Genomic DNA, 60,948 nt, shown 5'->3' with positions numbered 1-60,948 from the left:
TTCTCAATGGTATCGTTCTGCATAGTATCCTTGAGGTGGGAGTTTCGTGACATGTTTTAGTTCCAGGTCAAATTGGAAGTTTGGCGGTACGGTAGCCTAGTGGGTAAAGCGTTTGCTTGTCCCGGCGAAGGTACGGGTTCGATTCCCCACACGAGTACAATGTGTGAAGCCCATTTCTGGTGTGATTGGTAAACATACCGTCGAGGTCGTTATTCATCGGTTTCACATTATTTTGCGACTCGCGGCGCGCATGCGCAGAGCGTGTAAATAATCCTCCGGTCATTTCCGTTTTGGTGGTGAGTTTACGGATAGTGCAAACACACTCCGAAGAAAAGCTGTTATGAAGATTATTTACGTGTGACAACAGTTCATAGGTAAGTACACACTTCCAATTGCGTTTGGTTTTCAATAATTGATGTCTGTTTTTGTTGCAAATGCTTCGGAGATGTGGTATTAGTTGTGAGAAGGGGATGTGCAGGAAGGACGGTGGACGTGTATACACAAGAGCTTGTTAAGGTACTTATTTAGCTAATCCCGGCCTTTGTTTCAAAATGACTTGAGATCAATTGTATTCGACATAAAACTGTATGTTTGTTTTGATTTTTGTTTTAACAATATGAAATTAAAGTAAAATGCAATTGTAAACTTCATTAATATCATCAACTCCACGTCCTCTACAGTTTAACTGAGATGGAGATATTCAGAATGGGGTCTATATATTTACATGCATTGATTTCAGTCAGTCCCCACATATTCACTATTGCTTTTGCATTTTGTAATATGGCTAGTAACAAGTTGAAACCAGTGTTAAAGTACAAGAGTTTTACAGAAGTAAATCAGCTAAGTGCAAACGAACTTAAGGCTGTGTGTGTAAGAAATCACATCTCGAACACTTTGCCAAGGACAGCCCGTGTCATTTTCTTGTGTCACATTTTAGGTCTTAGTACCACTGGATGTGCTTCACCTGACCGTGGATTTTTGAGCATAGGAGAGGAGCGACTTACTGCAGAACAGATATTGACACTTCGCAAGCTTACCCCATTGAACCTTCTCCGCCTCAAGTCATGGTCTCGTGACATTTCATCGCTCCCTGACATCGACGAGACTGTGGTGAAGAAATACCTCCTGGGATGTAACATTTTAGAGAAGAGTCAACTCAAGACGTACAAACTTTCTCGTGCATATCAGTTGAAGGACAATATTCACTCAGTTCTTGTGACACAACATCCGGAATATTCCGATTTTTATTGCATCCAGGCAAGGTGCAATCCCTCGCAAAGCACACAGGCAGAGGATGTTAAAGTACTTCACCTGGTGCTCGACATCGTGACTGGAGACCCCTGTTCAGCATATTGCACTTGTACTGTTGGGTAAGTACCTATGAAGTTCATGTTATTTATTTTTCATTAACCTGAGATTATGTAAGAAATAAAGTCCTGGTTGTCATTGCCCATTAAGATCAAGTATGAACCATTGTCATGGTAAATGAGCCATAACATTCACAATTAAGTGTGATGTTCACAAAATGAGATCACATTGGTTGTAAATATATCAATCAACCTCTACTCCAGTGTTGTTACTTTTTCAACCTCACATTGGTACATCATATTGTACATGCTTAAGTATTAGCACTGTAAATATAAGGAATAAAAAATTGTAATATCAGATTTGCTTTCTTTCTTTGTATGACAGTACTTAACATGATATGTTTGTTATCTTCTTGGCAAGTGTATAAGGTAAACTCACATCCAGATATCAAGCTTACAGTGTCTGTGTAACAATATATATGAAATTAAAACAATTTCTCTAAGATTGTCTAATTTGTTCTCCAGATTCACCCAGGCTTGTGGCCACATCGGAGCTGTGCTGTGCCTCTTGGCGAAGTGGCAGGCGCATGGAGTCCAGACTGCCCCTGGTGAAGCTGCCTGTACGGACAAGCTCTGTCCATGGATTGACCCGAAACGTCAGTATTAATTTGGTCACCTGTCACTGTTTGAAATTTATGAAATGTTGAAATGAAAATGCTTGTAAAAAGTATCTTAAGCAGTATCATTTTCCTCTTTTAACTTGTTATAGGGTTATAAAGATTTTAAAGTTGTGGATGATGTATTGCTGGATGGGCTTGTTCATTATTTATTAGACACTGGCCACATTCAGATTGTATTCTGTTAAATAGTAAAAGATTGTCTTCTCTTTAATTTCTCTATGGTTAATAATAACATGATCATATTATGTGTCAAAATAACATTTACATGTATGCTATTGAGAAGTGTGCTGTCCCTCCATCAATAACAAAAGATTAACACAAATTCAATGCGCCAATTTTAATATGAGTGTATGGTAATTAGTAATTGTTTACAAATGTTTAAGTTTATTTCATTATATTACAGCTGCAACCGTGAAACCCAAGCGATTCCAGGCCATAGGTAACCATGATCTGACGAACAAGAGGAGGAGAACTGCCGATGATTATGGGTCCATTGTTATCAATGGATTCAAGCCTCTCACCGCTGAGCAAGCTCGTGACTTCAGAGAAGCTCTGATCCAGGCAACCAGTCATCTTGGATGGGTCTGCCCTGCGGTCTACGCCCTTGACCCATCCAGGTTTCCCGGCATAGTCCAACCTGGTTCTGCTTTATCAAGCCTGCCTCCAACTGTCAGCCTTCTTTCTCTTCTTTACCTCGCCTACTCTTTTGAAGTCACCGTCACCAGCCAACCTCTGCCTATCGCCTCCCTACCTCACAAGACTTTCACAGATGCAACACATCCCTCTTTCCTGTCAGAAGTTGATGCCTTCATTTCATCATTTCCCTATTCTACATCTGATCTGCAGCTCATCCCCTTGCTCACTCTCGGACAAAGCAACAACCTGGAGTGGTTCCGGCAGAAGTATGTCAGTTTGACCTCCAGTAACTTTGGCCGGATCGTCCGCTACATGATGACACGAAAAGCTGATCCAGATGTCCTTGTCCGGGATGTCATGGGCTACAGACTTGGTGCCAACCCCCATCAGCGCTCCACCTCAGCACCCAGCTTAAAGTATGGAATACGCTATGAGTCGGTGGCCCGGAACGCCTATGTGTCTCGCCGGAAATTACAACACAGGTCTCTGGAGGTGAAGGAGACAGGACTTCATGTACACCCGGACTACCCCCACCTCCGAGCCAGCCCTGATGGTATTGTGTCCTGCGGATGCCACACAACAACCATCCTGGAGATCAAGTGTCCGTTTTCATCCAGAGACATCAGTGTCAGGGAAGCAGTACGGACCAAGAAGCTAACCTACCTGGAGCTGCTTCCCGACTTTTCTCTGAGGTTGAAGCAGGACACTGATTACTACCATCAGGTGCAGGATGCCATGGCTGTGGTGGGGGTCAACAAGTGTGACTTTGTTGTGTACACAAAGAAATCGATGGAAATCCTAAGGGTGCAGTTTGACCCAATACTTTGGGAGAGAACTCTCAAGGATCTCAACACATTCTTCGAAGTATATGTTGTCCCAGAAATAATGACTGCTCGAATGAAGGAAGTTTTGAACCCACCCAAGACCACCTAGGCCAGCTGTGTCATCTGCCATAAAGTGCTGCCTGAGTCAGATGACATCGCCGTGGACAACAGCAATGCAGCTGTGGCATGTGACTGTTCCTGTGCTTGTGCCACAGCAGACAGCTGGTACAGCTGGCCCTGTGTTGGCTACACAGCTGCCATGGCTGCTGCTGCAGCTGATTGGTTCTGTGGTAGCTGCAGGAACTCTTGCTCATAATGTCAAGTGCTGTGAAGTAATGTCACTGCTCAATTCCATGATAAATTTCAGGGATCCTTAGCAGAGTGTGAGTAGTATATATGCCACTGAGTGGTTACTGATATTAATAGTCTTTATTGAATTTACCAACCTTTTCTATTATGTGAAGTGCGACTTGACATTTCTTATGTTGTATTCATATGTAACCTGTATCGCCATATTATGTGACAGCTGCAACATATTTTATATGTGTGTCCTTAATATGTTTTGAATGTACATTTACATGTAGTGACATGTTGGGAATCGGAAACCAAATCCACTATCGATTATCGGAGGACTTGTGGTGAACGATTATCGTTTATAATCGAAATATATACATTTTTAATGTAATCACCAATTTTAAGGGTTTACCCCAGGTTTTTTTATAACAAAAACCATTATGCAATGAAATGCACGCATGCAAGTAAGACACTGGAATTGTAATTAAACAATAAAAGTGGTTAAAATTTTACCATGCACATAGCTTTTGCTGTTGAGCGCATGTTTGTTCGTGAATATTCATCAAATTTAATACGTATACTTAATTCAAGGGTGTTATACAAAAAACACAAAATTCTGATTAATCAAAAATATTTGTTTACAATCGATAATCATTTTTAATCCTTCTTTCGATCATCGGAACACCACTACATACAATCCTCTTTGACAAAAAAAAAGGAACAAGAAAAGTTTCATAAAAATCAGATTTATTACTCACTCAATTGGATACGCTTGTGGTTCCACATGAAATATATATAATACAGTCAGACCTCGTTTATCCGACCACTTTGGTTTATAAGTTTTGTATAAGTAAATGTCCTGACCATCTCAATACTTGTGTATATTTCTCTGAACCTTTTTTTGTCATGGTAAATGATTTCATGTAAATGAAATGTTCACTTATATATTTACAAATTGAACAATATCTGTACAAATGTCATTGAGCACAAATGGTACATGAATCAGTATGGTCTGAATTAGTTAAGAATGGAAAATATCATAATACTTGACAATCAATGTGCCTGTATATATATTTAGAACTGAAACATCATGATGTAACATTATATATTTGGGATTATGCTTTCTTTCTAAATGGCATTGTGTAATCATAACATCATAATGCTTGTACATTTATCAATATGTATGTACCATTGTCATTGTAAATGAGCCATAACATTCAAAATGTGATGTTCACAAAATGAGATCACATTGGTTGTAAATATATCAATCAACCTCTACTCCAGTGTTGTTACTTTTTCACCCTTCTTTGCCATTACATTGACAAAATACAAGCATAACAAGCATACACTATTAGAATACATTCTTAATTGTTTAAAATAGGTCTTTGAAAATTAACAAGGTATGAACAAACTCTAAATGTTTGTTCAATCATATCCTTTTTGGTCCATTCGGATGGAGTTCTCAAGAATGTGGAAAGTTTTAATGCGTTGGATGACACGTTCGATGTGTATACGTGCACTGCTGATTTGCGCTGAGCGGCAAGCTTCAGTAGCAGAGAACTGAGGCCTGTCTCTGCCTTTGAAATGTGGCATTATCATCTTAACACCGAGTGAGCGGAGTTCTTCAGTCACAAGGAAACCGCGGTCGGCCATGACGCTGGAACCTGGAGCTAGGTTGGACATGAGCTTCTCACTGTTGAGTGTTATGTGTTTGTCTGTAGCTCTTCCTCCCCACGCTGCTGACACAAAATTCACAGCTTGGTGTGGGCCCATTCCAACTAGAAATTTCACAGTGTCATGGTGTTTGTAGTTGGAAAATGTTTCTTTTCGTGCCTGAAGGTCCATAGAGCGCTGTGAGAAGAGTTCTGTGCAGTCAAGCGTTATCGTCACTTCTGGAAATGGGTCCATACATGGCATTGTCTGCACATGACTGAGATCAACTGCGACCATCTCAAAATAGGCAGTCAGCTCGTTGTTCATGAAGTTGATCCAAGTTGTGAAGATTCTTGACAAAGTAGATACACTTACTCCAGTTCTCAAATGCATGTCTCTTAACTCCATACCTCGCTTAAGTCGCACGAGCACAAGAAATAGTTCCTCTTGGAAGTTAAGTGTGCGTTCCTTTCCAGGCTTCTTAATGGAACGACGTGTGTTGTTACATGACTGTTGATGTCTCCAGTAGTTAAGCCTCCCATCACATCTTCTATGCAGAAACATAGCCAGTACTTCAAAAGTATTGTAGTTTGGTAGATTGGTCATGTAGTGGAAATTCACATCATTGTCCTTATAGCTTGATAGACAGAGTGTTTTCTTCTTCAGGTTTTCATTTTCCCGTTCAAGATGCTGAAGCCGAAGTTTCAATTTCTCCATCTTCTCGTTGCAGGGAGTCCCATCTATATACTGATAGACGTAGTCATGGTCCATCCGAGATGGTATGACTTGAGGCTCTTCTTCAGAAGCAGGTGTAGAGTCTTCAGAAGCAGGTGTAGAGTATTCAGGAGCAGGTGTAGAGTCTTCCTGCTCTGCGACAGGAGCAGATAGCTTGTCATCAGTGGCTGAGCTGGGTGGGGAAAGAAGTAGGGTGTCAGAGCTGGGAGATAAAGCAGAACTATCAGGGAAGATCTTGCGGCAGACACGCTTTGCTGGAGGTGACTTAGTTTTGGATGAATTCAGGGTTGTTCGTCGCTTGATCAGTTTCTGGCGAGAAGGGAAGATAGTTGGGATGTAGCCTGGTTTCTTTGGATCGTCAGATTTCTTGCCTGTAGAGAAAATGAACTGTTTGAGAGGCATTCTAGAAGTTGGTAGTGACAGAAATGACGAGTCTTTAAGGATATTGTGTAATAAAGAAGATAAATATCCATAAAGACTCGTCATTTCTGCAGAGCAAGTTATAATGTATTACCAAATCCGTGAAACGATAATCAAATGAAAAATAACAATTGCCTAAACAAATTTCCATATCGAGACGACTGGAAATATTTCCTGTTTTATGTGATAATAACTAAATTCTTATAATCAAGGATATGACGTCAGAACAGTACTTTACAGTAATGGCGTACTGACTTAGGTTTATTTAAATAAGTTACTACTTCCAGTGAATATCACCACTTCATATATACCCAATGTACAACAATTGCGCAGATCGATGCTCATGCTGTTGATCACTGGATTGTCTGGTCCAGACTCAGTTATTTACAGACCGCCACCATATAGCTGGAATACTGCTGAGTGTGGCGTAAAACAAAACTCTCTACTTACTCACCCAATGTATACAGTTTTAACTCAAATTTTATATAACCTGATTTTCAGCTGCATGTCGTTTCAGTTACTAGGCATACCATAACCAACTCCTTACGTTAAAGTATTTGCTATGTAATCATAGTTCTGATACAGTGTACAAGTGGACATTTTCCCAATTGCTATTCCTGAGTTTTACTTCCATGTTGTGTTTTCCATTTATTATGTTTTGTATCCGGCTATTGACATTTAATCAGTATTGACAGGAAACAAAACCTTTTTGTGAGAAAAAATGAGTAGTAAGTTGTTGAATAAGCAAATTAAGCAATATCATTCAAATATCAAAATAAAACAGTTTTTTAACATTGTTATTCAACTTATTACATCATCAAATAAATGCTTAGCTAATTAACTTACCTTGTCCAATTAGCAAGTGTCATTTGAGCATGCGTGGTCAAAGTCTGATGACATGTGGTCATAAAGTTGGCAGGTCAGGTGTTTAGTATGTCTGATGATGCAATTTAGTTGATTGCCAATGGTCGTGATGGCATGACCATAAATTACTGACAATGTCCAATTCATGTTACCACTGGTTATGTAACAGTCATTGATTGTGAGTTTTTAAAGATGGACAGTTATATGTCATTCATTATTTTGTATTCACAGGAACTAAAACACATGTAACAGTTTGCCTCCCCAAATACCGAAACTCAATGGTAATAAAAAGTATTGTCACTTCCAAATACTTATTCCTCTCTGAGCTTCTAAAAACACTTATGTCAGCAACAAATAACAAAATGTGAGACAGGTTTACCCGAAGCCTGTCAATTTTGGTTTCAGGCTACACTTGGTGACTTATGGAAACAGGGGTTTCAGTACCACTGTAATATCTAATTTAATCTACTATAATAACCTTAATAATTAGAACTCCAATCTTGCAGATATTATCCAAATTTTTGTCTTTTTACTGGTAAAATCTTGAAATAAATTTTTATGTACTGGTAAAAGTGATTGGTTAGTTCTAAGAGGTGTGTAGCTTTAACCTTAGGTAGATTTACTGAATTTTCTACAGACCAGTCAAAACACTGGGAAGTCGAACTGTAAGTGCTTTTTTTTATTATATAACTAATGATACAGTAGCTAACATCGCAGGTAAACTATGAAATATTAGTATTTATCTGACAAGATGATAGTGTTTTGTTGTTTTGAAAAGTTGACTTGAAACAGGGTAGTAATTTAGGATTGTGACGTGGTCTTGGTTACAAAATAGTTTAGTATCAAACACAACGGGGAAATGATATTTCGTCGATATTTCTATCAGCCCATGTTATACCACTGACATTAACAGGTAATACTTATTTTCAAAAATACATACCTCCTTCGAAATGAATGGAACAAATTCTGCTGGAGGAATTTGGAAACCAAGCATCTCTTCTGATGTGATCAAGCCAGAGTTTCGTCCGCTTCACGTCATGTATGGGAATTCTGTGATAAGTCAACTTGACACCTGCAAGTTTATCTTTCTGCGTGAAGTTTGTACACCCAGGCACACAACAAAAACTTCCTAGTCGTTTGTCTTTTCCTAAGATCCGAGGAGAACGTTGTTGATCTGTCAAACTCGTGATAAGGAGCGATCGACTGACGACTGACAGCCAAAACGGAAATGACCGGAGGATTATTTACACGCTCTGCGCATGCGCGCCGCGAGTCGCAAAATAATGTGAAACCGACGAATGGTTGCAATATTTTGTACTTGGGTTTACTTCCCTCGAAACGAAGCACCCGGGATACCGAACCCAGTCACAGCGGGTGGGCGTGCACTTAAGTGTAACGAAGACCTTCATTGGCTGGTTTATTTGCCGATACACTCTTTGTGTGTGTATCTAGATGTTGGGTTTTGTAAATACATGCTCATTGTTTGTGTATAACATTTTGCAATCAACAGACACCATAACATGTCATGTGTACAAGTATCGCACCTGCCTGTCTGTGTAATTACATAATGTGACAGAGACAGAACTCGGGTGCACGTGCCATAAATCAATGCGTTTTGTTTATGGTGTTTAGCCTGATAGGTGTTAAGTTCAAATTGCATGTGGTCAGTGATCGAAGTTGCGTATTGCATATTGTCATTAGCAGACAGGCAGGCAGACACATAGGTGTCAATAAAACATACATTGAGTTTTGTCTGTGACAGAGGCATATCTATATCACAGTTAGAAATTCTGACACTGCTAAATAATGACGCTGATGTTAAGAATCGAAATGAGAAAGTGACTCAGTAAGAAGAACGTGTGGTGAAATAGTAATTATGGAATAATAATGATATAAACAGTTAAATCGGTAATCTCCTGTCATAACACATAAAAAGCTCGCGACTGTGAAATACCAACAAAACATTAGAAAAATAGCTCACATCAAAGCCTACTCCGAGTACTCACCGCCAGCGAAGGTTTTCCGTGTTGAAGTGTCGAACGCCTCACAGATTGACACATACCTGAGCAGATCTAGGTCCTTAACAAGGTTCTTTTATGTAACGAGTAGATTATTATTTACTATTTGTTGTTTGTGTACACAACCAAGATTAGACTACTCCTGCTCACGACCTTATAATCCGGACATCCCGCTTCCAGGCTGCGCGAAACTATTAACTGCGCGTGCGCCACGAGCGCAGTGCAGTGCAGCGCAGCACAGCTGTTTAAACCACTTTTCACCCCAGCTCGGGTGAATTTAGTGACAAGACAAGAATTTTATTGTATTCAAGGCCTCCGGCCCATATACAGTTTACAGAGTTGTACACAAGTAGTTTTTACAAGTAAGTTGTAACTAATGTTTCAACAATTCATCTCTTAACTTACTGGAGTGTTTTATAAACAATGACAGATTTCTAATATTTTGTTCATTGCAAGAACATAATAGTGATTTAAAAGCTACATCGGGGGGTTTTGACAGGTAATACTCCGGTATATATTTCTTTCTAATGTCAGCATACGATTTGCAGATAAAGGTGAAGTGAATTTCGTTTTCTACTGCTTCTTTGCATAATGGACAGATTCTTTGATTCCTCTCGATGGACATTTTTCTTCCTTCATTTACCATTAAATTTAACAAACCTAGTCTGAATTTTATAAACGTATACCTTAAATCGTTGCATCTAAGCATAGATAAATATTTTTCTGGTTGTAGTAAAGTTTTAAATGTCCTATAACAATCATAGCGTGTGCTATTATTCAAACGTGATTGCCATTCCTGGTGATACATATTAATAGCTCGATTGCGAAAATCATTAATAAAAACATCGATATGACCAACAGTTTGGTTTAACCAGACATACCCATAACCATGAGAAAATAATAAATATCTTAAACTTGATGCCCACGTTACTTTGCCAATACTATCTAAATGAACCAACATATTATAGGACAGTTTTGGAATACGATGGTTAGGCATGTTAAGAATTTTAAGCCCGTATTTTAAACATCTTATCTGTGAATTTATGTAAAGTGGGTATCTCCCGCACTCCCCATACACCATAATATTTGGTGTTGACGATCCAACTCCCAAAATCTTTTACATGCTAATAAATGTATTTTTTCTAAACAATCGAAACGTTGAAATCCCCATATTTCTGAACCATGTAATAAAATTGGTTGTATTTGGGCATCAAAAAGTTTGAAAAATAGACCTGGTGTTAACATTCCAGTCTTGTAAATAACCGGTATTAACTGGAAAAGAGCTTTCTTAGCACGTAGGGAGAGATCACAACACTTTTTTTCATATTGAAGGTATGATAAAAACGAACACCGAGGTACGTGTAACAATCAACTGTTTTCACAAGTTGATTACCAAGAAACCATTTATCTTTCTGAGAAATGTGACCACCCTTCCGAAAAATAACTACATTGGTTTTGTCAAGATTTACTGAGAGTTTCCATTCCTTAGTGTAATTATCGAGAATGTTAAGTTGTCGTTGTAATCCCACCACCGTATCTGATAGTAAAATCACATCATCTGCGAAGAGAAGCATTAAAATTTCCAGGTAATCTGGGAACAGTTGAATACCATGTTTTCCATAAGAAACAATATCATTATATAATTCACTGATAAAAAATGAAAATAGGATGGGACTGAGGATGCAACCTTGTCGCAAACCTATAGGACAATCAAAATAGTCTGTTGTACCCGTCCCACAACGGACACAGGACTTTATGTTTGAGTACATTTCCTTCAGCATGGAATACATTTTGCCCCTGAGACCAGTATCTCTTAAGCAGTTCCAGAGTTTGAACCTATCAACTGTATCAAATGCTTTTTTGAAGTCTACAAATGCAGCATATAATTTATGTTTTCTACGTGATAGACATTTTTGAATAATTGCAAATAAAGTGAAGATATGATCAGGTGGAGTAGTTTTTTCTAAACCCTGCTTGTGTTTCTGGAATTTTATCGCGCATATTTGCCCATTGGGATATCCTATTGTTCAATATTGTTGTAAGTATCATCCCTAATAAACTTATTAGAGATATTCCCCTGTAATTATCTAGATTACTAGAGTCTCCCTTTTTATGCAGTGGAATAATGATAGAACGTGACCAGCTAGCGGGAAAAGTACCGCTGTTAAAAAGGTAATTGAAGCATTTTATAAGAAAAGGCATAGTTTCATTTTGCGAACATTTTAACATTTCTATAATAACATTATCAGGCCCAGCTGCTTTCCCCCTCTTTAGATGTCTTATAGCTTCCCTTATCTCCGTTTCTGTTATTGGAGAATCTAAAACTTGTTCATCAACGCTATCATCGTAATCGGAGTATATGGTATCATCTTCAATTGTAGTGGCATTGTTGTTGAATATATCAGTATTTGCAAATATATTTTTGAAGTGTCCGAGCCATTCAGATTTAGAAATAGGAGAAGTTATCTTTTCCCGATTCTGTAGCGATCGTTTTTGTTTCCAAAATTTTGAAGGAGATTTTAAAGATTTACAAAGATTATCTAGTCGTACTTTAGCGAGGTCAGATTTATATTTTCTACAACAAGTCTTATATGCATTCCTCTGTCTACAATAAATTGCGCGGTGATAATCAGTGTGCTTAGTTCTAAACTGCCTTAGGGCTCTGCGCGCTGCTCGTTTTGCATTTATGCATTGTGGATTTGTTGACTGACGTTTCCTGTTAGTTCTATTTAAATAAAACCTTTTTTTCATACAATCCGCGGAGTTTATTAAAATCTTTACAAAGTCATCAATAGCATGATTCACGTTCACTTCGATAGTCTCGCTTAAACTCTAACCATAGGCCAACAACCGTTCCTGTAAATTATGAACATATATTTCAGAAAGAGAATCATTCCAAATGATCTTTTCATCAAACAGATTACCTGTGTCACTCACTATCGAGTCAGCAAATTTACATGTTAACTCCAATGGAAAATGGTCAGAATTCAACATGTCTCCTACATTGAACTTATCAATGTGCTTGAAGAAATTTGGTGAACAAATAAAGTAATCATTTACACTTGTGCCTTGATGACCACAGTAGGTAAATTCCCCTTCGCTATCCCCATTTACTCTCCCCATTTACAATAAATAGGCCAAACGCGTAGCAAAAATCAGTCAGGTACTGTCCAAACTTATTTATAACTATGGTATCGTCGTCCTCTGGCCCAGGTAAATGAATATTATCATTTGCATCATCATTTTCTTGAACTTTTGCGTTATTCATTTCTCCCGTTCTAGAATTCATGTCGCCACAAATTATAGTGTGAGAGTCCTGAATAATTGATGAATTGTCTCAAATTAATTCTTCTAAATATTCTAAACTACACTTAGTATTGGAACCACCATAGTAAGAAGAGCCAGACGGTGGAACATAGGTACATATCAAATTCACATGACTGTCCAACTTAAACAATTCTTTTGACAAGTGTAACCATAGTAAGTTATCTTGTGTGGATGGAATCAGTTTACAGAATTTACTGTAGGACTGGTGTATGCACACACATACACCACCACTTAGACGACCGTTGTCGGATACTTTAATGGCAGGACTGTAAAAAATGTCATAGTTTACTAACCAATTATTCGGGATAGACACGACAAATGTTTCAACAAGACATATTACCTTATATTGTCGAAGGTATTGGATGAAGTTAAAGTCACTGATTTTACTCAACAGTCCGTTGTCATTCCAACATAAGAAAGTAAAAAATTGTTCCTCCACAGTGTTCACGGGTACTTTAGTTTCGGCGGTGCTAACTTCGGTTGTTCCCCGTAGTAAACTATCCGAGCTTCGGCGAGAGTCCTAACTGGACGCTTCACGTTTGTTGCGACCAGAACTGGGATACGACCAGAACTTGGATAACTAATATGGAGAATTATACGTCTTACTGTCAACTATGTATTTAATCGACAAACAATTATTAAGATCAAAATCAGCTGCACAACTCGTGTCCTTTATTTTAACTACTAATCGCAAAAAATGCCAATGGCAGCGCTCCATAGTCGATGTCCGCCATAATAGCTAAATATAGCAGCGCAGAAAATGTAGAAACGTGAAACTGAAACGAAATAGAATTCATTTTCATACGCTTTACTGTAATTAGTCTTCTAGCTTAAAAATAAGTGAGCGACCAATTAGTGTTCCTGGTTGTGGATGCTGAATTTAGGTGTTAGGTGTTTTTCATTCATTTCTTATTCATAATGATTCATTCCCAGAAATGGTTACTGCTCAACTTGAAATATGACTTTCTTGCAATATCTAATGATATTTTAAAATATAGCTAATTATTCCTTTCAACAATATATGTGTATGCCCACAAATAGAGCCAGAAAATATATGATGTGAATGGTACCGGATTTTGATTTTATAGTTGAATAATTATGCTAATATGTGTAAAAATATAGTAAGGTGTATCTAAATATCGGCAAGCCTGGCCATTTTTGCAGTGTTTTATGTAATAATACAGTAAATAGTTTCTTTTAAAAAAGAACGGGGAATAAAAGAAAATTAAATTATGTCATAATTATTTTTTTAATGATGTTACATCCATTCTTGATGGGTATGTATGTATAACAATTCAAGTTTGTTTTGGGGATTTAAGTTATTTGTGTTATGCCATTTGTGAGAGTATATAAGAGATTGGTATGTTGCCTGGTCATACTTTTCAGAGAATATTTCTTATGAAATACTCGAAAAATATACAGGTTCATGTACACATTCACGACACTGTACAAAGAGTGGTGATCTATTATTTATAATGGTAGGCTGTATTCAGTAACACGCCATCACACATAATACTATGCTGATAATGCTGAGTGAAAGGTCCAGTTAAAGTTCTCATCCCAAATGTTCACATGGCCCCCTAAGCAGTTAGTGGCTCCCTATTTTTATAACATGTTTAGCCTCCAAGTAATGTTGTGTTAATATTACTGCTATTAGCATATAAGATTTGCCAGTAATTATCATTTATAGCTTTCATCATTATTGTGTACATGGAAGCTGTTTGTAACAGACACCAGACATACAAGGCATAATTACTTCAGAATGAAAAAAGTGGGAGAGTTTGTGCCCCATCTCAGAAGGCTATAGTTATAACTTTGAAGAAAAATGATGGTGTAGAAAATATCCAAAAATGTTTCTTTAATGTTCCTTTGAAAATCCCCTTCCTGGTCAGCTTGATATAAATGGGAAATTCACTGAGCCCTTCATAGCAGCTTGAACTTGTTATTCCATGCATTGTCATCAATAACATTATATTTGCTGAACTAATTAGCGGTTAGAGTTGTCCCCCCTTCACAATTTGCTTGAAAGGGTCATCTGCTCATTGTGTTAGAAGGCCAAGCAGCTGAAGCTTCTTTGATGACATATTATTACTGAGATGAAACTGTCAAGGTAAATGATGCCTTCATATTTACGTTTTTGTGTGTAATTTTCCCCAGAAACCAATGCTACCTGATGTGGATATGGTTGTCAGGCTCAATGACTGAGTCATTGTCTAGCATCATAGTCTCAATGATTGCATGTGTGGCTGCTTATGATCTCAATAACTGGATTGTCTGGTACAAACTCAGTTATTTACAGATATCATGTAGCTAGAATATTGTGTAGCAACAAACAACAAACAAGCAAAAACAATTTATGCCAGCTTTGGATTAGAGAATTTGTGTGATAAATGTAGTCAAGGAAATTAAAACATGCAATATTGCCCCACTGCTTTTAGATTTTGCCCATAAGTATGAAGTATAAGAACCCAAAAGAAAATAATAAATTCCATTAAAATATAGATTTTAAACTTGTTCCACTTCAAACACATTTGGTTGAGGGAATATAAGTAATACTATTAAACAAATCTCTTAAAATTAGTACTGTAGATCAGCCCAGTGTGCTCTTAAATATGAAGTGTGATTTGCTATGAGCAGCCAAAATGAAATCAGAAGATTCCATTGATTGTAATTTTATGGTGTTATCCCTCTTCTGGTTGAATCTGTATGTATTATACTAATATTGTACAGATTCTCTGAAAATAAGAGATATTGTCCTGTTCAAGATTCAGCCCACAATTTTTAAATGTCAGATTATTCTGTTAGTATTAGACTTAGGAGACATTATCCCTCTCCTGATCAAAGGCATACCAGGATTAAATCAAGTTAACTCTCTTAAAGTTGTACTAATTAATGGCCTATTTGCTTTCATAGTCTGCTTTCTACATGTCTGAAATATGATCTACTATCATCAGATTTTAAAGTTGTTTTCCTTTATCTAATTAAGGGCATATGAATAGTATAAAATAGTTTTAAAATCTCTAAACATTGGCAATATTGACCTGTTGCATGTAGACTCTGTTTCACAAGTTTCACTTATGACTAAATACTATCAACAGCCATGAGGAATCTTTAGATTCGATAACTGTAATTTTCAACTTTGCTCAAGCAGATATTGTCACAACAAGGAATAAGAACGCCATAATAACTTTACCAGATAGATATAACATGAACCTCACAGTTTACACACTCACACCCATTCAGCTTGAGTCAAATAACTATCACCCTTCAAGGGCATCACGCACAGCACACAGTTTAGACACAAATCAAACATTGCACAATCACTGTTTCCCTCAAAATACTAAAGGTTACTACATGCAAATCACTAATACATTAATAGTGTGCTAACAATCAACCCTTCTCATACAATACATCCAACTGTAGATTTTTAAGGCATATTCCCACTCTTGGTTAAGGACATGTGAGTATCATTATTACTATTTCATTATTAATGCTATACTATTATTTCATTCAGAATTTGCTGACAAGTTGGAATTGTTATTTACCACTATAAGCTCAGAGGAAATCTTGAAATTCCATAAACTGTAAGTTTTAAAGGCTTTATCCCACTTCGGGCAAAGGGCATGTCATTCATGATAACAGTTAAAAGTCTCTGAAAATAAGAACTATTGACCCAGTACATTCATAATTTGCTCACAGGTTTGAAATGTTATTCAATATCATCAGCCCAGATACCATTTTGAAATTGTATAAACTGTAGGTTTTAAAGACATTATCCTACTTCTGCTCAAAGGCACGTGATTAATAATAATAGTTAAAAATCTCTGAAAATTTGAATTATTGACCCAGTACATTAATAGTTTATTTGTAGGTTTGAAATGCTATTTACTATCATCAGCCAAGATAACTTCTTGAAATTCCATAAACTGTAGGTTTTAAAGGCATTATCCCACTTCTGGTCAAAGGCATGTGATTAATAATAATAGTTAAAAATCTCTGTAAAATAGAATTATAGACCTAGTACATTCATAATTTGCTCAGAGGTTTGAAATGCTATATACTACCATCAGCCAAGATAACTTCTTGAAATTCCATAAACTGTAGGTTTTAAAGGCATTATCCCACTTCTGGTCAAATGCATGTGATTAATAATAATAGTTAAAAATCTCTGTAAAATAGAATTATAGACCTAGTACATTCATAATTTGCTCAGAGGTTTGAAATGCTATTTACTATCATCAGCCAAGATAACTTCTTGAAATTCCATAAACTGTAGGTTTTAAAGGCATTATCCCACTTCTGGTCAAATGCATGTGATAACTAATAATAGTTAAATATCTCTGAAAATTTGAATTATTGACCCAGTTCATTCATAACTTACTTGTAGGTTTGAAATCCTATTTACTATCATCAGCCAAGACAGCTTCTGGAAATTCCATAAACTGTAGGTTTTAAAGGCATTATCCCACTTCTGGTCAAATGCATATAATAACTAATAATAGTTAAAAATCTCTGAAAATTTGAATTATTGACCCAGTACATTAATAGTTTATTTGTAGGTTTGGAATGCTATTTCCTATCATCAGCCATGAAAACTTCTTGAAATTCCATAAACTGTAGGTTTTAAAGGCATTATCCCACTTCTGGTCAAAGGCACGTGATTAATAATAATAGTTAAAAATCTCTGTAAAATAGAATTATAGACCTAGTACATTCATAATTTGCTCAGAGGTTTGAAATGCTAATCTATATCATCAGCCCAGACAGCTTCTGGAAATTCCATAAACTGTAGGTTTTAAAGGCATTATCCCACTTCTGGTCAAAGGCACGTGGTTAATAATAATAGTTAAAAATCTCTAAACATTTGTATTATAGACCCAGTACATTAATAGTTTACTTGTAGGTTTGAAATGCTATTTCCTATCTTCAGCCAAGAAAACTTCTTGAAATTCCATAAACTGTAGGTTTTAAAGGCATTATCCCATTTCTGGTCAAATGCATGTGATTAATAATAATAGTTAAAAATTAAGAATTTCAGCTTAGTGTATTTCCATTTCTTACATGTAAATCTGCACATGGTAACTTTGAAATATAATGAAGATATGGCATCTGCAAAGCTTTAAAAGTCATTTTTCAGTCATTCCTCCATTTACACTTTTCCAGTTACAGAGTTAGATATTAACATAAGCCTTCTTGCCCTTCTGCCCCTCTGTATCAAAACTCAATACAGTCACAAACACTTGGGATGGACTCCATTTCTGAACTTTCATTGTTGAGATGCTTGTAATTCAAGTTCTTGAATTTCTCAATCAGAAAATGACATGCTTCTTTCACTGCTTCGCACAAAGTGTGGTGTGGTGTTGTACTGTGAAGAAAACAGAAAGACATAATCAATGTACCATGTTTGCATTAACTAACTACATCAAAAACATTCAAGAAAATGGCCACCAACATACTTAAAAACCATGGAAAGTACTTTGAATAACTTGGAATGGCAGTTGCCAACTGAGTGGATTGAACAAGAGCGGAGTGGAGAGGAGTGGGTGGTGCAAGTGAAATGAGAGAGTGCGTGGATGGGTTGGGGAATGAGTGAGTGAGAGAGAAGTTGAGTGGAGTTGACTTGAGAGGAGTGGGTGGTGTGAGGGAAGAGGGTCTAGTGAGAGTAGCATAGTGGGGGAGTGACTGAAACGGAGTGATTCGAGCAAGGGAAGAGGGTGTAGTGAGAGTAGCGTAGTGGGTGGAGTGACTGGAGCGGAGTGAGTCGAGCGAGGGAAGAGGGTGTAGTGAGAGTAGTGTAGTGGGTGGAGCGGAGTGAGTCGAGCGAGGGAAGAGGGTGTAGTGAGAGTAGCGTAGTTGGCGGAGTGACTGGAGCGGAGTGAGTCGAGCGACTGAAGAGGGTGTAGTGAGAGTAGTGTAATAAGTGGAGTGGGTGGAGGGAATGACTGGATTTAAGTGGAGTGGGGAGGAGGGGAGGGAGAGTGGAGTGGAGTGGAGTGAGTTGATGGGAATGGAGCGGAGCAGAGTGATTGGAGAGGAGTGAGAATTTTAGTTATATGAAACATTTATTTTACCAAACTGGTATTTGGGACATACCAGTGTAACATTAAACTTAACATCTTCACTCATGCACTGTATCTTATCATTAACTATTCAGTTTCCTTTACATGTATGTAAGCAGGATGCAAATCCTGCCTTTACTTCCTGATACAGATATCTCTGGAGAAACATTGTGTGACTCTCTCCGCACCCATTTCCGTCGCCACTGTAAGGAGAGTACACATTTTGCTAGACATACATAGGCGAGGTTGAAGAAACATTGATTTACTAATTACCTCATTTCTTATAAACCATGAAAATGTTTAAGAATAAATAGGAATGGCAGTTTCATTTAGTTATGTTAACGTAAGCTATACCAAAGGTGAATTATATGAATGTGCATTTAACTTTTAGGCTGTTGAGAACTTCTTGGGTTTAGTCTGTTACATAACTACACATCAATGCAGAAATCACATGGAACAAGGATATGGGAACAGGCTAGACATGTTACATTTTCTTACCAGAAGTTTCCCTGTATTAAGTTCTGTCGATACATGACAAGATTCACCTCATAGAGAAAGAACAGTGAACACTGTGTAGAAACAACTCCTATAAACTTGTGACATTATGACACTGTATAATGTTAAAACAGTAAACAATATCTATATTGTTATTCATCTTGCGTACTTACCTTGTTCTCAAAGAATGCTCTTGGAACTTGCATAGTTTCTGAAGTTGAACACTGCTATTTTCTATACTTGAATCAAAACTTTCTTTTAGTAGATTCAATTTCACCATATACATAGAATATTTTTCATGTCAAGGAGGATAACATTATTCAGTCTACAGTACACAGAAAATAGCTCTTAAATGTTATGCTAGATGAGTGATATATCTGTTTCTGGCACCCTTTAACTTTGGTTACTGTACTTGCAGTCTGTGCTAAAGTCTCTCAAGTTTGCTGGACTGAAAATGTAAATTGGCATTATTTTCAGCATTTTTTGTCTCACTTTAGGGTCTGGAAGTGTGTGTGCTCTTACTTGACAAGAACAAATTTTACCAGACTTAGCTATTAGACTGGTGGGTAAAGTCGAGGACTGTACTTCAGTTTCTTAGGGTATGTTCATAGAATTTATGAATCGTTGGATATTGTTCTCACCCCAGGAACCTTATTAGTTTTCATTAGGATTGCTTCTAAATATTGTGTAGCGTATCATTCCTATTTGAGTTTCTTTTGTGGTGAGATGTTCTTGGATATTTTTTTCTCATTCTACTATTGCATTCTATGTCATATCAGTTTTCTGTGTATCTCATCTTCTGTGTTGTTTCTCCAAGATATAGTATATATTTTTTAAGACTTGATAACATGCCTTTATTGACACTTCTAAAGTTTTCTCTAATACTGTTTTGAAATTCTGTAAAATTATTTCTTGCTCAATGAGAGTTTTCTTTAAATCGCTCAATAAATCATCAATGTATCTGAAAGGTCATTTTCCATATCACTCATATCAGGTTTGGGAACACATAATTCCTTGATAAATTTATATGTGTTTTTCTTTATATTTCAAGTGTAACATTTAATGTTTCAATTCACTTCAAGCATAGTTTAGGTCATAAAATTCCAATTCATTTAGCTTCTGGAATATTTATACAGTGTGGTAATTTCCTAAATCAGTTGAAGGGTCAAAAACTAAATTTCAAGCCCCATGTTACTACTATTATCAAATTCTTGAAAACACAGGGGGTCATCCTTTTGAAAATATGTGTACATTTGTAAGAGATAATCTCAAACCTTCAATAGATCTTCATTTCCCACCTTTGTCCTTTTTAACTGGATAATGCCAAGGATAAATAGACTTGACAGAATTTCTCATACAAATATCATTGAAATTCCATCCATATATATAATTACGAATAACAACAATGATACATAGAATTATAATAATAAGTATACCAATAAGACTTCCTTCACAAGGAATGTATAACAGTGTGGAACAATGCGAGAAATGGTAAATTACAGTATTTTTATCATTGCAGGCTCATATTACAGAACAGTTCAGTCAGTGGTCATAAATCTGGTAGAATTTAAATGAAATATTAACTTACCTATTTGTGTTAGCATTCGGGTGAAGATGGCCATTCTTCTTTTTCTTCTTCTTTGAAGTTCTTTCAATATCAGTGCCTGTACTCTGACAACTGTTCATGAAGGAAACATTGTACTATCTGATAAAGGTATTCTGAAACCTTTGGTTATAAACCCAGAGGTCAAATGTTCTTACACTCTTAATTAATTCCAACAACCCTCAACTAGTTACCAGTTAGACACTGACACTGACACTGGGGATGGGTAGAGGAGGGAGGGGGGTCTTGGCATCTGAGGGAGGAAGTGGTGCAAACAGTTCACAGCCTAATTTGGTGGCATTTTACAGCAGCTGTGATTGGGTAATTGGGAATACACATTCATTTTTGACATGACAGTAACTGTGCAAGAATTAAGAGCCAACACAAATGTTGGTCCCATTGGGTGATCAGTTTGGTTTAGGTGTCTCATGTATATATAGGAGTTTAATTAGCTACTAAAGTCGTGTGTATGTGTGGAATTCTTTTACATCACTTTACTACTTTGTTAATATAATCTTGAAATAGAAATATTTAAGAGTGTTTTGCTACATAACATCAGAGACCATATAATGTATTATATGGTCTCTGATAACATCAAGGTGAGATGAATATATTACATGTTACTTACTAGAATGTTAATACCGCCAACCATGCACAGTACATTTTTTGGTATATAACAAAGCATATCTGTTACACCAAACACATGCACACCTTTTACATGTTACCTCCCCCAATAAAGAAGATGCTTTCCTTACACTTGAATGCTATGTTATGTAGATGTACTATAAAAAACAGTCACATTTCATTGTTTTCAAAAAAACATGATTAATATACATGTAGTTATAAGTGTGCAGTTATAACTGAAGATGGGAAAGGTGATTATGAAAAGTAATGCTTGCCATTTCCTAACCTAACCTATCTAACAATCTTAATAGGTTGTAGGAATATGCTTGAAGTATTGAGCTCTTAGATTGCAGCACAAGTCTGAAGTTTCTTATATTCCATGACTATCATGACCATTAACTTCCTCATGGCTAATGGTATGACATACCTATGATGCAGCTTCCAAACCAAAAACACTTTTGAGTAGTATTTCATTGTTAAAATGAACAACAATGTCATGTACTGTGTGCTCAATCACAACAATTAAGCAAAATTCTGGATGTTTTCTGTGGAAATAACATTCATTTCATTCTATACAATATTTTAAATGCATACCATTCTAAAGCTGATTTCTTCAAAACTTATGTATTAAAGAACCATAAAAACAGAACAAAAACAAGAAATTTATTCAGTATCAGAGGTCACATGGCCAAGAGTACAAAGCATTGGATCACCCATGTGCACAGGGACAGGTGGGACAAATGTTATACCATCTTAATGCAGTGAAAATGTATAGCTTTTAAGATATGGCATGTTTTCGTATATAATGCACATAATAATTAATGAAACATTAGTAGACCAGCATTTGTGTATTTATTGCTTACTATATTTAAGATTCTTTTTTTTTGTCAGATACCCTACAAGGCTAAATATATTTGGGGTTGACATGAAGCAGCATAGTGGTGGCACATATGTTACTGATATTGAATATCTTAAGATATTCGGTAAAAGTGTAGGTCCTGGATGTGATTTTAATTGTTTCTCTTACAATATAGAAATCTATAAATTGTGAAAGAATAGTGATAATGAGTAGTTTGGACTGCTTGGTATTCTTCAATGAAATATTTGTTATGCAGATCAGGAGCAGGTATGTGGAAATATATGGGATATCCAACTTATATCCAGTGCAAATCATCAACCATAGGAATGTTCAGTAATAGACGGTAGAAAAATGCCTATATATGGGTTCGGTCATAGAAATACCAGCACGCATATATGTCTAAAGTGAAATGGTGTGTGAGCATGCGCTTATGATTAAGGCACTTAAGAAGAAGAGCAAGTGAGTGAGTGAGTATGGTTTTATGTTACTTTTAGCAATATTCCAGCAATATCACAGCGAACCCGGGTCTTGGGTCTTCGGAGCCTTAACCACTAGGATACCCCACCTCGCCAGAAGAAGAAGAAATTATTTTCTCAAAGTGTCACATGCTGTGGTACAAATTGTATAGACATAGTATGATACATTAAAAAGAGCACCAAGCCAGTTGGCCTACGAGACACTAATTACTTGATGGTACAAATAAAATATAAAAGTGAATAAGAGTTATAGTTATAACCACACACACGCACGCACACACACGCACGCACACACACACACACATGCACGCACACACACGCACACACACACAGTAGGTAGGTTGTGTCAAACACCAATAAATGTTACAGGTTTTTAAGCAGCTATGAAGATATATGTGACTTGCAGCTGCATGCATAATGCAGCTTATCCAATACAACAAAAGAAACCATTCTCTTCCCCGCCCCCACCAATCCCACACCCAATTCACAGGGTCATTTTGTAAATATTTCACTCTCTCCGACTTGTTAAGTTATAATAAACCCATGCCATGCCGACATTATCTTATTCTCATCTATTTTTGCAATCTTTTGCTCAGTTTCTACATTCAAATTTCGGGCTAGTGAATTATTTTGTGGGCTAGTAACTTTCAGGCATAGGTAGCCCGACTGGGTAACAAAATTTGGAAACCAGTTCGCACACTGACTTGTAATATACTCATGCCAATAATGGTTGTCACCCCCTTCAGTTTTTTAATTGGAGAGAGGGTGTGGGGTGTGGGGGTTGGGGCAGGAAGGGGGGTGACAACCATTGTTGGCATGAGTATATATTAAACATGCTATGCACACCCTCCCTCACCTTCAGTCTGAATGAATAGAACATAGCCGGTGTACAACCTCTCCCGTCTTTCATTCTGTGTGGGTTAGTTTTATCTCCGATATACCGTTCCCGTCTTTCATTCTGTGTGGGTTAGTTGTATATTCGATAGACCCTTCCCGTCTTTCATTCTGTGTGGTGTAAGTTATATATCCGATAGACCCTTCCCGTCTTTCATTCTGTGTGGTGTAAGTTATATACCCGATAGACCCTTCCCGTCTTTCATTCTGTGTGGTGTAAGTTATATATCCGATATACCCTTCCCGCCTTTCATTCTGTGTGGCTTAGTTTTTTTATCCGATAGACCGTTCCCGTCTTTCATTCTGTGGGGGTTAGTTTTATATCTGATATACCCTTCCCGCCTTTCATTCTGTGAGGTGTAAGTTATATATCCGATAGACCCTTCCCGCTTTTCATCCTGTGAGGTGTAAGTTATATATCCGATAGACCCTTCCCGCCTTTCATTCTGTGTGGGTTAGTTATATATCCGATATACCCTTCTCGTATTTCATTCCATGTGGATAAAGTTATATATCCGATATATGCCTTTCCGTCTTTCATTCTGTGAGGTGTAAGTTATATATCCGATATACCCTTCCCGCCTTTTATTCTGTGAGGTGTAAGTTATATATCCGATATACCCTTGCCGACTTTCATTCTGTGTGGTGTAAGTTATATATCCGATATACCCTTCCCGACTTTCATTCTGTGTGGTGTAAGTTATATATCCGATATACACTTCCCGACTTTCATTCTGTGTGATGTCGTATGATGACAATCAATGACTGTTTACCAACAACAGCTCACACCTGTAATACTGCTGAAACAAATACATGCTCATGATATAGTCAGAATTGTACATTCGACTCTGCTTTTAGTAGAGATTACTTATGGACGTGGAACAGGTTTGGCCTCTTCTATTAATATATCCGATATACGCCCTTGCCTTTCAGCCTGAATGATATTACAATATTTTGTTTTCAACACTTTTATCTACGGGATAGTTCATAATTGATGGGGTGTGATGCTGATCTTTATGTAGAAGCATGTGCAACGTGAATGACCCACTCCCCTTAGAATTTATGTACAAAGTATGTGACACCCCCCATGCAGCATGTAAAGTACAACCCCCATGCAGCATGTAAAGTACAAAATCAATGACCGACCTCCCCGGCCCTCATTATTCCCATAATGTTTAAGCACCGTTTTTAAATCTCTCTCTCTCTCTCTCTCTCTCTCTCTCTCTCTCTCTCTCTCTCTCTCTCTCTCTCTCTCTCTCTCTCTCTCTCTCTCTCTCTCTCTCTCTCTCTCTCTCTCTCTCTCTCTCTCTCTCTCTCTCTCTCTCGCTCTCTCTCTCTCTCTCTCACACACACACACACACCACCCCTAGTTTTTGTGTACAAAATAGATGTCCCTTCTACCTCCCCAGAACAAATTTAAAGTAAAGGATCATTTAAAATGCAGCAAAAAACATTAACTAAATCATATTCCGCGCATAGATCGCCTTAAGTTTTAGAGTTAACCGGGAGCAGTACTGCAGTAAATAGGGTTTTACGAAATTGTGGACTGTTTATCCCAGTTCTGGTCGTATCCCAGTTCTGATCGCTACACACGTTCACGTCTCTCGCGTCTAATGCTTGCCACGGTTCTTGTTGTTCGACGTTGCGCAGGTGCGTCCTTATCCGTGCGTTGCTTGGTCACCAGTTGGCCGTTCTTGAAGAATCCGTACTTTCCGGTTCCTTTCAGTTCCTGTAGTTGTCGGCGTTGCGGCGTAGTTAGGTCGCTCGAGATCCCATATCCAGCTTCTATAAGATCGTTACGTGCTTTTAGCGCTCTGACCTTGTCATCCGAAACCTGCAACTTGGCGATCACAGGGCGTGGTTTTGTATCGTTAACGCGTCGGGCGCCAAGACGGTGGGCACGTATGACGTCGGTGGACTGCCAGGTCTTAAACGTCACATGTTCGTTGAAAATTGACAACACGGTTTGTTTACAGGCCATAGATTTCTCACCTTCTGACTCGGGGATACCGTAAATAATAACATTATCACGACGACTGATCGATTCGAGTCTATCCAACTCTTCATCAAACTTTGATAATTTTTCGCTCATTTCGTCTACCTTATCATTCACAACATCGATGTCCGAATATATCAAGTCCTGATTTTGCTTCATATTGTTGATATCAGACCGTATTTCCTTGACTGCGTTTTCAAGTTGTCCGTATGTCGAGTTTATAGATTGCACTTCGGATTTTAGTGAAGAGATTTCTGATTTTACCTAGCGTAGTTCATTCATTAAAACATCTTTAACCTCTTCCAGAGTCAGTGAACCGGGTTAGTTTCGATATCATTCGAACACAGTATCTGAGTGATAACCCTGGCTGGTGACACATCGCCTCCGAGAAAGCATGAGACCCGTGCATTCAGTGCATGGCAGCCAATCACTGTCTGACGTACGAAGCTTGTGACGTCACATGATACACAAAGAAATATATTTTCTTTTGGTATATAATGTTCAAAATTCATTTTTTCATGGAGGTGCAAAATACAGAACGAAGCTTGTAGGTGTAGTGTGAACAATAAAGCACAAATCAAAAGCCTGAACTGGACATCGGTCCCGACCGTGTATGGCGTGTACTCACTGTCTCTCGCTAGTCTCACTTGCCGGGTACCCACAGGTTGGGTGAAAGTTCCGATTCGGGCTCGGTACACATCGATATTCACCATTTTCGATCCAGATATAATGAATACACTACTATATAGTTCCTCACATGAAGATGTGTCCTCAGGAAGCTTTTATAGACAAAATATAGAAAGTTTTGTCTGCTCCTCGTCTCACATGCTGTCTACACACCAGGGGCACATAGTGAATCGTTTGAACTCCGATTTCGCGGGATTTTTTTCATCGCGTTATTTTTCAACTTTTTAAGTTGAATTTGCATTTTTGATCATTTGTAACTGTAAGTCCATACCGAAAGGTATCAGAATCTGCAAAGTTGTGTTTTACGTTGCATGTGACCTTTAAAACACTCCGTGACAACTATGAACTTTCAGTGGATTTACATCGCAAACTCTAAGTATCTTATTCCCAATCCTTCGTATTCGAGAGCAGCAGTGAAAATCCACAAGATCCCTGTCAAAACTCGTCTCCTGGTCTGTTCCCGTGACACTGTCGTCTGTAATACTGCTAAACACCTCACCCGAGTACTGTCTCCATTGGATAAATATGCTAATTCATTCATTATGGACTCTAGTGACTCTTTTAAGAAACTCTGTGAAATATCTGACCTTGCCTTGCGACAACGGCTCACTAACCATGAAGAACCTCTTAATACCCAATACCTATATACCAATACCTAATACTCAACCCCACCATTGACTCCATAATCAGCCTAACCTCTACCTACATTGACTCAGCCCACTTCACCAGGAGTGACCAAACACACGGAATGCCCATGGACCACCGGGTATTCAGGCATTTGTTGACGTACACAAGCATTGCTCTTGTCATATTCGTGGTGCTGTCATTCCTAATGACGATGACATGTTGGTCTGAACATTTGTAACACCAGGTCAGTCCAAGAATAAAACCTGGTCTTGCCATATTTCGGTTTTTCTTTGTACACAAAGGCACTGGGAGCCCTGTCGTGAACACTGCCGAGCTATAACAATTTATTACACTGCATCATTTGCTGTGAAGAGATGCATTTTCACAGGAAGCAATCATGTGATTTTCAGGAGCTAGAATGTTATACATAAGATTATAGGATATTTCATATAGCGCACATATCCACGCAACTAGTGCATGCTCAAGGCGCTGGCATGTGATTGGATGTCAATCTCAACGGCACATCGTATTATCAATCTCAACTCCCTGGGGATTATACAACTGTTGCTGCCACTAGGCGCACCGAGTTATTGTGGCTTTCTCATCCTAACGAGATACCCATTCACAGCTGGGTGGACTGGGACACATAGTCACAGTACTTTGTCCAAGTTCACTGCACGTTGCTGTACCCGCAACTGGGTGTTTGCACGTATTCATGTGGCCACCATCTGGTCATATACCAACGGATTCGTGGGTTCTTTTAAGTGCACAGGGTTGTGTACTGTACACTAGGGGTTCTGACAACACGGATGAGTCTGCACACAAAGTTGACTCCGAGGTTTTTTACACCCGGTCACAGGTGGGCTCGATCCCGACACCTCAACCTCGCTGGATCAGTAGCCTGGCGCCTTAGCCAGCTCGCCCACCGCGCCCCCTGATCAATTCACTTTATTACTCAAAGGAACCACCAGCGGCGGTACATGAGTTACATTTTACACAAAGTTATATAGAAATTACAGATGCCCAAATGTTATACAGAATGACCGATGTTTAGACTGACTGAGTTTGGTTTTACGCCGCTTTTAGCAATATTCCAGCAACATCACGGCTGGGGACACCATAAATGGGCTTCACACATTGTACCCATGTGGGGATTCGAACCCGGGTCTTCGGCGTGACGAGCCAACGCTTTAACCACTAGGGTACCCCACCGCCCCCCGATGTTTAGAAGGCTGTGGACTGAGTCCTATGTAATTGTTATATGGCAGATGAAACACGTTATGTATGGAAGCTGACATTTAAAAGATATAAGTGAGTTTAGTTTTACGCCGCTCACAGCTATATTCCAGCTGCATGGCGGTATCAAAGACAGAACATATTGTCATATGAGAGAGGACAGGGTGTTATTAAGAAGAAACATCTTGTTATAGAGAAAGTGACATATTGTTATCTAGAAGACGAACGGATTGTTATACAAAGGAGGATTGATCGTCATACAGAAAATGAGGCGTATGTAAATTTGAAAAAAACCCACATATATTGATATATAAAAGATGACAGATTGCTGTACTTAAGATGACACATTTTTTTTATTGCTTTATTTTTTTATGGAAGGCTGTCATGCACAACAAGTCAGATTGTTAAAATGAAGGCGAAAGACTGCTATACGGAAAATGACAAATTGATGCAATGAAATAGAAAGACTGCTATACCGAAAATGACAAATTGATAAAATGAAATAGAAAGACTGCTTTGCGGAAAATGACAAATTGATAAAATGAAATAGAAAGACTGCTATACGGCAGATGACAAATTATGATACAGAAGACGACAGATTGGTTCGCAGAAAATCCTGCACATTCCTCAATTTTGTTCTCTTTAGAAATATCACCGATGCTCCCGATGTTTCTGGCTTGTCACAGAGAGGCAATTTGTCCAGCTGTATCTCGTTCTTTGTCAGTATACTGCATTTCACTGCTCAAAACAGTGGAATATGTTTTATCGGATAATCGAAAGTGATTAATGACGCATCATTTTCTCCCCATGTTTGGAAAATTCGGTTCACAAAAAAACCTACACAACAATTCAGTGGCGTAAAAGATCATTCGTAAATAATATTTCTTAAATGTATTCAAGATTAAGGGTGTGTTTTAGCCATATGGCAATATTTCCAGACTTTGCATTTGTGTTTGTACGGCTTTTATGAAGCTTTACATTGGCGATGTGTGTGATCTTACGGTTCACTGTCATTATTCATATCACTGGGTAGATTAGAACTCATCTGTGTCTTTTATGAGTAACAGAAGCGCACCAAAAATCCTTTTACCGTTCCCGTTCCCTTTGTACACGGTGTCAGAGCAACAGGTTGTGATCATGCTGGAGGATAGTAATATGTACCAACAATAGGTATTGTTACATTGGTTACCTTTGGACAATGGTTGGTGTGGGTTTGGTGATGCCGGGACAACATGTAAAGTGGGCAGGTCTATTCAGGACAACATGTAAAGTGGGCTGGTCCATTTCAGGATAACATGTAAAGTGGGCAAGTCCATTTCAGGATAACATGTAATGTGGGCAAGTCCATTTCAGGATAACATGTAAAGTGGGCAAGTCCATATCAGGATAACATGTAATGTGGGCAAGTCCATTTCAGGATAACATGTAATGTGGGCAGATCCATTTCAGGATAACATGTAATTGGGGAGGGGGCAGAGTGATGTCAGGATAACATGTAATGTGGGCAGGCCATCTCAAGATAACATGTAATGTGGGCAGGCCATCTAAAGATAACATGTAATGTGGGCAGGCCATCTAAAGATAACATGTAATGTGGGCAGGCCATCTCAAGATAACATGTAATGTGGGCAGGCCATCTCAAGATGGCATGTAATGTGGGCAGGCCCATTTCAGGATAACATTTAATGGGGGCAGGCCATCTCAAGATAGCATGTAATGTGGGCAGGCCCATTTCAGGATAACATGTAATGGGGGCAGGCCATCTCAAGATAGCATGTCATGTGGGCAGGCCATCTAAAGATAACATGTAATGTGGGCAGGCTATCTCAAGATAACATGTCATGTGGGCAGGCCATCTAAAGATAACATGTAATGTGGGCAGGCCATCTAAAGATAGCATGTAATGTGGGCAGGCCATCTCAAAATAGCATGTAATGTGGGCAGGCCCATTTCAGGATAACATGTAAAGTGGGCAAGTCCATTTCAGGATAACATGTAAAGTGGGCAAGTCCATTTCAGGATAACATGTAATGTGGACAGGTTCATGTCAGGGTATCATGTAATTGGGGAGGGGCGCAGAGTGATGTCTGGATTACATGTAATGTGGGCAGGCCATCTCAAGATAGCATGTAATGTGGGCAGGCCATCTCAAGATAGCATGTAATGTGGACAGGCCATCTAACGATAACATGTAATGTGGGCAGGCCATCTCAAGATAGCATGTAATGTGGGCAGGCCATCTCAAGATGGCATGTAATGTGGGCAGGCCCATTTCAGGATAACATTTAATGGGGGCAGGCCATCTCAAGATAGCATGTAATGTGGGCAGGCCATCTCAAGATAGCATGTAATGTGGGCAGGCCCATTTCAGGATAACATGTAATGGCGGCATAGTGATATCAGGATAACAGGTAACGTGGGTAGGGTGACATCAGGGCAAGAGGTAGGGTTAGCCTGGCGGTGTTGTGATAACTCACTGTGATCAGGTTGATGTCAGGATGTCATGTGGGTAGTGTGACAGCAGAACAAGAGGTGGTGTTGGTAAAGCGCATCTTTAACGGCAGCATCACATTTTCAGTTTTAAAGTCGACCACATAAAGGCATATCATGCAATATTATGAAGGACATGTCTCTAATTCTTTGTTTGCTATGCAAGAGGAACAAGACTGGTTCTTCACATTATTTTTTTTTCATTCCACATTTACAAACAAAATTCCTGTATAATGCATAAAATCATGAAGAAAATTAAATTTGTATATGTTTGCCGACAAATAATATCCCGTGCGATATTCCAAATTAAAGTTTGCAACACTTTGGTGACGATGTATTGTATTCATGGGATTTTATGTGTTTAGCAGTTCCTCGCTTCGGCAATGAATATTTTACGGACGTACTGTGCAGAAACGGTTATCTGTAGTACGACATAATTGTCGAAAGCGTCCTGAAAATATCTCGAGCGCATATCCACAAACGTCACCCCGATGTTCCTCAGGTTTCTCAGGACACGGAACCCCTGTTGCCTATGCTCTTGTCCACATCGCTGTCTCACGGCATGCTCCCGACCTTCAAACTTAACTGCAGAGTGTTACATCACCGAAGACATAGAGAATCGTTTTATTGGTTGGTTGGTTGGTAAGATATTCCAGCTATATGACGGCAATCTGTAAATAATCGAGTCTGAACCAAACAATCCAGGGATCAACAGCATGAGCATCGATCTATGCGATTGGGATACGATGTGTTTTACTATAAGACATCCCAATTACTGTTTTTCATTGATTATTTATTTCTGGTATTTCTTATGTTAGGACAGTTTATTTGTAAGATAAAACTGTCCTAGGTTTGGTTAAAACAATGGTAAAGTCCTTAGTCCTCCCACCCAGTACAATCGTTGATCACAGTTACCACTAGGCTGCAAAACGCAACTGTACACAGCAAATTTAAAGCCCAAGACAATATACACATGCGTTTTCGACTGGATGGTAATTAGGTATTGAAGCATTACACCAAGACGAAATGCAGCATGTTTGTTTGATGGTTGTCGAAAGTGAAAGTTTAGCTTCAATCGGTTGTTGATCTCAACGCCGAAAGAGTTTGCATCTTTGAAAGCACCCCTCTTCATCTTCATCCAAAGTGTCGTGGGTATTTCAGAAAGTCTGTGGTGTGGAACAGCTACATTGCACACAAACAATGCATTCAGTAAACGCGACACTGTTTAATACGGGATTTCGGCGTGCTAACCATTGTGCTACCTCCGTGTTCAACTAAACATTGGATCCGAATACCCAAAGCTAGATTGACGAGCCATAGAAACGATACCATAGATTAAAAACCCTATTGTGAAATAACCACAAAAGATAGATCAATAAAACAAAATGAACAGTGAGAAGCGACTTTCCTCCGAGAATAGCGCCCTCTGCCTCTCACGTCGCTGCCAACGCCGAACCGTCCGGGCCCATCTAAGTCTTCGTAGACAATGTTCGACTGTCAATTGCTGTCCCCGAAAAGGTCCGTAAGCCCGGATTCCAAGGGATCTCAGTCGTCTGGCTATTGAGTATCGGCTTACACGGTGACACAAGCCATGCGCCGCTGATGACATTCACCGTCAGGAAGCGGTTTCTGAGAAGTAGCGTGCGCAGGTCCTCCGAGGGCGTTGCGACTCGAGCTCTGCCTGATGATGGCCCGTCTGAGGTCAGTCCTGTGTGACGGTATCGCTGCTTCAGTCTGATGACGATGACGCAATGACAGCCAAGCGTTCTTGCAACGTGGGTGTGGCAGGCTCCCATTTCGACCACTCCGATCGCTCGTTTTCGCAAAGTTAATCAAGCCATTCTTTTGATGTTTTTTAACAGAATAAATGCATGACAACAAGTTTGCATTGGTTTATACCCGTTTTGTATAAAATTGTTTCGCTTCGCGTGAAAAACATGCAAATCATATTTGGACAAAATGGTGAAAAAGCATGCATTGTATGCCTTATGCTCAAGTGTAAAACTCATTGTTGCGTTTGGACGATGTGTTTTCATGTGATGGTGATTGCAGCTGAATTTGGAATTTTTGGTCATTTCATTTTTTATTAATTAAATCAGGACCAACATCAATTTTGAAAAAAACACCCACTACCAACTAAAATGTTTCAGCAGCACTGATTTAATAACTGTACTTTAGGGAAAAAAAATTCAGGAACTCTTGTGTATGATACCCACAGCTGATGCCGTGATGCCGATGACCTTTTTCTCTGTCTCCTGGTTTTCAAATTCACACCCCGGGGGTAAGTGTGACGGTATCATTCTGGTACCGATCATCTGTCAGATGGGCTGCCCGCAATCTTTGCGTCATTAATTGAGGTGTAGATTTCAGGGCTGCGGCGATAGTATATGACACACAAAAGAGTGTAATATCAATACTTTGATGTACAAAATATAATCTGTAAAAACATTCTAGGGGGACAGCTACCTCCCTGTCCCCCGGTTACCAGAATGATACACCTAATTACACATGATTACAACAACCACAATTAAATACATGATGAATCCAGGGAAATGACATAGACTAACCGGAACCCTATAAACTGAAGGCATATTGTGCAATACCTAATCATAATTAACGAACAAAAGACTTAATTAGGAAAAGGACTGCATTCAATCCTCATGACTCCAAAATACAGTACAGACAAGGTGGTGGTGGTGGTGGAATTGGGTTTAACGTCGTGCTTGAGAATATTTCGCTCAGATGACGACGTGCATGCGTGTGTATGTGTATGTGCGGCTGCTTGTACTAGCCCAGACTGAAGCTGGTTTTATAGTGCTAGCCCACTGAGATACCATGCCGCAGTGAAGCATGAATACCCCACTCAGACACATTATACTCCGAGCCGACCAGTCCTTGTTGTACCCATTAATGCCGAGCGCCAGGCAGGGACCAACAAGTACTATATTTTTTACGTCTTTTGGTATGACGCGGTCGGGGATCGGATCCGCAACCTTCCGCTCTCTACAGACAAGGTAAAGAATAACATACAAAACAATGAAAACACAACAAACATTGTAACATATGTTATATTTGAGATTACACTTTCTTAGTAAAGTACAGATTCTAGTACTTTTAGGGTTGAGTCCCATCCGGGATTCGAACCCACACCCTCAGAGTCAGGCACCTAATCGCCAGCACACGACGTCTTAGACCCCTCAGCCACCGCGGCTTCCACACTCTGCGGGTGTGGGTTCGAATCCCGGATGGGACTCAACCCCAAAAGTACTAGAATCTGTACTTAACTAAGAAAGTGTAATCCCAAATATAACATATCTTATATTTGACCACTTTCTAAAATGGCATTGTGTATTTCACAACAAACATTGTTTGCTGAAAAAATAAATAGATAGTGTTATATAAACTAGCGACAAAAAACAACATAAAATCATTTGGTCAAACGGCGCAGGCTCCCGTGAAGAGCCACCTCCTCGTGGTAGGTGCTGGGTAACGCTAAGCGCTCTTTGACCCCCCGTTGTGGACCCAGGGGTATATTTGGTCCACCAACCCGTTTGCCTCGGGTTGCGCCCCTGTGTCGGTGGAGGACGGGAGTCTGGTGGTTGAGGGCATTGGTTCCAGGAACAGTGTTCCTTTGCCCAACACACCACTTCGCCCCTTACTTCAGCTAGACGGGTGGTAGAACTGGCCCGGTTCTATCAATCGGCTGGTCACGCCAAGCCCTGTGGTAAAATTATGTACCATTGCACAAAAGTTTGAATATCATATGACACACTTTAAGTCTTGGCGAATTTTTTGAACTCTGAATTTCAAATCCACAATTTCATGACTGTTTTTGCCTAGAGTCTTATGCCCAGAAGGCGGTGGCTCATGGGTCAATCTGGTGGAATAGTTACTTTTTGGTTATTCTGCTTGAGTATATCATCCGGGTATCCTTGGTGCTGCAAGTCGGAGATCCGCTTGTTTTTAGCATTGTCCTTGTGATACTCCGTGGTGGGTGGGGAGCTCGGATGACGAACCTTGAAAACTTAACCATGGCTTACGAAACCCCCTTACGATTTCTTGTAATTGAAACTGTTGACAAGACACCATTAAAGTTGAACCCTTTTGCCATATCTAAGGGTATTCAAGGCATTGCCGGTGAAGTCAAAAATAATATAAATTTACGTTCCGGTGCTCTGCTGGTTGAGTGTGGAAAACGGCAACAATCCGCCAACCTTATGAGTACAGAATCGTTTGTCGGCGTTCCAGTCACAGTCACAGCTCATAAAACTTTAAACACAAGCAAAGGAATCATCAGAGACCGTGATCGATTGTTTGCAGATATGTCAGAACTTGACCTTGTCTCTGAGATGAAAGATCAAGGCGTACTCAATGTAAAACGTTTCACAACCCGGAAACATGACGCTGTTTTAAAAACCAATACCTACATGTTTTCATTTTCTTCACCAAATGCTCCAAAATCTCTTAAAGCAGGTTATTGTAACATAAATGTAGAAACGTACATTCCGAACCCTTTAAGGTGTTTCAAATGCCAAAAGTTCGGTCATGGCGTCAATACTTGCACATTGTCTGTTGTATGTGCTCACTGTGGTGAGAAGACACATATAACAGAAGATTGTGACAGTAATGTCAAAAAATGTACAAACTGTGCAAGGGATCATTCCTCTTACTCTAAAAGCTGTCCTGTTTGGAAACGTTAAATGGAGATAAATAAAATTAAATTCACCCAAAACATCAGTTTTGCAGATGCAAAACAACTAGTTCAAAGCTCAGAGCATAAAGAGAGCTATGCTTCTATCACCAGAACACCGTCAGAAGCGACAACTAGAATAACAAAATCATCTGCATGCTGTTAGACAACCTTGACCTGGGTTAAATCTGAATCTCCTCTGATATTCCCACCTGCAATATCTCCACAAACTGCAGAACCACTTCCTGGTACGCCCCAAATCCAATCAGAACCATCTTATGACCGTGACACATCTTCTCAGTCAACTCAAAGGTCTCAATCAACGTCACACGTTCAACCAATCGTTAAAAACAAAGGCAAACCGAAGCCAGATTCAAAGAAACAAAGTGGCAGAGCCCCCAAGGGGACAGATGATAAAATCAAATTATTTAACAAATACGGATCACTTGAGGACATGGACGTGTCCGAAAACGTCCATTCTAGGGCACATAGCTTGTCGCCCTCAAAAACGGTGCGGGGTAGATCCCCAATTAATCGGCCTAAAAGATAGGTCTATCTACCAATATCGTGCAGTGGAACTGTAGAGGACTCCGGACAAATTTTAATGAAATACAGCTATTAATCCAGGATTTAACACCGTCAGCGTTCTGTCTGCAAGAGACGTATCTGAAACAGACAGATAATTTTAACTTACGTCAGTTTGAAGCCTATAATTATTTCCCCCCTCCAGGTGATAGAGCCACTAGAGGTTCTATATCCTTATTCGACAGAATGTTATCCACAGCCCTGTTACTCTTAACAGTAATCTCCAAGTTGTTGCAGTGTGACTTACTCTGGGTGTAACATTTACGTTATGCTCTCTGTATATTCCGCCTTCATCGCACCTTCAGCTGACTGATCTTCAATCACTCTATGATCAACTCCCAAAGCCATGTATTATTATGGGTGACCTAAACGGTCACAACCCACTCTGGGGCAGTACTGACACTAATACTAAAGGCAAAATAATTGAAGATTTCATTTCCAATAATGACCTGTGCATATTTAATGATGATTCAAGCACCTATCTGCATCCTGCAACTGGCACTTATTCTTCTCTGGATTTGTCTCTTGCAGATTCTAACCTCCTGAATGAATTGGATTGGTCTGTTCATAATGACATTTGTGGAAGTGACCACTTCCCAACTATCCTTTCAGAAATAACTCCATCTGATTCTCCATCGTAAACAATATTGAACTTTTCGAAGGCTAACTGGTCTTTATATCAAACTATATGTAAATCGAAACTGCGACATGAATGTTTCACTGATATAACTGATCCCATTCAAACTTTTGCTGGCGTTTTAAATGAAATAGCTGATGAGTGTATACTAAAGTCCTCTACGACTCCACATGTACGAAAACCATGGTTTAATACAGATTGTAGACAAGCCAGAAAGGCGAGGAAAAAGGCCGAGCGTTATTTCCGCCATCATCCAACTGTCCATAACTTAAATAAATTTAAATACTCAATGCAAAGGCGCGTCGTACCTTTAAACAAAACAAACGACAATCTTGGAGAAATTATGTCTCAAAAATAAATTCACGCACGCCAATGTCCAAGGTGTGGAACATGGTTCAAAGAATTAAAGGCAAAGGTTCAAAATCTGCTGTTCACCATCTTAAATATGGTGTGATTTCATTACTGACAAGTCTAAAAGTGCAAATAAAATTGGCGAAACTCTTGCCAAAAATTCATCCTCGGCAAATTATGTCCCTGAGTTTCAGAGATATCAGAAACAACAGGAAAAGACAAAACTTAATTTCGAATCAAATAACGGTGAAGATTACAACGAAGTGTTTTCATTACATGAGCTACATACTGCTCTTGAGCAAGCTCATGACACTGCAGCGGGTGATGATAATGTACATTACCAGCTTCTGAAACACTTACCTGAACCATGTCTGATGACACTTTTAGATATATTTGACCAGAATTTCCTCCTTCGTGGCGTAATGCCATTGTAGTCCCAATACCAAAACCTGGCAGGGATCATACAGATCCATCCAATTACAGACTGATATCTCTAACTAGCTGTGTCTGTAAAACCATGGAACGTATGGTGAATAATAGATTAACTTGGTATCTTGAAACCAATAACCTTATAAACATATTCAATGTGGTTTCAGGAAAAATCGTAGTACCATTGATCATTTGGTACGTTTAGAATCCTTTGTTAAACGTGCTATAGTAAATCAACAACATGCTGTATCAATTTTCTTTGGTCTTGAGAAAGCTTATGATACGACCTGGAAGCATGGCATTTTGAAGGATTTACATGATTTTGGTTTGAGAGGCCATTTGCCTCTTTTTATATCACAGTTTTAAAAAGACAGGCAATTTCAAGTCCGAGTGGGTTCAACCCTGTCTGATCATTACAATCAGGATCAGGGTGTTCCACAAAGCAGTATTTTGTCTGTCACTTTATTTAGTATCGAGATCAACAGTTTATCAAAGGTTTTAAATGATTCAATTGATGGATCACTTTTTGTGGATGATTTTAATATTTCTTGTCGCGGTAAGAATATGCATACTATTGAACTGCAAATGCAGCTGTGTTTAAATAAAATAAATAAATGATGTCTTGAAAACGGCTTTAAATTTTCTAAATCCAAAACTAATTGTATACATTTTTGTAGAAAATATAAACCGTATAATGACCCGGAACTGTTTCTCAATGGCACTCCCATCAAAGTTGTAAAAGAGGCCAAGTTCTTGGCTTTAATGTTTGATTCTCATTTAACGTTTCTGCCGCGTATTAAATCCCTTAAAACTAACTGCATGAAGGCACTTGACTTGTTGAAAGTTGTTTCAAATTCTAAGTGGGGAGGGGGATCAAGCTACTCTCCTACATCTATATCGATCATTGGGCCGCACGAAACTTGATTATGGCTCCATCGTATATGGTGGCGCCTGCAAAAGCCACTTAAAACTATTAGATTCTGCCCATCACCAAGGTCTAAGACTTTGTCTTGGATCCTTTAAAACTTCTCCTTTTGAAAGTCTCTACGTCGAGGCAGATGAACCATCTCTTACACAACGCCGTATAAAATTATCCTTGCAGTATATAACAAAACTTTATTCTAACGAGTCTAACCCGGCATTCAACTGTGTCTTTAATCCTCTCTATGGGGATTTGTACAACAAAAAGCCTTCTCTTGTTCCACTTCTTGGTTTCAGAATTAAACCATTCATTTCTGCTGCTGGCATTGAACTGGAAAATATAGCTCCTTCCCGTCTTCTTTCTTCTCCTCCTTGGCAGTTGGTTAGGCCACAAGTTGACCTAACATTAACAGCATGTAAAAAAAGCAGAAACTAATGAATTACAATATAAACAAGAATATAATCAATTAAAAAGTAAATATAATACATATAAATCCTTATTTACAGATGGGTCCAAGGATGGTTGCGCGGTGGCTTGTGCCACTGTCATTGGATCCAGAACAATCTCTTCTCGTTTACCAGATAACAGCTCTATTTTTACAGCAGAAGCAAACGCCATATTAACAGCCTTAAAGGTCACATGCAACCAAAAAGTCAAACATAATTAAAAACACAATTATCACTTCTTCATGACATATTATATGCATTGCTGATTATGAAAAAACAAATAAACAAAATTATAAGCGTATAATCGCAAATCAAAAGTGCAATATTTTGTACTTGGGTTTACCTCCCTCGAAACGAAGCAGCCGGGATACCGCACCCAGTCAGAGCGGTGGGTGTGCACTCAAGTGTAACGGCTGGTTCATTAGCAGATGCCTCCTTCACGGCTCATTGTGTGTGTATATATAGAGATGTTGGGTTTTGTAAATACATGCTCATTTTTTTGTGTATAACATTTTGCAATCAACAGACACCATAACATGTCATGTGTTCAAGTATCACACCTGCCTGTCTGTGTAATTACATAATGTGACCGGTACCGAACTCGGGCCATAAATCAATGCGTTTTGTTTATGGTGTATAGCCTGATTGGTGTTAAGTTCAAATTGCATGTGGTCAGTGATCGCAGTTGTGTATTGAATATTGTCATTAGCAGACAGGCAGGCAGACACACAGGTGTCAATAAAACAAGACATTGAGTTTTGTCTGTGACAGCGACATATCTATATCACAGTTAGAAATTGTGTCAACGCTAAATAATGACATTGCTTTTAAGTATCGAACTGAGAAAGTGACTCGGTAAGAAGAACATGTGGTGAAATAGACAAATGAAATTATATAAACAGTTTATTTACTGTCATAACATATAAAAAAGCTCGCGCCTGTGAGATATCAACAAAACATTATGAAAATAGCTCACACCAAAGCCTTCACCGAGACAGCCCGCTTCCAAGTTGCGCGAACCTATTTCACTGCGCACGTGCTATGAGCGCAGCCCAGCTGTTGAAACCCGTATTCCCCAGAAAAGTCTGGGGAAAATAAGTGAAACGTTTGAACTCCGATTTCGCGCGTTTTTTTTCATCGCGTTATTTTTCAACTTTATAAGTTGAATTTGCATTTTTGACGCTTTGTTTCGGTAAGTCCATACCGAAAGGTATCAGAATCTGCAAAGTTGTGTTTTACGTTGCATGTGACCTTTAAAATATATTAAAAAAACATCCTAAATATCAACAATATATCATCTTTTCTGACTCACTTTCTTGCCTTCAGACTATTAAAAATATGTCTTGTAAACATCCACTTTTATTAGAAATTATTGAATTGTATAATGAGCTTGCTACTAGCCAATGCGACATCGTCTTTTGTTGGTTACACAGCCATGTTGGCATTTCTGGGAACACAATGGCCGATCTTGCTGCCAAGGCAGCACTCAACAAATCTGTGACACCACTTCTAATTCCATACTCTGATTACAAAGCTAGCATTAGAGCTTACATCCGTGATGTGATGCAGAAGAAGGTATTAATAAATTACATGCAATAAAACCCTACATTGGTTAAACTTACTTGGGTTGTCAGTCCAGATTTGAGGTCATCATACGACGATGTCGTATTGGCCACACAAGATATACTCATGAATACCTATTAAAAGGTGAGGATCCTCCGTTTTGTATCCCTTGTGATGAAAGAATCACGGTCAAGCATCTCCTGCTTGACTTTGTTGAATATTCCATCACAAGGGATATCTATTTCAAATCCCAAACGAGGAAGGATGTTTTTAGTACTATAAGTTCTCATTTAATTATTGCATTTTAAAAAAAATTAGACTTGTTAACTGATTTGTAAATAGATACATATTTTATTATTGATAGTTTAGATTAGTAACTGAGATTGTTAGTGGCTGTACCCTCAAAGGGGGTTGAAGTAGAATACAATTATTGTCCTCCTGAGAGGGTACGTAAGTCCCAAAACTTTCAAAGTTAACTTTTTGCTTACCTGATTTTTAAACGTAGTATATTTGTTCATTTAAATTTTGGCTAAACTTGTCCTAGAATCGCCAGCTGCTGAAGGAATGGTGTAAATCCAACTATGCAGGTAGCAAAAGTAATGTAAGTCCCCATGGTTCCTAGTATGGTGATCTGCCTTCAGTTGTTGGCGATCTATAGCCCGTTTTTATATTATATTGTCTTCGTAAATAATATAGTTTTACATGTTCATGCCATCTGTGATATTCTAGTTATTTTACAGTCTTTCGATGACTGATTATTTAGCAATTTTCATTTATTGTTTATGTAAAACATTTCTTATCACTATATGGCTGAAATATTGCCGAGGTGACGTTAAATTCTAACTCACTCACTCACTCAAACGGCGCAGGAAAACATAACAATTTGCAGGAGATGGCATCTGAGCACCGAATTTGTAAAAATATCCCCGGGCAGCATGCCCCAATAGATCTCTGCCACTTCGCCGCCTCGAACGTGGAAAGGGCAAAAGCACGCGCGCGCACACACACACACACACACACACACAAACACAAGAAAAGTTTACTACGGCTCTGAAATGTTTCATCGTTGCCATTGCGTTAAGCAGTTGTTCTAGTCAGTTAAAAGTAACTCGTAAAGACATGACAATGAATTATACTTAATGAATGCATGTCATGCCTCTGTAATCCCAAACACGTTACCTTATGGTCAGTCGTTATAGGCGCCGCCAGCAACATATGTTGCCAATATAGTTACAGTCTACATTCTTCATAAAACACAACCATCGATGTTCATATAGCAAACTGTTGTATAAGGAATTGCTAGGATTACAGTTTTGAATTATTTTAACCCCTTTTGTTCAGTACTTAGGGGTTGGTAATTGTATTGATATATAAATAATGCATTATTACCGATCGGGGTTAGTAGGTTGTGAGTACAGTAGCTTTCCAATACATGTTTTAGGGCATCCTGTAACCCCTGTAACGCCTGTAACGCTGTACCTCACACTCCGTACCAAGCACCCTGTACCTCACACTCCGTACCAAGCACCCTGTACTTCACACTGTGTACCAAGACTCTGTACCTCACACTGGGTACCAAGACTCTGTACCTCACACTGCGTAAAAAGCACCCTGTGTATGTTTTAGGGCATCCCGTGGTCCCTGTAACGCTGTACCTCAAACTGGGTACCAATCACCCTGTATCTAGCACCCTATGTATGTGTTAGGGCATTCCGTGACCCCTGTAACGCTGTACCTCACACTGGGTACCACACACCCTGTACCTCACACTGTGTACCAAGTACCCGGTATCCGCACACCCTGTATTTTGTACCCTGTAAGCTCCTGCCTGTAACCTGAATCTTGTACCTCGCACCGTGTATCACGCACTGGGTACCAAGTACCCTGTAACCTGCATCCTGAACCTCACACCCTGTGCCTCACATCCTGTAACTTGCACCCTGTAAATTGCACCCTGTATCTAGCTCCCTGTACCTAGCATCCTGTAACTTACGCCCTGTATCTAGAAACCCTGTACGCAGGACGCTGTACCTAGCACCCTGTACCGTGCACCATAGACCCTGCACCCTGGAACCACAGACGCTGACCCCGACTGACATCCCGCACCCCCTTGACCCAGCACCCCGGCCCCACAGACTAAACACACTGTATCTCCCACCTCCTGATATTCCGCACCCTAAACCTCTACAGAGCAATGCCACTCCCATCCAGCACACGTCATCACTGTCTTCGATCGAAATCTTAGCACGCGCCCATCCTTTTCACAAGTGCTTCTTAAACACGCACGCCGTCAAGGTACAACAAACAAGACGAATGCATGAAATATACAATAAGGAGCTCCGAGATGTGCTTTTGTTCAGTATTTTCCACAAGGAACCATTGGTCAACGTCTACATGTTAGGATGCATATATGTTAAATTTGAAAAAATAGGGATATGATTTAAGTTAGATAACAACGGATTACATACATTCGAGACTTAACGTTTCCAGTTCACGAAAAGGCATTTAATCATAAAAGTCAGACACGTAAATCTAAGGCAAAGACGTGTTTTTTGCAAGCAAGCGTTTTCATGAACCATCCAAATATAGAAAAAGATACATTTAATTTGAAATGAAACTCTATCCGTAATCCTTCTGGGTAAAAGAGTAGGAAGATACGTCACGAAATATGAAACTTGAATGGTGCCGACTCTTGAACAAGGTTGGACCACGTGTTCATTTCGTGTCGTGACATTTTTTAAAAACCGTTTATGGCGTTTGACCTGAATGATTCATTGTAATTAATATGAATTAATGACCAGTCACCAACTTTCATCACTATCATCATCATCATCATCATCATCATCATCATCATTATTAGCAACAGCAACAGTATCGGTTCGCACAATTCAAAGTAATTCGTCTACATGATACGCCAATACCAGTGATCACCGAGCTTAATGTAACTGAGCATCATTTCCTTCACTGCTATAATCACTGCTCTTATATATGGTGGCTGATTAGGGCCATCGCTTTCTCGCCTTAAAATTCGGAGGCGCATTATAATAATTATGTGTACAGCCACACAGTTTTGTACTGCCATAGAGAGACCTTGGAAACTTCGATTTGTATTGATGTGTTAACTTTGTCAAATTGTTTTGTTGGTTTCACACTTTATATATATATTCTTGCACTGTTTCCTCATTAACTATTTGTTACAACTAAAATCAACTCTTAACACCATAATCACCATCATCATCATGACCCGACATGTATGTGATCTTATGATCCATGTGCCTCTGATATTTCTGTAATTTCTGATCATTGTAAATTAATGTCCAATTATTGTCATTTATATTTAATTGATAGATTGAGATGAGAGAGTTTGGGTGATCCTGTCTCAGTAACGCTGGTTAGGCTCATCATCAGCTCATCGCCCAGACAGCGACTGGGACTTCTCCCAGGAAACGCTCCCTTGTCGAACTCACCAAGAACTTTCCGGAGAATATGTAGACTCCCCAACACTGCAGCTTTCTGCATTACCCAGAGTGTCAGAAGGGCTGTGCTCCCGGTGGAGAACCCGGGCACGCTCCTGATCTGTGCCAGGAGATCAGGAGGTACCATGCAAGCCAAGGACACCGAGAACAATGGCGAGTCTGACGACAGTGTACTTGGGATGCAAGCGAGACATTTCAAAGGCAAGGTCCGCATATTTAGCATGCTTTTCCTGAATCTTGCCAATGACGTTGCCTTGAAAGGGGACAGAAAATTAAATGATATAAATAAATTCATTGACTTTATCAAAAAGGACAAGATCATGTATGTTGGCTTAAATTCTTCTTAGGCTCCATATGGGCCTATTCCAAAGAAGTTTGAAAGCATGATTTTCCATGACGCCCTGGACATGTTCAGGGTCGTACCATGGATGGACCTCAGAGTCAAAGCCACATGCTTGACAGAGACGGTAAAAGGAGTAGCAAGCCATGTCATCGTGTCTTTTAAAATATGCTGTTTGTGCCAAGGAAGGGCATCCAATGACAATGTGTTTGACAGTCTCTGTAAATTCATTGCAAAGTCGATATTTCATATTGATGTTTTCTTTAAGAATCATATTTAGGCGATTGCGAATGGGAAGTGACTGGTCAAGAGCAGCGAAACAGGAAGCCCTCAGTTTCACATTTAAGACCGGCCGACTTCATCCAGGCGAAGGAGTCGGTTGGATTACTGTTCTGTTCCACACACTGCATGTACACACGATGTAATGATTTCTCAGAAAGCTTCTCCACAAATGACAGACTCTGGGCAGGCTTGTGGAGGACATCACCTGGTTTATACCCATCGCGGTACCATCCAGCAGTACATTGCCATCAACAAAATCAACCTCAAATTTCAGATTCTGTCCAACAACCTTGGCACGCTTAAATAGCTGTGGAATGCCTTGCTTTCATCATGAGTCTTCACATGCATCACCAGAGAATCATCCAATAAATACATATGTGCAAAAGTAGTAGTAGTAGTAGTAGTAGTAGCAGTAGTAGTAGTAGTAGTAGTAGTAGTAGTAGAAGTAGTAGTAGAAGTAGTTGTAGTGGTAGTAGTAGTAGTTGAGAAGTTGTAGTATCAGCAACAGCAGCAGCTTCGGTTTTCACAAATCGTTTGTATGATACGCCGAAAACAGCGATCTCTTAGTAAAGCAAAGTGGAAGTTAAGTGGTAAAGGTATAGGTCCTATATATCTGTTTACGTCATGTGTGTTCTATTTGAGTATCAAATCATTCACCACTGTTCCAATTATATGGCCTCATCCTATAAATCTAGGATTCTTGGACGGTTGATTGGGTGGTTAGTTCGTTCTTTAACTCCGCCCTCAGCAATATTCCAGCTATATGGCGACGGTCTGTAAATAATCGAGTCTGGACCAGACAATCCAGTGATCAATAGCACGAGCATCGATCTTCGCAATTGAGATACCATGACTTGTGTCAACCAAGTCAGCGAGTCTGACCACCCGATCCCGTTAGGCGCCTCTTACGACAAGCATGAGATACTGAAGACCAATTCCAACCCAGTCATCATGGGTATATTCTGGGACGGATAACCAGTGAATGAAGTTATTAGCATCTACCCATTTGTGTTTGATGAAGTGCAATCAACCTTCTCATTGACCAACAGTACCACATCGCCTACAGAGACAAGTGTAGATTGCCGAGGACCTATATTCTTGCCAAGAACTATAGTATGTAATTTCACGTGTGAGTGAATGACACTTAAACATAAGCATAATACATGTCCTACTCCTAGTCTCTGCCATAGTAAAAAGATATATACAAACGCAAAATAATAAAACCCACTGCTTCCAAATTTGCTGTTAATAGTCAAGGGTCGGGAAACTGTCTTACGTAAGGCACACGTGTAAGCACATTCGGATTGTGAATTCTACACCCCACAGTTGTGCTCCCCACGCCTTGATCGCTGACGCAGTAACAACTCTCCACACCGTCTCTAACGCACTTGAAACGTGTAGAATTACCAGCTTACGAAAGTATCATATTATCAATACAATTAGAACGATTATAGCAAGGGTCTGAGTTAATGAGTTTTAAAGCCTAACAGGGCAGAGGTGGAAATGATATATAAACTACACGAGTTTCTATCCTGTGGCATTAAAAAGTACGCGTTTGTGCAATCAGTGCTTCGGGATACGAAACGGTTTTTCATTGACAAAAGTATCTGAAACTTTTGTTATTTTGTACAGTGATGTTTAAGTTCACGGTTTAACATGGAGTGAGTGAATTTAGTTTTACGCCGCACACAACAATATTCCAGCTATGTGGCGGCGGTCTGTAAATAATCGAGTCTGGACCAGACAATCCAGTGTTCAACAGCATGAACATCGATCTACGCAATTGGGAACCGATGACATGTGTCAACCAAGTCAGCGAGCCGGCCACCCGATCCCGTTAGTCGCTTCTTATGTTTAACATGGAACCCGTTAGAAGTTGATTTCATTCTCTTCGTAAATTTACAACTGTTTCAAACGAAAGCAGATTTTGTTCACTATGACTATGTGTTGTTTAATATTAGCCTATAATTGTTATACGTCATTGAACTGATACGTATTCTGGTCCTAAGCACGAAGTATCATCTACTGTACGTACGGCGCTGTGACTTAAGGGAAATGTGCCAGGAAGTTCAAATGTAACGGGATGAACGGCAAGGTGTTTGCTTGCCTACTTGCATCCTTGCTTGTTTAGGGCGGTGGGGTAACCTAGTGGTTAAAGCGTCCGCTCGTCACGCCGAAGACCCGGGTTCGATTCCCCACATGCGTGCAATGTGTGAAGCCCATTTCTGGTGTCCCCCGCCGTGATATTGCTGGAATATTGCTAAAAGCTGCGTAAAACCATACTCACTCGTTCACTCACTCTTGCTTGTTTGTTCGTTTGTTTGTCTGTTTGTCCGTTTGTTTATCTGTTTGTATGCTCGTTTTGCAACGCCGCCATCGGAAATATTCAGAAAATATTCGCATCTGGACTAAATAACCTGTGGTTGATGTTATGACCAATGACGGAGTAGACAAGTGCGTATTCAACCAAGCCGTTGAATATCAACATACAATCCTCTTAGTCTTATACGGATTGCATGTGGAACAATTATAAAACTTCTAATCATGATAAGGGAAAATAATTAATTGCATGTTCAAGAAAGTTAAAGTCTTTTTTAATGTGCTCAATAAAACGCGAAAATATCGCCAGAATAGTGATGAATTAACTCTTAACCTTGAAGGGAGTTTGCATTTATTATATAACCAACAATCATTACAAGGGAAAAACTGACATGTATGTTCAAGAAGGTTAAAGTATTTCTTGTGCTCAATAACACGTGAACATATAATGAATTAACTTTTCACCTTCGCATTAATCTTTCGTTGAACCTGACGCGAAGCCACGACATTGACACAGGAGCTGCCCTTCGAGAAATATCCGCCGATGTCAATGTCGGTGGTGTACGGCTTTGCTTACGGCTGCGTGTACGGCTTCACGTATTTCGATACATCTGTACTCACTCAGAACGCGAATCGATCTGTTATTGTATCGATTTAGAAAAAAAGTGTTTACGATTAAAAAGCCAAAAAACATATTTACTGTGAGATGCGGTTACGATAAAACGTGATGATAGGGTGATTATATAAGCCGTATTTATGGATTCAACGAGGTCGACATACAGTTGATGCATAATTTGTTGTATAGTGAGTCAGTGAGTTACGTTTTACGCCGCGTTTAGCAATATTCCAGCAATATCACAGCGGGGGACACCAGAAACGGTCTTCACACAATGTACCCATTTGGGGAATCGAACCCGGGTCTTCGGCGTGACGAGCGGACGCTTTCACCACTAGGCTACCCCACCGCCCCTATTTAATTGTATAAATGTTTGAGGGAGTAAACGTGATCAGAGTTTAACTACGCTTTTAGCAATACTCCAGCAATATCACGGCGGGGGACACCAGAAATGGTTTCACACAATGTACCCATTTGGGAATCGAACCCGGGTCTTCAGCGTGAGGGGCGGACGCTTTCACCACTAGGCTACTCCACCGTCCCTATTTAATTGTATAAATGCTTGAGGGGGTAAACGTGATCAGAGTTTAACTACGCTTTTGGCAATACTCCAGCAATATCACGGCGGGGGACTTCACACATTGTACCATGTGGGCAATTAAGTCTTGAAGATATCAGACCAAGTAAGTGTTTTTTGGAAACTATGCCCAAAATACACGTGTTAAGTGGTGATAACTGTTCCTGTCGTGCAAACTGTATGAAAGTGACATTCATGTGATGAACTATAATTTTTAAGATTATATTTCACTGTGGAAGCCAGTCGAGGACCATGGCGATCCAGCTGTACTATATGGTTAAATTGTCCTGATTCGATTCCCATCCACTCAAGATATTTCTGGAATATTGTAATTAACAGCGTACAAACGCATGCAGTCACTTCAACTTGTATTGTGATAGTACAAAGAGCATGGTTCGTTTGTCATACATAGAGTTAAACTCGGGTGAATATAATAGTGTGTGGTCCTGTGTATAAATCTCAGGTCTCAAATCAGTTGAGTTAACTTTGGGTACGGAGAGTCCTTCTATGGGTGGCAGCTTGACCCCTGAGAGTTTCTGGGACTTCAGTCCTGCCCTACAACGAAGCAAATGTGATACATGTGGTCTCACCTCAGGCAAGTGAATCAGTAAAAAATTGCCCCTGTTCACCTTGCAGAAGATGGGTACCCGGTAGGATAAGTCATGTAACTATTAACCTTCTAGCGCCACACACGCATCCGGGGTAATAATGTGCTGCGATTTGATTGTGAGCACTGTTAGCATTCACCTAGTTTAGCGCTATTATTTTTTAACGATCAGGAAATAATGGGTTTCACGATGCCAGTATTTGCCGTGAAAACCTCAGCGGCTAGACAACTAACGGATGGTGAGGCACACTGACTTGGTAGATGCATGTCTTAAGAGGTCCATGCTTATGTCAGTTATTAGATTCTCTGGTTCAGCTTCGACAAATCGGGTTGTCGTAAGAGGCGACTGGCGGGATTGGGTGATCTCATACATAAACGTTCAAAACATTTGCTGTATAAAATATGTATTCTGTGCTGTGGAAATCTACACAGACACGCAATATAATAGTGTAACCATATTTTCAGGACATGGTGCACTATCGACATGAACATGGACATGGTGATCGAGGGGAAAAAAATACCAGCGCCTTGAGCATGCACTAGTGCGTGGATATGTGCGCTATATAAATATCCTATAATAATAATAATAATAATAATAATAATATAATAAGGGCCTGATGATGTACGCCTCTCCGTGGTGGGCCTAGATAGGGGAATTATATTCCCTGAACCAAACGTGCATCACCCAGTTAGGGCTGACCCCCCGAAGCTGGTTTTTCACTGGCTTACAGACAGCCAAAGGGAAAGTATAGATTCACTTCCGCAGCCCAGTCAGCCTTCCTCCGGTAGTGAAACCAACCATACTGGAGATGGGACTTGCCCCAGGGGAAGGCACAGAACCCGACCAAGAATATCTTGGTCAAACCACCTTAAAACCACACTACTTGAGTGTGCGAGAGCGACAGGATGGCCTGAAAATCCACGTATCAATGGCACGTCGCTGAAGCTGCATTGGGACAATGCCATGCCCATGTATGCTTACCTGACGGAGCAAAATCTCCGAGATCAATTCCGGCGGCTTAAAAATCTCTTGCCCCGTGAGCCAGTTCAACCCACAACTGGTGCCCGTCAGGAACCTTTGCATGAACAGAATGCTCAAGTGGCAGCAGACCCAAAACTTCGAATGGTCGTCCGTGTCAACCTCTTTCCTCTTGCTGATGGAAACTCTTCCAGCATAGAGCCAATTGGCCCCGAAATTTCAGACCCTCACTCTTCCTCTTCCTCAGTTGCAGATCTTTCTGAAAATCCTGTCTGTATTTTGTTTCATTCTATTTATGATGAAATATATGGCATACCTTTAGAAAATCGGAGGCCTATTAAACAAACAAATGAATCTTTTCCCAAAAATGAAATTGATTTATTAAATGATATTATTTCTATGAAACTTTCATCGGACTGTTCATTACATGAAGTTAATTGTTGTGTCTATGCTGCCGCTCGAACCTTGGAGGAACTTCACACAGTTTCCAAAGAAAACACATCCAATACTAAGAAGACTACAAGTAAAACTAACGGAAACTACAAAATACATTTCCTGGATAGAGCTGTGCCTGAAGTTAAGATCATCAGGCAGTCCAATGTCAAAAAGACAAAAGGCAATTTGGAGAAAATTAAAACTGAAATATAAAACAACGAAAGAAAAGATACTTCTCCAAATTGTCGATTCCCTTAAGGCAAAAATAAAGGTTTGGACTGAAAGAAAGAAAAAATGGGAAAAGAAAAATAAATTCATTAAACAAAATAAACTTTTTAGAAACAATGAAAAGCACTTCTACAGGCAACTGAAAGCAAAGGGTGATGGTGAACATGACAAACGGCCTCCCATGGATGCCAATGAAAGGTTCTGGAAACAGTTGTGGTCTGTACCCGGCGACTGTAACCTTGAGGCACCATGGGTCCGTGATTATGACCATGCAATGCATGAGAAGGTAACTAGGTCGTTTGTCTGTTACATCTCACCAGATTGCCTGAAAAGTGTTATAAAAAAGTCCAAATCAAATACAGCTCCAGGGCCTGATGGCATTCGAAACCGGTATTGGAAACTGTTCCCCTGTGTCCAAACACCATTACTTCACTGTTTCAATTCTCTTGTGGACACAGGTGATGTTTCTCCATGGTTCTGCAAAGGTCGCACAATACTTCTTCCCAAGAAAGCAGACTTGACGGATCCCAAAAACTTCCGCCCTATCACATGTTTGAATACACAATACAAAATATTCACAGGGTGTTTGACAAAGCTCGTGTCATCTTACTGCTCTTCCAATGATATCATTTACAGAGAGCAGAAGGGGGCAAGAAAGGGATGTTGGGGGTGCAAGGATCAACTTCTTGTACAGAAAATGATTTTGGAAGAGGCTAAAACATATCACCGCAACCTCTCCATGTGCTGGATTGACTACAAAAAAGCATATGACTCTGTCCCTCACGAATGGATTCTGAAGTCTCTTCATTGTATTGACCTCCCTGAGCGACTACTTGATTTACTCAAGTCTTTAATGAGTTGCTGGTCGACTCAACTTGAGATGTACTCGCTGGGGCAGGGGCAGACTTCGGAATCTATTCCAATCAGAAGGGGAATATTTCAGGGGGATTCCTTTAGTCCTTTGCTTTTTTGTCTGTCTTTAAATCCTTTGAGCTTTCTGCTCAATAAAGAGGAGGGTTACCATCCCGGACCTCCTCAGCACAGATCCCCAACACCTCTTACTCATCTCCTTTACATGGATGATATCGAGCTCCCTTGCCAAAGGAGATACCAATTTGAAAGAGCAGGTTCTCCTTGTCGAGTCCTTTTCGAATGATATTGGCATGACATTTGGACTCGACAAATGTAATACTCTTCATTTGAAACGTGGCAAGGTAACTAATGATGGATCGGTCAAGTTACAAGGGGGAGGAGTTATTGAGCATCTTGTGGAAGATCAGGCCTACACCTATCTTGGAATGCAAGTTCGAGATAAGCTCCAGAATGCCCAGATTCAAGACAAACTTCGGGCCGAGTACAAATCTCGTTTAAAGAAAATCTGGAGCTCAGAGCTAAATGCTCGAAACAAGGTCAAAGCCACCAATACTTTTGCTGTGCCAGTCCTCTCCTATTCCTTTGGAGTAGTTGATTGGACGAAACAAGACATCCAGAGTCTTGACCGCCTGACCAGAAGGATCATGTCTGATAACAGAGCCCACCACCCTCGTTCCTCTCTTAACCGTGTATATATGCCAATCAATTCTGGAGGTCGGGGTTTGATTAATGTGGAGGCTCTTCGTGACAGAATTATATTGTGTACTTTTGCACATATTTATTTATCGGATGATCCTCTGGTGATGCATGTGAAGACTCATGATGAAAGCAAGGAATTCCACAGCTATTTTAAGCGTGCCAAGGTTGTTGGACAGAATCTGAAATTTGAAGTTGACTTTGCTGATGGCGACGTACTGCTGGACGGTACAGCGATGGGAGTAAACCAGGTGAAGTCCTTCACCAAGTCTGCCCAGAGTCGGTCTTTTGTGGAGAAGCTTTCTGAGAAGCCATTGCATCGTGTGTACATGCAGTGTGTGGAACGGAATAGCAATCCCTCCGACTCCTTCGCCTGGATGAAGTCGGCTGGTCTTAAATGTGAAACTGAGGGCTTCCTTTTTGCTGCTCATGACCAGTCACTTCCCACTCGTAATCGCCTAAATGTGATTCTTAAAGAGAATATTAACATGAAATGTCGACTTTGCAATGAATTCACAGAGACTGTCCAACACCTTGTCAGTGGATGCCCTTCCTTGGCACAAACAGCATATCTCAAACGACATGATGGCATGGCTCGCTGCTTTTACTACCGTCTCCGACATGCCTGTGGCTTTGACTCCGAGGTCCATCCATGGTACGACCCTGAACATGTCCAGGGCGTCATGGAAAATGATGCTTTCAAACTTCTGTGGAATAGGCCCATATACAGCCTCAGAAGAATTCCTGCCAACAAACCTGATCTTGTCCTTTTGATAAAAGCCAATGAATTCATATATATCATTGAATTTTCTGTCCCTTTTGACAGGAATGTGATTGACAAGATCAAGGAAAAGCATGATAAATATGCGGACCTCGCCTTTGAAATGTCTCGCTTGCATCCCAAGTACACTGTCGTCAGGCTCGCCATTGTTCTCGGTGCCCTTGGTTTGGTACCTCCTGATCTTTTGGCACAGATCAGGAGAGTGCCCGGGTTCTCCACCGGGAGTACAGCTCTTCTGACACTCTAGGTAATGCAGAAGGCTGCAGTGTTGGGGAGCCTTCATATTCTCCGGAAAGTTCTTGGTGGGTTCGACTAGGCAGCGTTTCCTGGGAGAAGTCCCATTCGCTGTCTGGGCTGCGTGTAGAGGGGACAAGGGCCCTGAGCTGATGATGAGCCTTACCAGCCTGACTGTGCCAGGATCACCCGAACCCTCTCTGCTGCATATTATCTTTAATCTGTAAAACATAATATAATAATAATAATACATAATAATAATAATAATGTAATTATGGCAGCTCCCGTGAATCCGATTTGTGCTTGTGATTTATTCAGTTTGAATTGTCCCTTGATTGTGAAGATCCGGTTTAGCACCCATGCTTGATGTTGATAATGTCAAGTACTGGAACCAGGCACGCTTATGTACAGAAGATCGTTATGCAGATAGAATGACGCTGAATGAATAAGCTGGAAACTGTTGTATTCTTATCTGTGTAACATCAGGAAGCCGACACCTGTAATTTACCTTTCCCAATCTCGGAAGTATTGTAGATGAGCAAGATGGGATCGTAATGGAATAGTGTTTCAGTCAGGTCATCGTGTGTGAAAATTAAAATCCATGTATTTCGAAATACCTGGAACTCGAACCGACCATCAACGATCTGCCACTATCAGATTCCGTTCTTCCAATAAAGTAAAAGACCACGTATAGCTGCTGTTCGGGGTTGTAGACATCATTTCATCTGCAGGATATTGAGTTGGACGGGAACGTCCAATACCATCAATATATTGTAATCCTTTGACACATATTGTTCCATACCATATAGTTTCGATTGTCAGTCGCTATGATATGAGTGAGTGAGTTAATATTTAACGTCACATCGGCAATATCTCAGCCATATCGTGACGACGCTATGATATGAATGGAATAGAACTAAAAACGACATAAAACCATTCACCCAGGCATCTCAATCTCACTTTGATATAACAAAGTCTGAGGCGGGGTTGGGGTGGGATGGGGTGGGGGATAGCCTAGTGGTTAAAGCGTTCGCTCATCACACCGAAGACCCGGGTTCGATTCCCCACATGGGTTCAATGTGTGAAGCCCATTTCTGGTGTCCACCGCCGTGATATTGCTGGAATATTGCTAAAAGCGGCTTAACTAAACCCACACTACAACAAAATATGAAATGATTACTTGTATTTCGTTAGTCCAGCTTTCAGGATATGTTTAATAAAGCAGGAAGAATTCCCCTCATCTTTAGGTTAAGTTGGTGTGTGGAGGGTACTGGAATTGTTTCTAAAGATTATTGGACTCGAGCGTTGTTATTCGAAACGTACAAGTAGGTAGTGTTGACGTTACAGGTTCTACAATAACAAAGCTATTGAATAAACCAGGGCTAGGTACGAAAGAGCAGAGACTCTCAGTACAGCGTTACGCATTTTGTCCTTTCAACTATACACATCGAATAAAATATCGCAACACCAAAGATTTTTATAGCGGCACATCAGTCACATAACTCCCAACTCCCAATTATGTTGGGTGCACCATACAACATTGACCCTTTATATGCAAGTGCACGTATACGTGTACGTGTCATTACGTAAATAACAAGATTCGGATAATTTGAAAAATCAATTGACTTCGTTGTTGATAAACACATACATGGGCCTCCTCATCGGACAACTGCTCAAAGATGGCAAGTTTTCGGTATGCGGAATGCTGCCGTGTCATTGAGGGCTATTGCATGTGATGCTGGTTGTCATCATCGAATATCAGTCAGTTTGCCAGAGGGGCGGTGGGGTAGCCTAGTAGTTAAAGCGTTTGCTCGTCACGCCTAAGGCCCAGGTTCGATTCCCCACATGGGTACATTGTGTGAAGCCCATTTCTAGTGTTCCCCTGCCGAGATATTGCTGGAATATTGCTAACAGCGGCGTAAAACCCAACTCACTCACTCACTCACTTTAAACAAGACCAGACAAGTGCGCTTGTGTCGCTGTTTTACAAGCACTAAGGTGGTTATCCGATCATTTCCAATACGTGACACCTCTAAATTCTACATCAGCAGACAGCGTCTACCAAGAGTGACAGCTCCTGGTCAGAATTAATCTTCAGTATGCCCATGCATGTCCTAAGAGGCGACTAACGGGCTCGGGCGGTCAGGCTCGGTTGACACATGTCATCGTATCCCAATTGCGTAGATCGATGCTCATGCTGTTGATCCCTGGATTGACTTTTCCAGACTCGATTATTTTACAGACCGCCGCCATATAGCTGGAATATTGCTGAGTGTTTGCAAATGATGTGTGAGTCGTGCCTTATACTATCAACAATGTTGACTCTAAATAAATGAAATTCAGATATTGTGACGAACCAAATCCACGTCAGTGGTCAAAGATCATCATGTCCAAGCGAACGGCGAATTGATGAGTGTCTAAAAACCACTTTGTAGATCAGCATGTGTGGGCTAAGTGTAACCACAAACGCTTCTCCCAAAAGCATGCAGTTCCATGTTTTTGTAAAAACTCGGTATGGTATAGGAAATACGAAAGCCTAGGGCTGCCACTTTTGTATCATAAAATATGTTTTTCAGCGAATTTCTCGTTGCTTCGAATATATTGTCTGTGCTTGGGAGTATTTTCTATTTATTTCAATTATTTTCTCGCGATTTCAATTATTTTCTCCTTGCTTCGAGTATTTTCTGGTCTTTTCGATTAATTTCTCTTTGCTTCGAGTATTTTATCGTTAATTCAAGTTTCTTCAAAAACTTGAAATTTCATGCATATACCTCTTGCTTCGAGTATTTTTGTTAAAGAATCCTGAATCCACGAGAAAATACCCCAAGCAACGAAAAAATAATTGAAATAACGAGAAAATACTCGAAATTTCAAGTTTTTGAAAGAATCTTTAAGTAACGAAAGAATCCTAGAAGTTTTTTAAATAAAGTTGAAGCAGCGTGAACTTAATAGATGCAATGAGGAAATAGTTGAAACAACGAGAAAACAATTTAAATGACGAGAACTTCACTGAAAAAATATTCTATGCTACAAACGTGGCCGCATTAGGCTTTCGTAAAACAAGCCACAAACACTTCCCACCAAGACAACTCTGTATTTCCAATGGATTCATGTATTATCTGGTTATGACAATCACACAATGTATTTCAACAACATTTATTAGACTAGAATATAACTCCAGATTAAATATCTTCAGAATATAAAATACATGTCTACGATTCTTCTGTTCCGTTATGATCACATGTTCTAGTCGTTTCTCAGTATGTCCTAGTATAAAGCATACACTTCACAAGATATTCAAAATAACAGCATCAACCAACATCTGCTACCAAAAAATAAATATCAATCAAACCATTGTCAGCTGGTTGTTTTGTGCGAGTAGAATAAGATGCCAGTATTATTCATAGTAAGTCAAACAAAAGCAAACGACATTGTGCATTGTGTACGTCAAGCATAATTCAAATACGTAGCATGGAAAAGATATACTCTTTACACACATATGCTATATATTATATTTTAGCTCTAATATGAGTATAATATATACTTCATGAACACCTTTCATTGGTTATAGTGAGTGAGTTTAGTTTTACGCCGCTTTTAGCAATGTTACAGCAATATAACGGCGGGGGACACCAGAAGTGGGCTTCACACATTGTACCCATGTGGGGAATCGAACCTGGGTCTTCGGCGTGACGAGCGAACGCTTTAACCACTACTCTATAAAACACCCACAGTAGTTATTATCAGTATATTATGAATAGCATAAGTACGTTGAAACATGCGATGTACGTCATGCGCACGTTGCACTCTGAACCGAAACCGAATATCAGTACGGTAACTCAACGTTGAACGTCAAGGTCAAGTAAGATGTATCCTGTAATCTACGTCAAGCACAACTAAGATATATCCTGTATTGTACGTCAAGCACAAGTAAGATATATCCTGTATTGTACGTCTAGCATAAGTAAGATATATCCTGTATTGTACGTCAAACACAAGTAAGATATAACCTGTATTCTACGTCAAGTACAAGTAAGATGTATCCTGTAATCTACGTCAAGCACAAGTAAGATATATCCTGTATTGTACGTCAAGCACAAGTACGATATATCCTGTATTGTACGTCAAGCACAACTAAGATATATCCTGTATTGTACGTCAAGCACAAGTAAGATATAACCTGTATTGTACGTCAAGTACAAGTAAGATATATCCTGTATTGTACGTCAAACACAAGTAAGATATAACCTGTATTCTACGTCAAGTACAAGTAAGATATAACCAGTATTCTACGTCAAGTACAAGTAAGATATAACCAGTATTCTACGTCAAGCACAAGTAAGATATAACCTGTATTCTACGTCAAGTACAAGTAAGATATAACCTGTATTGTACGTCAAGCACAAGTAAGATATAACCTGTATTGTACGTCAAGTACAAGTAAGATATAACCTGTATTCTACGTCAAGTACAAGTAAGATATATCCTATATCCTATATCCTACGATATATCCTATATCTTATATTCTGTGTCAAGCGCAAGTAAGATATATCCTGTGTTTTACATCAAGCACATGAAAGCTATATCGTGTATTCTACAAGCACAAGTAAGATATATTTCCATACTGTTCATTAAGCATGAATAGGATATATACTGTAGAATGGATTTAGTTACAGACTGCACTTACAGACATTGTATCAATCACTCAACGTAAAATATATTGAAAGAAGCCAGCGTTCATATTCGTTCAATATGATCTCTCTAATGGGAAAACGAAATCAAACGCTACAGATATGAAACACACAAGGGTTTTTTCATATGTCGCAAAATACCATCTTTTGCCTGAAGGTTAATCGTGTGCCTATCATATTAAGAACGGCTGAAAATATAGCATTATTCATGACATCTTATGACGCACAGGCAATATATCTCGGATCACTTGAATCATGTTTCCAGTATCGATTTAAGCGAAACGAATATCAACTACATTCATTCATTTTAGGTTGATCTTTAACATTACCCGATAAAAATTAATAAAATTCATTCTCTGTAGGTGACAACCATACTTTGTAATAAGCACGTTGAGCGATATATTGTCATGAACATGTTTTCTTTGCTGTCACCGATGCCGTATAACAGTCCGGCGGTTGTGTTCAAGAAACGGTGGAATTACAAGAGTAAATAGAGCTCAAAACATGCTGTTTTCTTGCCAGTTAGGAAATTCATTGGATGGGTATTATTCCAAGACATTTGAGAGTATGTAAATGTACAAGAGGTGCATTCAACTGCCATCTCATTAATGTACACATGTAGGCAAAGCCCTTTGACAATTGATTGAAATCGAAGCAAATTCTTCTTCGATAATTCTATACCTTTGATGAAATTGTAATCAGCAGTAAGCTTAAAAATTCAAACGAGAAACATATTGACAATAATTATTCTGTTTGGTACATATAGATAGAATTTCATATTTTTCATTACGACCGATTGGCTATTTATTCTGTCAGCACAGTGTGTGTAGCGTAGTATCTTTAACAAATAAATTTGATTTGGACACAGCCTGGCCTAACCATTGAATTTCTTAAAGAATATTGATAACGAACAATTCCTTCGTTCCTGTAACGTTCTCTTGGTCGGTCAAACTATACATTGCTGACCACGGTTTCCAAATTTGTAATGATGTACTTGGCCAAAACCGTGAAGAACACAAGATGAAGCATTCGTCGTTACTGTTCCCTTTCCAGAATATGAGACGAGTGATCTGTGATATTGCAGATCATACAGTCTAGTGGGCATGACGTAGTCGGGTACATTTGTAAGCATCTTACTTAAGAACTATACAATTCGCAAACTTTGAGACATAATGTGATAACACAAACAGACATGGTACTAATGCATTCAAAACGAACACGTTAAATTGTTAACATAAAATTATTTACGAAGCTAGCAATCTTACTCGATCTTGGATGTGCAACATTCTGAAACGGATTCACGTTATTTCAACCACAATATGTGAGCATTTTATGACATGTTGTGACATAATATAAACATTTATAATCTGTTCTGTTCAACCTATCTCTTAACATCAAGTACGGTCCACTTTAATCTCACATATGCATTACAAGTGACCTGTCTCATGAAATACTCACATCGCAAACATGACGAATTTTCAGTGATCATTCTGAATGGACAGTAGCGAGACATCGTCAATAAAATAAGTAGTCATCGTGACGATTATGTAAAGTTTGTCTTGCAAAGTCACATCCATCCGTTTATACGAGTCGCGCCGTGAAAGAGAATGGTATCTTATGTTCCTGTGTAAGAAACGAATGTTCCAGCATCAACGAAGCTTGAGAAGAGTCTATATCAACGGGCTTCTGGTTGGCCTGGGGCCCACGTGAAGGTAGAAAAACGAGTTGAACTTTCTGGGATTAGTGGCGAGTTCAGAGGAAAGCGTGGAGGGGTTCCTGGTGTCGGAGGGGATGGAGGCAGTGTGGTGGTAGCTTGTTCCACAGACTGAGTCATATGTGCAAAGTGTTGACGTAAATGTGTCTGGAAAAGAAAGAAAGAAAGATGTTACAATTCATGTTGTAATAATTGTCGTTATTCAAAGAAATGTCTCAGATATCTAGCAATACATTTTTGTTGTAACATTCAGTCAGTCAGCTCTCGCATCCAATAACCGAAGTAAAACGTTGTCTGTAGCGTGTTCCAATGAATAATGTAAGAATGACAATATCTGACAAAGTTCAACTTGATAGTAATGTTTTCTTCAAGAACAAAACATTTCTTGGTTCGTTGGCAATGCTATGGTTAAGAAGAGTCTGTACAATGCATGTATGTACAATGACTATGACTTAGTTAATAACTGTTCGTGAGACATAATGTTGCTTTTCCCGTAGATACAGCGAAATGTCCAATGTTCGTGTGTTTCTAATGTGTGGATATTCGGATATCACTTGTCAGAAATCAACACGATTGTGATGAGTGAACTAAGGTCAACACAACGTTGAGCAGTACTTTATTAGCATGACATGGTAACACCTAGTTGTGGGAAGAAACCCCGCATTGATGAAGGTCTTATATATATATACTAATTTGATCACACTGTTTTCCTGACAACAAACTCGTGTGAGGTTTGGACCGGGTTATTCACACTTGTCCGGCAGGCTGAGAGGATTAAGAGTTATGGGTGAATGGTTGTGCAAAGTTTGTTGATCCCTATGAAAAGATCCCCCCTCGTCTAGTCGGCTAGGGGATTAGTGAACACCGCTCACCATATCCGGCAAGCGGATATGGCTGCAGTGTTTATCCTACCAACATGATGAGGTAAGTATTGCATAACCAAATATTCTCTGACCGGCTTGGGTGACCAAATATCTCAGACCGACAGGGGAGCAAAATAAGAAGTTCACCTTTTGTTCTCATGGATTATCGCGCTCCACTGATCTAGAACCTTTAAACAATAGGTGCCGGACAAGTGGGAAGACCCCGTTTGGACCTGACTAGGATACCCATAATAGACGGCTGGATCTCCCATTTACCCTTTTAGAAGACAAATAGCTGCATGATAGTCAACTTACTAGTAAGCTATCACTGGCCGGCTCGGCGCAATATCTTTCCAGCATCTCTATGCTGCATACGTTGACACAACACTCCTCCACAACTCCGCGTTGAGTGACGGATCTCTTTCCCCGACCGCCTACGTCACGTTTCCTAAGGAGAGGCACACCTGTAGAGAAAGACAACAAACACTTTCAAGATGGTTTGAAGACGACATTTAACAATATTTCACGTGGAACGTGGTATTCTATACTAAAGTGCCAATCCATTAGAAGCACAGTGCGGTGATGCGTGGTCCTGTGCATAGAACTCAGGTCACGAATCAGGAGAAGTTAAGCAACGTTGGGCGCGGAGAGTCTTTGGATGGGGTGACTGTGTTTGGCAGCTTGATTCCTGAGCGTTTCTAGGACTTGAGTCCTGCCCCACAACGAAGCACATGTGATACATGTGGCCTCACCTTAGGCAAGTGAGTTTGTTCAAAATTGTCTCTGTTCACCCAGCAGAAAATGGGTACC

At 39.6% G+C, this 60,948-nt stretch overlaps 2 protein-coding genes across 2 annotated transcripts; one reads left to right on the top strand and one right to left on the bottom strand.

Annotated features, from left to right (window-relative positions):
• Positions 1-554: 554 nt before the first annotated feature.
• On the top strand, positions 555-3,556 carry LOC124289069. Its single transcript, XM_046725665.1, has 3 exons — positions 555-1,370; positions 1,833-1,963; positions 2,391-3,556. The coding sequence occupies exons 1-3, from the start codon at positions 691-693 to the stop codon at positions 3,554-3,556; spliced, it is 1,977 nt and encodes a 658-aa protein (XP_046581621.1). The 5' UTR covers positions 555-690.
• Positions 3,557-5,166: 1,610 nt separating this feature from the next.
• LOC124289068 lies at positions 5,167-6,165 on the bottom strand. Its single transcript, XM_046725664.1, has one exon. It carries the CDS (start codon positions 6,163-6,165, stop codon positions 5,167-5,169), a length of 999 nt encoding a protein of 332 aa, XP_046581620.1.
• Positions 6,166-60,948: the final 54,783 nt, after the last annotated feature.

This window comes from Haliotis rubra, unplaced genomic scaffold, assembly GCF_003918875.1.
Source record: "Haliotis rubra isolate DU_JTF1 unplaced genomic scaffold, ASM391887v1 Scf431, whole genome shotgun sequence".
NCBI classification, from domain to species: domain Eukaryota; kingdom Metazoa; phylum Mollusca; class Gastropoda; order Lepetellida; family Haliotidae; genus Haliotis; species Haliotis rubra.
The sequence above is the reverse complement of the archived record's forward strand: the minus strand, read 5'-3'. Positions and strand labels throughout refer to the sequence as shown.

Coding starts and splice junctions, on each gene's coding strand:
- LOC124289069 (XM_046725665.1), top strand. CDS start 691: ATGGAGATATTCAGAATGGGGTCTATATATTTACATGCATTGATTTCA. Junction 1,371..1,832: donor TATTGCACTTGTACTGTTGG/GTAAGTACCTAT, acceptor TTTGTTCTCCAG/ATTCACCCAGGCTTGTGGCC. Junction 1,964..2,390: donor TCCATGGATTGACCCGAAAC/GTCAGTATTAAT, acceptor ATTATATTACAG/CTGCAACCGTGAAACCCAAG.
- LOC124289068 (XM_046725664.1), bottom strand. CDS start 6,165: ATGGACCATGACTACGTCTATCAGTATATAGATGGGACTCCCTGCAAC.